The sequence below is a fragment of the Apodemus sylvaticus genome, chromosome 8, assembly GCF_947179515.1.
Source record: "Apodemus sylvaticus chromosome 8, mApoSyl1.1, whole genome shotgun sequence".
NCBI lineage: Eukaryota > Metazoa > Chordata > Mammalia > Rodentia > Muridae > Apodemus > Apodemus sylvaticus.
In genome coordinates, this window is record NC_067479.1 from 77,021,452 (window position 1) to 77,093,540 (window position 72,089).

General features: G+C 37.3%; 3 protein-coding genes across 3 annotated transcripts; all 3 read left to right on the forward strand.

The window, feature by feature from the left end:
• The first annotated feature begins 4,237 nt into the window (after positions 1 to 4,237).
• On the forward strand, positions 4,238 to 5,212 carry LOC127690975 (olfactory receptor 4K15-like). Its single transcript, XM_052190547.1, has one exon. The coding sequence runs from the start codon at positions 4,247 to 4,249 to the stop codon at positions 5,210 to 5,212; it is 966 nt and encodes a 321-aa protein (XP_052046507.1). The 5' UTR covers positions 4,238 to 4,246.
• A 35,429-nt stretch (positions 5,213 to 40,641) lies between these two features.
• LOC127690753 (olfactory receptor 4L1-like) lies at positions 40,642 to 41,571 on the forward strand. Its single transcript, XM_052190289.1, has one exon. The coding sequence runs from the start codon at positions 40,642 to 40,644 to the stop codon at positions 41,569 to 41,571; it is 930 nt and encodes a 309-aa protein (XP_052046249.1).
• A 20,462-nt stretch (positions 41,572 to 62,033) lies between these two features.
• LOC127691185 (olfactory receptor 4N5) lies at positions 62,034 to 62,960 on the forward strand. The gene has a single exon (XM_052190744.1). It carries the CDS (start codon positions 62,034 to 62,036, stop codon positions 62,958 to 62,960), a length of 927 nt encoding a protein of 308 aa, XP_052046704.1.
• Positions 62,961 to 72,089: the final 9,129 nt, after the last annotated feature.

Sequence of the window (72,089 nt, forward strand, 5' to 3'; positions counted from 1 at the left end):
GCATGCCCCCAAACTCAGCTTGATCCAAATTGATCAAAAACCTCAATGTAACACCTGAAACAGTAAAACTGTATTACTCAGCATTCTGTTCTTCCTTCTTTCCTTCCTTCCTTCCTTCTTTCCTTCCTTCCTTCTTTCCTTCCTTCCTTCCTTCCTTCCTTCTTTCTTTCTTTCTTTCTTTCTTTCTTTCTTTCTTTCTTTCTTTCTTTCTTTCTTTCTTTCTTTCTTTCTTTCTTTCTTTCTTTCTTTCTCTCTTTCTTTCTTTTGTTTCATTCCTTCTTTCCTTTGTTCTTTTATTCCTTCCTTCCTTTTCTTTCTTCTTCCTTCTTCCTTCCTTCCTTTCTTCCTTTCTTCCTTCCTTCTTCTCTCTTTCTCTCATTCTTTCTTCCATCTATCCCTTATCTGTCTGTCTGTCTGTCTGTCTGCCTGCCTGCCTGTGTACCTGATGTGCTAAGGGGAAACCCTGAAGTTTGGAAAGTCATGAGCATCCTACCTTTGTCACCTATTCATCGGCTCCTGTATAATTGTGCTGCTCTTCTCTGGTGCTTTGAAAATAAGAGGAGAAGAGTGTTGTTGTCTGGACCTATAGAGAAGTCAGAAGATATTTTCTTATAGCATGAAGTAAAAGTATACACTTGCAGATGCAATGTAGACAAAGAAATATTCCCTGAAATGTGTATCTTCATGTGCTATCATGGTTTTAAATTTCTAGAGGATTCTTAAAGTTATTTGTGGTCATATAGTTGATGATTTTGAACAGAGGAAACAAATATCTATAGTTAGATTAACTTCTTTGATAATGCTATTACCAAATATTTATTTTAAGCTTCTTTATAATTATCTTTTCACCTATTTCAGATTCTTGGCTATCCAAGTTCTCACCCACCACCTTAGAACTCCACATCCAGCTATATTTCATCTACGTGAAAGCAGCCCTTTCTATTTATAAACACTAAACCTATTTATTAATTTTTTAAAGATTATGATATCTCTATAGTAATGTATAACAACTAACTTATTTCCCACTGTTAATGACTACAGAAGATTGTAGCATAACTCCATATTCCATTTAGTGTTAGGAAAACAAAAAGGTTTTGTTTCTGCATATCTTCAAAGACATGAGTTGGAAAGTAAAGGGACAGAAATGTTTAAAAGTTGGGGAAATACATCTATGAAACAGAAGGATCATGAGTTTTGTAGATTACATATTCTTTTTATTAGATATTTTCTTTATTTCCATTTCAAATATTACCCCCTTTCCTTGTTTCCCCTCTGAAAACCCCCTATCCCATTCCCATTCCCTCTGCTCACCAACCCACCTACTTCCATTTCCCTGTCCTAGCATTCCCCTACACTGGGACATTGGGCCTTCACAGTAACAAGGACATTTCTTCTCATTTATGTTAGACAAGGCCATCCTCTGCTACAAATGTGGCTGGAGACAGGAATCCTTCCATGTGTACTCTTTGGTTGGTGGTTTAGTCCCTGAGAGCTGCTCAGGAGGTACTGGTTGGTTCATATTGTTGTTCCTCCTACGGGTTGCAAACCCCTTCAACTCCTTGGGTCCTTTCTCTAGATCTTCCATTGGGGACCCTGTTCTCAGTCCAATGGTTGTCTGAAAGCATCTATATCTGTATTCATCAGGCACTGGCAGAACCTCTCAGGAGACAGCTGTATCATGCTCCTGTCAGCTAGCACTTGTTGGCATCCTCAATAGTGTCTGGGTTTGGTAACTGTATATGGGATGGGTCCACAGGTGGGGCAGTCTCTGGATGACCTTTCCTTCAATCTCTGCTCCACCCATGGTCTCTGTATCTCCTCCCATGGGTATTTTGATCCACTTTCTAAGAAGGACCAAAGTAATGACACTTTGGTTTTCCTTCTTGAGTTTCATGTGGTCTGTGAATTTTATCTTGGGTATTCTGAGCTTTGGGCTAATATCCACTTATCAGTGAGTGCATAATGTGTGTGTTCTTTTGTGATTGGGTTACTTCGCTCAGGATAATATTTTCTAGTTCCATCCATTTGCCTAAGAATTTCATGAATTTATTGTTTTAAATAGCTGAGTAGTACTCCATTGTGTAAATGTACTACATTTTCTGTATCCATTCCTCTGTTGAAGGACATCTGGGTTCTTTCCAGCTTCTGGCTATTTTAACAGGAGTTATTAGAAGCTGGTTCCTGCTTTGATCTATTAACACGATCAGGTTGCATGTTCTATTTTGAATTCTCTCCTCACAAATATTTCTGTCAGACTGCCCTAAGAAGCTGCTTCTGATTCTTTCCATCTTACTGTTCCTTATGGGGTAGATGTAAAATCCTAGCAAATTGCTTCCAGCAAATTTCTTTCCTGCCTGTAAAGATTCTTTCTGACAGGGATCTAAGAACCGTGACTTCAAAAATTAGCATTAAGGTAAAAAGTTCAGGAAAAAATGTGATACTTTTCTTTTCAAATCAAAGTTGTTCTATTCTTCTTCCAAACTCTATTTCTTAAACATTTTTGAATATCTTAGTGAACTTGTTTCAATGGATTACATGATAAAAACCCAAATTAGTTACTTGTTCGATTCTGACAAATTAGAGACATGAAATACAAAACTATTCTTTGAATTTTTTTCTGAAAGATAATTAAGATTATCCATCATTTACTGCCCTATGTGCAAATTACCCAGTGACACTCAGAGATGAAGAAATAAGCCATTATGATCCAAGGAGATACTGATTTTTATACTTGCTAGAAATAACAAAAAGAATCCTTTTAAGACATGATTTAGTGTTTGCAAATTGTTATGGTCTAATATTCCTTTTTAGATTGCTTTCTAATTTTCATATTTCTATACATGGCAGCAAACTATAGAATAAGGAATAACTTGAGATAAAACACAACATAGTAACTGTGTAGGGAAAAAGATCATTCTCACAGTTTAAATTTATATTGTACACAATCTCTCTAAACTTGATTATTTTTGAAGTTCTTCAAATTTCTCTGTGTGTGTATGTGAGTGTGTGTGTGTATGTGTGTGTGTATGAAATTTCTGTCATTAATAACACTACTAGCTGTGTATGAAAAAGGTTAGCATCTCCCAGGCTTAGTGACAGCAATAATATATGAAATTTTTCATAAGGAGAAACTCCATAAAGAACTGAATGGAAAAAAAGTAAAACTTTTATGAAGCTTTATTTCTTCCTAATTTCCCAGGATTTTGACTTTACTGAGTTTGTCATCAGACGGGATGAGATAATGTGGGGTTACTTGTGGTGATGGTCCATCTTATAGATTATCTAAATTGCATGAATGCAGAGCTGTTTCCCATTTATGAAATTTATGACATGTTTAGCCAAGGGTAAAACAGGAAGTACATGTTTCACTAAATTTTCAAGAGTGAACAGAATCATTGAGAACATCAAGCAACAGAGTTACCAGGACTAAGTGTTCTTTCCATACTTCTCCTCTGTTCAGAGATGAATATTAGTGGGTCTCTCAAAAGAATGTACTAGCGTTCTCTGATTAAGGTTTTATATAACTAAATACAAAAGACATTTTATGGCATGTTTTATAAGTTTGAATAACTTAAGAAACTCCATGCACAGAAACATAAAATATATAAACGTTGAAAACTGAACTGTGATTGAAAATGCTTAACTGATTCATTTCTTTCTTTTTTTCCTTTCTTGGCCTAACATATTTTTCTTCAAAGAGATCTTTATCATGACCAGCTTAGTTTGCACCTCCTGCTCCCATAATGAGATAGGGATACACCAGAAAGGAACAGCTACAAGGCGAGGGGTGGCATTCACACCTGAGGTCATTTTCTATTTTTAATATCTTATTACTCCTCAGTTTTCTTTTTTCTTTTTTAAAAATTTATTTATTTATTTTTTATTCAATTTATTTTTATTTACATTTCAAATGATTTCTGCTTTCCTGGCTCCCCACTCCCCGAAAGTCCCATAAGCCCTCTTCCCTCCCCCTCCTCCCCCATCCACCCCTTCTCATTACCCTGTTCTGGTATTGCCCTATACTACTGCACTGAGCCTTTCCAGATCCAGGGGCCACTCCTCCATTCTTCTTGGACATCATTTGATATGTGGATTATGACTTGGGTATTCTAAGTTTCTAGGCTAATATCTGCTTATCAATGAGTACATACCATGATTGATCTTTTGAGACTGGGTTACCTCACTTAGTATGATGTTCTATTCTGTTTCTTTTTAGATAACTGAAGACAACTCTCTTCCAAAGTCAATGAATGAAACAAATTACTCTCGTGTGAAAGAGTTTGTGCTGTTGGGCCTGTCTAGCTCAAAGGAGCTCCAGCCTTTCCTGTTTCTCATATTCTCACTGCTGTACCTAGCAATATTGCTGGGCAACTTCCTCATCATCCTCACAGTGACTTCAGACTCGCGACTTCATACCCCCATGTACTTTCTGCTTGCAAACCTATCTTTTATAGATATATGTGTAGCCTCTTTTGCTACCCCCAAAATGCTTGCTGACTTTCTGGTCGAAAGAAAAACTATATCTTTTGAAGCCTGCTTGGCTCAGATTTTCTGTGTCCATCTATTTGCTGGTGGGGAAATGGTACTTCTTGTATCTATGGCCTACGATCGCTATGTTGCAATATGTAAGCCTCTCCACTACATGACAATCATGAGTCGCCGTGTGTGTATCACTCTGGTCATCATCCCCTGGTTTGTGGGTTTCATCCATACAGTTAGCCAGTTGGCATTCACTGTTAATTTGCCATTTTGTGGTCCTAACCAGGTGGACAGTTTTTTCTGTGATCTTCCACTGGTGACCAAGCTAGCTTGCACAGACACATATGTTATCAGCTTACTAATAGTTGCAGACAGTGGAGTTCTCACCATGAGTACATTTGTCTTCTTAGTTATCTCCTACACTGTGATTCTCATTACTGTTAGGAATCGCTCCTCTGCTAGCATGGCCAAGGCCCGATCCACCCTAACTGCTCACATCACTGTAGTTGTACTGTTCTTTGGACCATGTATCTTCATCTATGCGTGGCCCTTTAATGGTTATTCAGTTGACAAAGTCCTTGCTGTGTTCTATACCATCTTCACACCCATTTTAAACCCACTTATCTACACTCTGAGAAACAAAGAGGTGAAAGCAGCTATGGCAAAGCTGAGGGGTCGCTATCTGAAACCTGGACAGGTTTCTGCATTGATAAGAAATGTTCTGTTTCTGTAAAAACAGAGAAAAAAGGTAAAATTACAGTACTGATAGCATTTTTGTAGCTCCTCTAAGATATTTCTAAAATGGAATTCCTTTTATTCTAAATGTAGTCATTTAACACATGGAACGATTTAAAAGTTACATCAATATTAATAAGCTGAGCACATTTCATAACATTTAATATTCTTTCAATTAATTTTGTCCTTTGCTATTTATTTTTTATTTTAAAATTAAGATGGTTTTAAAATAAAAGGTTGTCTTTCATGTGAATACAAAAACTATAGCATTTATTGTATTTTAAATATATTTTGCCTTGTGGGGTTGGAAAATAAAGCTTATAGTCAATCTATCAAATAAATTTATTCTTTATAATGAAAGTAATGCATTGTATAAGACAAGAATTTTAAAACAAAAGAAGATTGTTGCTTTTCTAGTTCTAAGTTCACTATATATAATGCAGCTTTTTGAGAATTCCATGTGCTGGCTCAATTTTAATATTTACTGTATTTTTCATTTAATGGGCCACTGCATAGGATTTAGTATTCAGTACCAGGTTTTGTAATATTTGGGAGTGGTTTTTGTACAAAGGAATCTAATTAAATAGAGATTAATCACAATAGATAAGAACATGAACAGATTCCTTGGGAAATCCAAAGAGACTATGAAGAATGTCAATTTCTGGAACAGATTCTTGCATCTCATAAGCAAAGCTCTAATATTGCATGAGGAAACAGATCCTTAGATGTTACTGAAGCTTTATAAGGGCCAATGGTTCTTGCCATAGCTTATCTAATAGTCAGGTTGCTAGAACTACCCAATTATTTAGAAACTCACAATTTCCATCGACAAATATAAGAAATCATCATATGCACACAGGAACTGAGGAGCAGCCTGGGACAGGATCCTTCCAGTTTCCATCTGTGCCTGGAGCTTATCCTATGTTACAGTGCTCCATACCCAAATATCACCGTGGGGGAGAGCTGACCTCCCAGGAGTGCTGGCATACCTGTTATCACAGGTAAGACCACCACTTTTGCTCAAATTCCTGGCCCAAGAGGGACCAGCCCAAAGTCACCAGGACACAGGAACCAAGGAACAGCCTGGAACAGTATCCTTCTGGTATTGAGCTCCAACCTGGGACTGTTCCTGTGCCACAGCTCCACATACCCAAATTCATCACAGAGAGAATTGGTCTCCTGGGAGTACTGATGCACAGGCTGGCAGAAGGGACATGCCACAGTCAGAGACAGCAAGACCAGCTAATACCAGAGATATCTATATAGTGAGAGGGAAGGGCATGGAGATAAGCAACAGAAACCAAGGCTACTTAGAATCATCAGAACCCAGTTCTTCTACCACAGTGAGACCTGGATACCTTAACACACCAGAAAAGCAAGACTGATTTAAAGACACATCTCATGATGATGATAGAGGACTTTGAGAAGGACATAAATAACTTCCTTAAAGATATGCAGGAGAACACAGGTAAACAGGTAGAAGCTCTTAAAGAGGAAACACAAAAATCCCATAAAAAATTACAGGAAAACACAAATAGTTTAAGGAACTGAACAAAATCATCCAGCATCTAAAATGGAAATAGAATCAATAAAGAAATCACAAAGGGAGACAACCCTGGAGATAGAAAACCTAGAAAAGAGATCAGGAGTCATAGACACAAGCATTACTAACAGACTACAAGAGATAAATAAGAGAGAATTTCAGGTGCAGAACATACCATAGAAAATATTGACATAGTAGTCAAAGAAAATGCAAAATGAAAAAAGCTCCCAACATACAGGAAATCCAGGACACAATAAGACCAAATCTAATTGTAATAGGTATAGAAGACAGCAAAGATTCCCAAGTTAAGAAAAGATTCCAAAGTTCAACAAAATTATAGAAGGAAACTTCCCTAACCTAAAGAAAGAGATGCCCATAAATATACAAGAATCCTACAGAACTTACAATCGACTGGAGCAGAGAAGAAATTCTTCTGGTAGCATAACAGTCAAAACACCAAATGCACAAAACAAAACAAAACAAAAAAAAGAATATTAAAAGCAGTAAGGGGAAAAGATCAAGTAACTTATAAAGGCAGACTTATCAGAATTACACCAGACTTCTCACCAGAGATCATGAAAGTTAGAAGATCCTGGGCAGATCTGATACAGACCATAAGAGAACACAAATGCCAGCCAAGACTACTGTAATCAGCGAAACTCTCAACCACTATAGATGGAGAAACTAAGATATTTAATGACAAAACTGAAATTACACAAATAATTTCTGCAAATCCAGCACTACAAAGGATAATAGAGAGAAAATGCCAACACAAGATGAAAAACTATACCCTAGAAAAAGCAAGAAAGTAATAGTCTTTCAATAAACCTAAAAGAAGATAGCTTGTTTCCTGGGACTGTGTGCTTGGAAAATTGTTTTCCAGCCTTTTACTCTGAGGAGGTGTTTGTCTTTGACACTGAGGTAGGTTTCCTGTATGCAGCAAAATGCTGTGTCCTGTTCCCATATCATATCTGTTCGTCTATATCCTTTTTATTGGGGGAATTGAATCCAATGATGTTAAGAGATATTAAGGAATAGTGATTGTTGCTTCCTGTTACTTTTGATGCTATTTTTATGTTTGTATAGTTATCTTCTTTTGGGTTTGTTGAAAGAAGATTACTTTCTTGTTTTTTCTAGGGTGTAGCTTCCCTCCTTGTGTTGGCATTTTCCATCAATTATCCTTTGTAGTGCTGGATCTGTTGAAAGATACTGTGTAAATTTAGTTTTATCATGGAATATCTTGTTTTCTCCATCTATGGTAATTGAGAATTTTGTTGGGTATAGTAGTCTGGGCATAGTAGTCTGGGCTGGCATTTGTGTTCTATTAGGGATTGTATGAGACCTGCCCAGGATCTAGCTTTCATGGTCTCTGGTGAGAAGCCTGGTTTAATTCTATTAGGTCTGCCTTCATAAGTTACTTGACCTTTCTCCCTTTAATGTTTTTAGTATTCTTTGTTTACTGCATTTGGTGTTTTGATTATTATTTCCCATGAGGACTTTCTGTTCTGGTCCAGTCTGTTTGGAGTTCTATAGGCTTCTTGTATGTTCATGGGCATCTCTTTCTTTAGTTTAGGGAAGTTTTCCTCTACAATTTTTGTTGAAGATATTTACTGGCCCTTTAAGTTGGAAATCTTCACTCTCTTCACAACCTATAATCCTTAGGTTTGGTCTTCTCATTTTGTCTAGGATTTCCTGGATGTTTTAGGTTAGCTTTTTGCATTTTGCATTTTCTTTGACTGTTCAGTCAATGTGTTCATTCTATGGCATCTTCTGTACCTGAGAATCTCTCTTCTATCTCTTGTATTCTGTTGTTGATGCTTACATCTATGACTCCTGATTTCATTCCTAGGTTTTCTATCTCCAAAGTTTCCTCCCTTTGTGATTTCTTTATTGTTTCTACTTCCATTTTTAGATCCTGGGTGGTTTTGTTCAGTTTCTTCACTTGTTTGTGTTTTCCTGTAATTCTTTAGGGGATTTTTGTGTTTCCTCTTTAAGTGATTCTATTTTATGACCTATGTTCTCTTGTATTTCTTGAAGGGTTTTTGTGTTTCCTCTTCAATGGTTTCTACCTGTTGACCCATCTTCTCTTGTATTTCTTTGAGGGTATTATCTATGTCCTTCTTGAAATCTTCTATCAGCATCATGAGATGTGATTTTTAAATCCAGATCTTGCTTTTTCAGTGTGTTCTGGCATCCAGAACTTAGTGGTGTGGGAGAACTGGGTTCCGATATTGCCATGTTGCCTTGGTTTCTTTTGGTAATGTTCTTGCATTTGCCTTTCACCATCTGGTTATCTCTTGTGTTAGTTGGTTCTGCTGTCTCTGACCAGAGCTTAAACCACCTGTGGGCCTAGAAGCCTATCTCAGCACCCCTGGGAGACCAGCTCTCCCCTGGCACAGAGGGCTGAGGCTCAGCCCATCTCCTGGTTTCACATGTAGCCTGGAAGGACCCTGTCCCAGAGGCTCTGCTACTCCTGTGTTTCCTGCACTTCTGGCCGTACCTGCCTGCACAGTCACTGGAGAGAAAATGATGGTCTCACCTCCAAACTCGGGAGTCAAAGCACTCACTGGAAACCTGTTCTCCTCTGGCAAGATCTGGACACAGACAACTGTGGAGTGGCCCAACTCCTGGATGCAGATGGAGCCCTGAGGGACCCTGTCCATATGCTCTGCCACTCCGTGTTCCCTGTGCTCCTGGATATACCTGCTTGCACAGTGACTGGAGAGAAAATGCTGCTTATTGACAACTTTTTGATTTAATTTTCTTGTGCCTTCAGAATCTTCTCTGTCCAGAGAATGTGTATACCACTTCCATTTCTCTACTTTATGTCTTTATGGGTCAGTTAATACCAAGATCATGAGGGGAAACTTATGCTGCATGGCAAATTTATAGCCTGTTATCAAATGTTTAGTTATTAAGGCCTACTTTCAGACACTTTTAGATGTCTATCAATGAAAAAAGTTTTCTCATGACAATTATCACAATAAAGCTTGAGGTGTGACTACATTGAAACTCCTTTTGTGAAGTACATGTCTGTTTCAAAGTACCTGTGATCTTTTCTATAAGTGTGGGTTCTATTGATTGAGTACCTAGTTATCTCCAGGTAGTAGAAGAGCCTTGATGGTGAATTCAAAAGGTCTCCTCTGTGATTTGCATATGGTAGATCACCCAAGATCTCCAGATAGCTTCCCTGTCTACCACTGACACTTCAATTATTGTCAGGTCTACAGAATGATAAGGTTGGAATGGTGGAAGAACCTTCACAGTGCTCTAGACCTGTTGAGGAGCTTTCTCCTAGTCCAGGTTCTGCTCACAAGCAGCAGCTTTCCAAGTGACTTGGTGCATGTTAACATAACACATCAAAATGAGTAATATTCTGACTTCAGAATACAAGTAAGCCTCACTAAATGTGCTTCTTTCTTAATTGTTGAAGAGTCAGGTGTGAAACTGACTTTGTCAAACACTGTACTCCTAAAATTTTCTCTGAATTATAAGGCCCTTAAATTTTATTTAGATTTATTTCCCATCCTCTGGTGTATATACCAAGTCCCAATGCAATTCTTGGTGTTACTAAATCAAGATCAGTTTCTATCTCCACTCATTTGGCTAAATCAGCATAATTTGATCAGTATAGTGGACTAGTGCTGTTTACTGTAGAAGAGATCGATGATAAAAATCCCTTCAAACTAAGTTTTCACACAAGGATCGAGTGTTAATATATCCTTGGGGTAAAACCATAAATGTATACTGCTGACCTTGTGAACTAGAACCAAATCACTTTTAGTGGTCCTCATGGACAAGGTATTAAGAAGCCCTTCATACCATATAACATGAGAAATGTTAATCTGATCAAAGAATGACACCGCATCTTATATAGTAGATGCAATCAAAATTGACTAATCTTGTGATAGTCAAGTGTAATTCTTTGTGAACTGTGGGTTCTGCAAAGACCTGATAGAAAAGTTGAAAAGAGATGTGAAAACCAACATCCATGTGTCTTTCAAGTCCTTGAGAATGGTACAAATTCCCTTAATTCCTCAAGCTATGTAATATTTGTTTTGATTCACTATTTATCCTGGCACTTCCACTATCTTCCAATTGGCCTTTCCAATCATTATAGCTTCTACTTAAAATATCAGGGAATGATTTTGTGAATTCTGAAGATGTATAAGAATATCTAACACAAATATGCATTCTGTAACTATAAAAACAGGATGAATTGTGGATCCATTGGACCTAATGTGAATTTGACTTTAGTCAAAATTTCATTAATCACCTGACTTCCATAAGCCCATACTATTTCTAGAGGGCCAAAATGCTTTTGCGCTCCATTGTAGTCAGTGTCAATTTAGAATCAATATCCAGCAGATTTTTAAAAGTCTAAAATCTTCTTCCTCCCAGTGTATAATTACTGACTTCGACCATGAGGTTGGTCTTCAATGACAGGGTCTTCAGGAGGAGGAACAGGGAAGAGAACATAAATAAGGTAAGATAGCTAGGACCAGGACATCTATAACAAGATGATAAGTCATACCAAGAAGTTTATTAAGGTGTATAGCATCTTATATAAAGTTTTTGGGATATAAAGTCCACAGGAAGCTAATTAAGCAGTGTTGTAGGAGGGGAACACAAAATATAAAGTGTGTTAAAAATAAAGTACAGAATGACCTTAGGCCTAATAGCTACAGTACCTTATGAGCAGAAGAGTTGAGTTCTTAGGATTGAGTCACAAGTTCTTCCCAAGGCTCTGTCAAACATGTTCCTGGTTCAAGGAACTGTGTTCCTTGTATCAGAGCCTCAGGGAAAGCCTTGGATCTACCTTAAATCTCAACAGTTACATTTGTAAAGGTTTTAAGTATCTCTAAGGAAGGGTTGTAGAAAGGATAACAATAAAATCATACATTTTAATAATGTCCTTCCTCAGGTTAATCTATCTCTTACTTCATTCAAAGGAATCTGAGTCTGAAAACTGGTCCAAGTCTGGATCTTGGTTTATGGGCCCATTTCTCTTGTACCATGATCCAGTGAAGGTTTTCATTTTTTCTGAGAATTTTTCTTTTTATACAGATCAATCAAAAGTTTAGTACAGTTCTTATTTTATTTCATTCCTAGAAACATAACTAATTCGTCAATATCAAAAGTCCATAGGTGTCATGCCACCATAGAAATCACTTGGTCTGTGCTACCCATTACTAGTAGACCATTGTGGACAATCCTTTGCACATGCCACTTATGATAACTACACTCCTTGCCTTCAATGTTTCAAAGTGCCACCTCACTACTCTTTCTCTATTATAAAATTAAACTTATACTTATTTAATTCATTCAACTAAGTAGCAGTAACCCTAACCCTAATTCTGACACTAGAGTTACAAAAAAGTTCTTCTAATGTGCTAGTGCTTCTCTAAACCACTTTTGCTGAATTATACTTTTTGCGAAGGAGGTATCTTCTGACTTTACAACAATAAGTTTTATATGGCAAATCCACTCTGTCATTAAAATTTCTCTGACCTTTTAAATCCATTTTTCAACACTAAGCCAAGAGATATGGGGCATCTCCTGATCCTTTTCAGTATATCATATTTTAACATATACTTCCAACAATCTACTAAACTTTTGACATCTTGTTTAACTGTGCAAGCTTCCATATAAATATAGACTCTTCATTCAGTGAATCTATACGTATAACCTCCTATTGATTCAGTTTTATGTTCTTTCTACCATTATCCTATACCCTTAAAATTGATTCCCACAGATATTACCCATACTTCTACTTCAATTTATTAATAAATTCATTAACTACCTTATTGGTGTAATGTAAATTTTTTTAAAATTTTATTCGATATATTTTTTATTTACATTTCAAATGATTTCCCCTTTTCAGGTCCCCCACTTCCTGAAAGCCACATAAGCCCCCTTCCCTCCCTCTGTTCTCCCACCTATCCCTTCCCACTTCCCTGTTCTGGTTTTGTCTTATACTGCTACACTGAGTCTTTCCAGAACCAGGGGCCACTCCTCCGTTCTTCTTGTACCTCATTTGATGTGTGGATTATGTTTTGGGTATTCCAGTTTTCCAGGCTAATACCCATTTATTAGTGAGTACATCCCATGATTGATCTTTTGACACTGGGTTACCTCACTTCGTATGATGTTCTCTAGCTCCATCCATTTGCCTAAGAATTTCATGAATTCATTGCTTCTAATGGCTGAATAGTACTCCATTGTGTATGTATATACCACATTTTTTTGCATCCATTCTTCTGTTGAGGGATACCTGGGTTCTTTCCAGCTTCTGGCTATTATAAATAGGGCTGCTATGAACATAGTGGAGCATATATCCTTATTAAATGCTGGGGAATCCTCTGGGTATATGCCCAGGAGTGCTATAGCAGGATCATTTGGAAGTGACATGCCCATTTTTCTGAGGAACCGCCAGACTGATTTCCAGAGTGGTTGTACTAATTTGCAACCCCACCAGCAGTGGAGGAGTGTTCTTCTTTCTCTACATCCTCCCTAACACCTGCTGTCTCCTGAGTTTTTAATCTTAGCCATTCTGACTGGTGTAAGGTTTGAAAGCTCAGGGTTGTTTTTATTTGCATTTCCCTGATGACTAGTGAAGTTGAGCATTTTTTAAGATGTTTATCCACCATCTGAAGTTCTTCAGGTGAGAATTCTTTGTTTAACTCTGTATCCCAACTTTTAATAGGGTTATTTGGCTTTCTGGGGTCTAACTTCTTAAGTTCTTTGTATATATTGGATATTAGCCCTCTATCTGATGTAGGGTTGGTGAAGATCTTTTCCCAATTTGTTGGTTTCTGATTTGTCCTTTTGATGGTGTCCTTTGCTTTACAGAAACTTTGTAATTTTATGAGGTCCCATTTGTCAATTCTTGATCCTAGAGCATAAGCTATTGGTGTTCTGTTCAGGAACTTTCCCCCTGTACCGATGTCCTCAAGGGTCTTCCCCAGTTTCTTTTCTATTAGCTTCAGAGTGTCTGGTTTTATGTGGAGGTCCTTGATCCATTTGGATTTGAGCTTAGTACAAGGAGACAAGGATGGATCAATTCGCATTCTTCTGCATGCTGACCTCCAGTTGAACCAGCACCATTTGTTGAAAAGGCTATCTTTTTTCCATTGGATGCTTTCAGCCCCTTTGTCAAGGATCAGGTGACAATAGGTGTGTGGGTTCATTTCTGAACCTTCAATCATGTTCCATTGATCTGCCTGCCTGTCACTATACCAATACCATGCAGTTTTTAACACAATAGCTTGGTAATATTGCTTGAGGTCAGGGATACTGATTCCCCCAGAATTTCTTTAGTTGTTTAGAATGGTTTTAGCTATCCTTGACTGATATTTATAGATCATTTCACCCTAAAACAAAAGAATATAGCTTTTTCTCAGCACCTCATGGTACCTTCTCCAAAATTGACCATATAGTTGGTCACAAGACAGACTTCAACAAATATAAAAAGATCGAACTAATCTCATGCCTCCTATCAGATCACTATGGAGTAAGAGTGGTCTTCAATGGCAACAAAAATGACAGAAAGCCCAGATACACATGGAGGCTGAACAATAATCTACTCAATGACACCTTGGCCAAAGAAGAAATGAAGAAAGAAATCAGAGACTTTTTAGAATTTAATGAAAATGAAGGCACAACATACCCAAATCTTTGGGACACAATGAAAGCAGTGCTAAGAGGAAAACTCATAGCCCTGAGTGCCTCCAAAAAGAAAATGGAGAGTGCATACACTAGCAGCTTAACGACACACCTGAAAACCCTGGAACAAAAAGAAGCCAATTTGCCCAGGAGGAGTAGAAGACAGGAAATCATCAAACTCAGGGCTGAAATCAGTCAAGTGGAAACAAGGAGAACCATACAAAGAATCAACGAATCCAGGAGCTGTTTTTTTTTTTTTTTGAGGAAATCAACAAGATAGATAGACCCTTAGCCAGAATGACCAAAGGGCAGAGAGAAAGTATCCAAATTAACAAAATTATAAATGAAAAGGGGGATATAACAACAGAAACTGAGGAAATTTAAAAAAAAAATCAGATCTTACTACAAAAGCCTATACTCAACACAACTGGAGAATCTGGAGGAAATGGACAATTTCCTAGACAGATACCAAATACCAAAATTAAATCAGGACCAAATAGATCATCTAAACAGTCCAATAACCCCTAAAGAAATAGAAGGGGTCATAGAAAGCCTTACAACCAAATAAAACACAGGACCAGATGGCTTCAGTGCAGAATTCTATCAGACCTTCAAAGAAGACTTAACACCAATACTCTTCCAACTATTCCACAAAATAGAAACAGAAGGAACACTACCCAATTCATTCAATGAAGCTACAATTACAGAGATACCAAAACCACACAAAGATCCAACAAAGAAAGCGAACTTCAGACCAATTTCCCTTATGAACGTCGATGCAAAAATACTCAATAAAATTCTTGCCAACCAAATCCAAGAACACATAAAAACGATCATCCACCATGATCAACTAGGCTTTATTCCAGGGATGCAGGGTTGGTTCAATATATGAAAATCCATCAATGCAATCCACTACATAAACAAACTCAAAGAAAATAAAACCACATGGTCATTTCATTGGATGCTGAAAAAAACATTTGACAAATTTCAGCATCCTTTCATGCTTAAAGTCTTGGAAAGAACAGGAATTCAAGGCCCATACCTAAACATAGTAAAAGCAATATACAGCAAACTGGTAGCCAGCATCAAACTAAATGGAGAGAAACTTGAAGCAATCCCACTAAAATCAGGGACTAGACAGGGCTGCCCACTTTCTCCTTATCTTTTCAATATTGTACTTGATGTAGTAGCTCGGGAAATTAGACAACATATGGGGGTCAAAGGGATACAAATTGGAAAGGAAGAAGTCAAACTATCATTATTTGCAGATGATATGATAGTCTACCTAAGTGACCCAAAATACTCCACTAGAGAACTCTTACAGCTGATAAACAACTTCAGCAAAGTGGCTGGTTATAAAATCAACTCAAGCAAATCAGTAGCCTTCCTATACTCAAAGGATAAGCAGACTGAGAAAGAAATTAGGGAACTGACACCCTTCACAATAGCCACAAACAGTATAAAGTACCTTGGGATGGGGTGACTCTTACCAAACATGTGAAAGATCTGTATGACAAGAACTTCAAGACTCTGAAGAAGGAAATAGAGGAAGACCTCAAAAAATTGGAAAAACCTCCCATGCTCATGGATTGGCAGGATTAATATAGTTAAAATGGCCATTTTGCCAAAAGCAATATACAGATTCAACACAAAACCCATCAAAATCCCAACTCAATTCTTCGTAGAGTTAGAAAGAGCAATTCTCAAATTCATCTGGAGTAATGTAAATTCTTAAAGTCTCATGGACTACACTTTCTGTTTCCTCTCTTGCATCCTGCTTAGCCTTTAGTCTTGTTAGAACTCTAGAGGACATGAAGTACATTAATATTGTCATTACTGTCATCTTCTTTAGGAAATGTCACTGTTGATTGGGCAATAAGTGATCAATTCCTTCAGGCCAAGGCAGGGAAGGCAATACTGCAGGGCATGTATGTGGAAGGGCAATACACCATCCTCTGCTAAGGATACCCTTTCTTCTCCTCTTCTTGATCTTCTTGTTCTTCTTGATATTTTTATTGGTATTGTTGTTGCTGCTGCTGCTCCTGTTGTTGTTGTTCTTCTTCTTCTTCTTCTTTTCTTCTTCTTTTCTTCTTCTTCTTCTTCTTCTTCTTCTTCTTCTTCTTCTTCTTCTTCTTCTTCTTCTTCTTCTTCTTCTTCTTCTTCTTCTTCTTCTTCTTCTTCATGAGATAAACTATTGATAATCTGTGGGTTCAAATTCTTCAGTCTCAGTAGGGCTCTCTCAAACATTTCTATCCCAAGTTCCATGATACCATTCCTTACTAATTATTTCTCACATTTCTACTTTGACACAATTTAAGATGAGTAATTTACTGTCAACTTTGCATGTAAGAATTAACTAAAATCAAGAAATTGAGTGGCACATCTGTGTGAAATTTTTGCTTAATTTGAAATGGTAAGATCAACTTCTAATCTGGAAATTTGAAGTAGGAAGATGCAACTTTAATCCAGATCTTTTGAGGTACAAAGATCCTCCTCTCATCTATCTATGCCTTCTGCTAGAAGCCTACATAAGACATAGAAAAGGGAAGTTATTGTTCTTTGCCTGATTTTCTCACCTTATTAGTAAGTGCATTCTGTCACTGGCATCAAAGACTATGTGTTTGGAATCCTGAACACACTGAAGACAAGCCAAAACATCCAATTTCGTGTACTGAACCATTACTGTATCCTTGGACTTTCCCTCCATAGGCATCCATTGGTATATTATCTGAACCATAGTCTGAAAGTCATTCTAGTGAAAGGAAAGAGATTGAAGGCCAGGGGATGTCATTCTGACTTGAATGTAGTGAGGATTTTAGTTTCTTTAAAATCCAGTTAATTTATGTGAATATGTTTTTGTTTTAACCCTAGGTGTGGGATATGTGTTGCTTAATTTTATCCACAGTCATTAACAATGATTGCCTCCTGCTCTAGGAGGGATATGACCTTTGCCATTTGCAGATAGTTTAATTCTTGGGACTCTTGAGAGGGTATAAATAGGAGTGCCCCAAGAGGGCCTGGGGCTGCTGCTGGTCCCTGCTGCTGCTGACCCCTGCTGCTAATTTTGTTTTTGCTGGATTTCCATATATTCTGATGATGAAGATTGGATTCACCTCTAAGAAACCAACACCCCTAATCAGCAGGAAGTAGTTTAAACAGTCTATGTCCCCTCTTTCCTCTATCCTTCTTTTTTTCCTACATAATATTGGGAATATTGTGAGGGATAAGTGTGGAATAAGGGTTGGAAGAATGGTAGATATAAGAACCCAATAAAGTATCCAAAAATATATACCTACACCTTAATTTTCATTATAATTTAGCCAATCTTTCAGTAAGGGCTTCATTTTGATTTTTTAGAACTCAATATCTGAAGCTGCTGAACAGGAGTTTCTCTTCCAAGGAACACCAGCTGGGAGCAGTATAGATCATGAACTTCCACAGGATTTCCAGTCGCAGCTTAGATCACGGATGTCAACATAGTAGTTGCCTGTGGCATCACAGAATGAGCATTAATATGCCTTCTAGTGGCAGCAAGGACCATGAACATTAACAGGACTTAAAGCAGAAGCATGGATTATGAATAATAGCATGGCCTTCAGTGGCAGCATAGACCATGGTCATCAACATAGTCTCTGGTAGCAGCAAGGACTATGGAGGTGAGACGACTGAGTTTGCCACACCCAAGCTAGCTCCAACACAAGCTGCAAAAACTGGAAGTTTGGGAAACTAGGCCTAAGTTTTTATTTTTCTTTTTTTTTCTTTCTTTATTTCTTTCTTTCTTTTTTTTTTTTTTTAGGGGAATGCAAGTCACAAAATTGGGGAGAGTGAGCAGGGGGAGGGGGATGGGATGGGTTTTTTTTGAGGGGTAACGTGGAAAGAGGATGCCATTTGAAATGTAAATAAAGCAAATATCTAATAAAAATAAAAAATAAAAAGTTTCTATTTTTCAGAATTGGAAAAATATAAAACAAGTCAGTTTCAAGAGACACCACACCCCTCACAAGCAGCCAAATTCACTAAAGCCTTAACCAATCACAAGAGCACCTATAACCCCGGAGATAGACCTAACCTGTCAAAGGAAAGAAAAAATAAAAGTCACATTCCTACCCTAACAGAAATTAAATTGTCCTTGCAAAGTCATCTGTGGGCTTTCATTCTTAATGGTAGGCCACTGTGTGCTGGATCTCTGCCGAATAAATGTTCTTTGCTGCTGAATACTATTTGAGTATGGGGCATAATTGTTTGATAAATCACAGACTTTGGATATCTGATTGCTGAGTCAGGGTGATCACACAGTTGAGCAGCATGCCTGTGGACTGGATCCACTTGAGATCCAAGCTGTCCAACACTACCCTGCCGTTGGTGCCGGCCGGCAGCTCTGCCATCAGCCCTAGCACAACTGACCATCATGCTTGCTGCTCAAGAGCAGAGTCTTTCCTCTGTAGGTCAAGCAGGGTGAGCAGCAGTACTGACTCCATTAAAGCTGGATCTTCTGACCTCAGATATCCAGTTTAGAAGTGGTTCCTTGCCCTTCAAATGATTTAATTAAGAGAAATAAATCTCTCACAGTTGTGTTACTTGACGCTTGAGTTTTAGTTAATTTCAGATGGTTGCCAACAATGGAGCATGTCACTGCCAAATAAGATGGTCCTTGTGCCTCTCAGACCCCAGCCTGTCAAACATTCTAATAAATCCCCTTTATATGTAAAGAAAATGCATGTTAGTACACAGCCCTTTCAGAAAGTAGACTAAGCAAGCCATAAAGAGCAAGTCAGTAAGCATTCTTCCATGGCCTCCTCATCAGTTCCTGCCTTAAGTATCATGCCTTGAGTTCCTGCCCTGCCTTCCCTGGAAAATGGATTTCAAGCTGATATAAACTCTTCCTTCTGCAAGTCACTTTTGGTCATGGTGTTTTATAACAGTAATAGAAACCACAAGGCATCAGTTGGTACCAGATTACAGAATATAGTTGTGGCAGATCTAATCATGTAGTTTGGGGAGGATGGTGGTGACCTTTGAACTAGTAAAGTCACCGAATGCTCACAGCTCAATAAGCTGCTGTGGGAACATTGTCTCAGAAGATAATATTAAGAGAAGATGATGGAGATCTGGATTGTGAAATTTTAGAGAGACATTTGAGTGTCCATTAAAGATTCTATCAGGTGTATCTGATATTTTTAATTAAGAACAAGTAAAATGAAAACTTTGCTTGGCTGGGACAATTGATACTGGTTAGCTAGGGATATAATTAAGATGAGACCAACATCAGTGAGGCACAATATTCTGGGAGGTGTTTCCTCAAGCTAGACTACTGAGGCTATGCTGCAGATAGGGCCAAGACTTTATATCGTGCTGTCAGCAGAACCTAAAAATGTGTAAGAGTTTCCCATGTGGTCTGATGTTTAAGGTGAGAAGGGGTCATTGCGGGTAGCTTAGGTTTGGCATCATGAGATGAGGTCAGCCCATTGGTGAATGTGAAGCTACAGCTGATGTCGAAGTCAACGATAGAAGGTGCCCTGGAGAAAAGATAAGGCTTTACACATGTGGCAGTGTCAGAGTCCTCAAAGAGATTGCAGGAAAGGCTAGGTGAAGGTGCAGCCAAGTTGCTGTGGAGACTCCAACATTTTGGAGATGTCAGTCTCATGGGAAGACTACCACAGATAGCAGCAGGTGTGAACTGGAAATAGCCTAGACCTAGGTATGGCTCAACAGGGACAGCATGGTCAGCCCAGGGTTGGCCTTCTTCAGAGGGGTGGTAGTAGTGTTCCTGAGACCACATCCAGCCTTGATAGTGTGGTTTGCAGCTTGTTCCATCTTTAGAGGCTAGAGCCACAAAAGCTACAGGGCCGACTGCCAGAAGCACAACTACAACCATTAGAGCTCAGAGATAGGGACTTCATGTATAGGGGCTGCACTCTAAGTGTGACGGGCAGGGGCTGTTTCTGTCAGTGCCTGTGTGCTGCAGCAGAATGGTGTTTTCTTCAGTCTGTATGGGCGCCTAGCAGTAGCAACCATGGGGAAATCTCATGGTAGTGGAAACCATGGGCAAACCCGCTCTGTTGGGGTCACCTCCAGCAATGATCTGAAGTGAAAACTTAAGGTTTCTTTGGAAAGTCAGTTGTGCTCAATGATGTTGTGCTGGGGCAAAAACACATGAAAGAGTGTTTTCCCGAAGTAGACATAGGTGAAAGACTAAGGCAGACTCATGAAGGAACATTTGGCTGAAGCAGATACAAGTGAAAGCAAGCACAGGAAAGGACATGTGGTGAAGGATTTTGCACTGAAGACACTCATGTATTGGTATACTTTACACTGCATAGCTGAGTGTCACTTGTCAGGACTCCACAAAAAGAAATGTACCAAAAACTTCTGGTGGCATGTTGCAGTTTCTCACTGCTTCCAAGAACTTGGACTGGTTGGCAGAGTGCTGTCAGCTGAGACAGACTCATGCTGAAGCGAGACATGTGGTGAAGCAAGGCCCAAAGAGGACACTTGGTGTTTGGAGAGGTATAATAGGACTTGACTGACAGTGGTGGAGGCTGAGCTTGACTTGCTTATAGAGCTAGTTGTGCAAAGCTTATTGGTCTTGAGTCTTCAGTGACCTTCACTTTGCTGAGAGAGGCCCAGCCTACCTGACTGTCACTGCTAGGTAGTGCCACCACTGTTGATTCGTGTTTGCTATCCTAACTCTATCAAACTGGACTGCATGAAGTCCACATCCATGAAGTGTTTGCATGTAGATCAAGCTGCCTCTGCTGACCTTTAAACTAAACTACCGATTTCCAGACAACACAGATGGGAGTTGCTCCAAAGAACCATTTCTAAACCGGTCCACTTCCTTTCTTTTCCACTACCTCTGATGGGTGGTGAGCTAAAAAGGGGGGGGGGAATGTATTTAAGAAGCCTCATTAAAAAAATAGGTTTTGAAAAAGTTAAAGTTACAGAGATGCTTGGTTTCATGTGAAGCCTGGTTACTGGGCACAGTGCAGAGTATGGGTGGATCTGGGCCTGGCACAGTGAGGAAGCATGTGGACTGTGGTTGGGGCTCCCATCTAGTCCCTGACGGGCCCTCAGGCTTCACACACATGCCTACCTGCAGCTCCTGGGCCACCCAGGACCCAGGAGCAGGTTCTCCTGGTATCACCCAGGGCTGCTGCTGGGTCTTGCAGTCCCTGGGCTGCAGGGTCTAAGAGGGCTCAGCAGTGTCAGCTCACCATTGCAGGAGATAATGCAGCAGAAGGTACAGAAGCCAAAACTGAGTAGCAGCACGCGTGGGGCTCCAGGTAGGACTGCAGCTGTGGCTTCCCTGAGAGCTTCTCCAGTCCACTCCATCCCTCGAGCCTGGACCCCAAGACTCGCCCAGCTTTTTGCACTGGGCTTGGCGCCCAGAAGCGTCGCATCACTGAGGTCGTCAGGATTTATCTTCAGGAATTATTTCTCTATTGAATTCTATTTTAACTGTTTGAACTGACTTCCTCATTTCATTCAGCCTTTCGTGTTTGTTCTCTTGGAGTACATTCACGTCTTTTGATTTTTCAGGGGGAGTGAATATAATTATTTGAACATGATTATAATGAATATTTGAACTTCTCTGTATGAAAGTTATTTGAAATCATGTATTTTCTGTCCATAATACAAGCTTGGAAGACACACCTCCAATATTGTACTTATGGATACCTTTTTATTTTTGTTGCTTTTGTTCCTTCACTGTGGTTTCCCTATTTTCAGTCATTTGTTGGTTGGGGTTTTTCTTTTAGTTATTGTTTTAAATTTCATATTTTAATTTTTTGAGATTAAAATATAATTAAAACATTTATTTCCCTGTCCTTTCTTCTCTCTAACCCTTCCCACAGAACCCCATTTCTGTCCCTCAAATTCATGGCTTCTAATTTTTAATTATTACACACACACATACACACACACACACACACAAAATTATTTCTCTTGATATTTGTATGTGTATATGTATATATCTTTTTATTCAGTCTTTATGCATCTTAATAGGTTGATTTTTCTTTCATCTTTTTCTATCTTTCTCTCTCCCTTCCTTTCTTTCTTTCCTCCTTTCTTAATTTTAATTCAAGGCTTTCATCTTTCTGTGTTTACAATATTCAGGAGAGAACTAGGTAAGAATTGAGAAGTTGATTTAGGCATGTGATTCATATTTGTTCTAAGGCTTAATTCTGTTTCTTCCTCTTAAGATGAATTACTGTTCTAGGTCAGGTCACAATGTCCAAGTGGGTCTTCAAGTGCTAGGAATAGTGAAATTCCCTGTCTGTGGGTTTTCCACAGGAACAGCTGATGCTTCTACTGTAAAATCACAGCATCAGCCAGCAGTGAATTATGGGAGTCACTGTTCTGTGGACCTTACATCCTATGGGCTTAACCTGGAATCAAAGATAATACTCACCCTCTCCTGAAGCTTCTATTGACAAGCATTAAGTGTTGTGTCATGCCCAGCACACCTAGAGGAATCCTCGCTTCCTTAGGTCTCTTTCCACTCTGTGTCACTGGGTTCTGTTGCCAACTACTGTGAAGTACAGAGCTCCCTTCATGTCGGTAGGACTAATGTCAGACACATCCAGTTCCTCACATTTTATTTTCTGTATTACTTTTTCTAAATATTGTTGAAATTAACATATGTTTGTCATTCATTAGTGCTCTTCAGGAGTGATCTTCTAACCTCACGTTGCCTCGAATCAATTGGGTCAACCATATTGTAAGATCACTGGCTGAAAGAAATATTGATTGAGATATTTATGGCCTATGAATAATTGTCCAGGTGTTACTGAGTTTGAGACACTTGACAACATCTATAACATACATTCACTTTTAACATCTTCTATCAGAATTTTCTTGTCTTCAGAACTCCTGAATTGTACTGACTGACAAACTGTAATTCTGAAGTGACTGCCAAGATTCATTGACTAGATGAGGTAAGAATCAAGTGGCTTAGAACTTGTGATGGTTTAAATAAGAATGGGCCTAAAATGTCATATGTGTGAATACTTAGTGGGGCTTTTGGAGAATGATTATGAGATGTGGTCTTGGTGGAGATGCTGTAGCACAGGGTGATATTTTAAGTTTCAAAATCTTCTCTGCAACACCAATGTGCACCCTGATGTCTATCTGTGGTTTGATATGTGATTTCTCAGTTGCTCTTTTTGCTGTGTCTACTCCACCATCATGGAGTAACTATAAGCCCTTGAGAGGACAAGAGGCCCTTAGAGGTATCCTGTACAAAACAGCAAAAGTGATGGATAGATTATGTGGAGACTCTAACATATTAGATACTCCAGAGCTAGGTGATATCTGTCAAGGGGAGCACACAAAGGGAAGAAAACCAGACTGGGGGATAGATGCATATTTCAGGCAGCAAAGCTTAAGCTGAGCCATCCAAGCCCTTCCATAATGGACACGGAGACACACAATTAGGAGTTTGCTTCTTTTGGGATTAGTTTTACATTGGTTCAATATTTCCTCATTATACACTCTGCTTTTTCCTATTAGCATGATAATGTAGATTCTGTGTTATATATTGAAATAAATAATTTTGTTTTTGATTATAGTTAAGAGGCTGCTTGGATTCTCAGTGAGAACTAAAAGAATATAGGAAGTTTGTAGTTGGGATGGATGTATTATTGCATCATGGTAGGATCCAGTGATTGAATGTAGTGTTTTGAATGATAATGGCCTTCAATAGGTTCATATGGTTATTTGCTCCCCAGATTGTAGAACGTTTTGGGAAAGATTAGGAGGTGGCCTTGTTGAATGAGGTGTGTTATGAAGCAGGCTTTGAGATTTCAATCTCTTCTGCCAACTCCTTCGGCCAGCCCCAGTGTGCTTGCTGACTCCTACTTAGAGTTTAGGGTGTAGCCACCTGCTCTTGTCACCATGCATTTGCACTGCCATCATGGGCCCTAACTCTTGAACTGGAAGCCTAAATAAACTATCTATCTATCTATCTATCTATCTATCTATCTATCTATCTATCTATCTATCTATCTCTATTACTTTAACAATCACTTATGCAATATATTTTCATGAGGTTCTAACATCCCTAGCTACTCCTTAATGCTCCCTACCCTCTTACCAATTCATCTTTATATTCTCTTTCCCCTCTCTTTCAAAAAAACCCAATAAAACAAAATAGAAACATCAGCATCAAAATTAGAATAAACAAACAAAAGCCAAAAATAAAATAAAAATAAAATAATTCATCTAATTTAATATTGAGCAACTACTCCTGCACATGAATACTTCCTCAGAGTATGGATTATATACTCAGTGAGATTACATTTGGAAACAAAACCTAATTTTTACTTTGCCACTGAGTATGAATTGCAAATTGATTAAAAAATGAAAACTTAATCTTCCAATGGTTAACACTGGAACTCTGTGTCTACTCCTCTCAGTGCCAGAATCTCATTTGGCTTAACTTAGGTATGTCTAGTTTGTACTGCTAGTCTCTATTAGTCAATATGTGCATTACCCCTACTGTATCTGGAAAATACTAATTTAATGGAGTCACATTTGGCTGGTACAGTCTTCTCCTCTCTTCAGCACCTCTTCAGAGATCTATATGCCATTAGAGTATGGGTTTGATTAAAAATATAATATTTAGGACAGGTTGCTCTAAAGTCTTTCATTCTCTGTACATTGTTCATTTGTGGGTTTCCGTGTTAATTCACATCTACTAAAAGAAGAGATTTTCCTGATGTGTGTTGAATGAGGCACTAGTCTATGAGTATAGAGGAATAACATTAGTATTCATTTAAATCCCATTAAGCAGAATAATAATAGTACACTTTGCCCTAAGCCCATGACCTATCCATTCGTAGATTCCTGGCCACTTTAGCAGTACTGCGTATGGGTTCACCCTCAAGGAATTTGCCTTAAATCCATTCACAAAGTAGTTGGTTTCTCACATAAACATTGTGCTACTATTGAGCTAGTATGTCATACAGACAGGTCACTGTTGCTGGTCTCAGCACAGGTCTTAGCTGGGTGATTATCTTTCTCCCCTAGTAGCATGGAGAGTATCTTCCAGAATAATGAGTTCTAGTAAGGAGGAATGAATTTTTTCTGGTTAGGCACCAGCTCAGCTTTCTTGGTTGAAGACATAGGTATTGTTCTCAGCAGTAAGTCCTTACCATCAAATTGTAAAGAGCAGCCAAACCTTGACATTAGCCTGTGAGGGTTTACTTGGTGGTACAAAGCATCTTGGCACAGCCATTACCTAGGGAAATGGTGAAAGTCATGAAGCTAGCTTAGCTGTTTGACCAAGTACCAGCAAAGCTGAGCCAGATGCTGCAGTCCCTGACCGGATGCCCTTTACTTTTCTATTTGAGTCTCTGTCTATTGTACTGTGATGGTTACAGGGTGGAACTATTAGCATAATGATTAACCAATGTCTTCTCTAACAAAATATTTTCTGTATTTCCCTAAGAAAGTCCTGAATGAAGTAGGCCCTCCTTTCAAGGAAGTAGCCTTAGTCGGGAGTGTTTATCTGTTCCTTGGAACTTAAAAGTTTATACCCATATATGAAGGAAATTGACCTTTCCTTCATTGAATCATGATTACCTTAATGAGAATGATATTTTTCTATTTTCATCCAATTATCTAAAAATTTCTCAGTTTAATTTTTAATAGATGAGTAATATTTCATCATATAAAGTTACTATTCATTCATCAGCTGATATGCATCAAAGCTGTTTCTGATTTCAGTCTATAAGGAATAGAACAACAATGAACATGGATGAACAAGTATCTATCGCTATAGTAGGATGTAGGGTATATTCCCAAGAGGAATACTGCTGGATCTGAGGAAGACCTATTCCGGATTCCTGAGGAACTGACAGACTGATTTCCATTAGAGGCTGGAGTAGTTGGAAGTCTCATCAGCAATGAATAAGTGTCCCACTGGGCCTGAATTGTCATCAGCTCTCGTCTTATTGATCTATTCTTATTGGCTATTCTGACTTTTGCAAGATAAAAATCTCAAAGTCTCTTAAATTTCACTTTCCTACAGGTTAATGTTGAACCTCTCTTATTAAGTGATTCTCCATCATTTGTGCTTCATCTCTTGAGGACTGATTAGTTCTGAACCTCATTTTTAATTGAATGATCCTTTTTCAATCTTCATATTTTTAGTTTTTTATTTTTAGATACTAAAAACCTATCAGAGTTATAATTAGTAAAAGTTTTCTGATTCTAAAAGGTGCTATTTTGCTTTGATGATGATGTTCTTTGCCATATCGAGGGTTTTAGACCACATTAGATCTCAGTTATTAGTTGATTAGCTTGCTTGTGCTATTAGGGTCCTGTACAAAAAATAATTTTTTCTTTGCAAATGAGGTCAATATTATTCCCAACTTTCTCATTATCAGATTCAGAATATTTGATCTGGTGTTGATGTTCTTGATCTCTTTGTGACTGAATTTTGTGTAGGGTGACAAATGTGAATTTACTTGGATTATTCTTCATATAGCCAGCCATCTAGTTAAACCAGTTCCATTTATTGAAGATGTTTTCTTTTCTGCAGTATATATTTATTCTTTTTTTAAATATTTTTATTTTCTATATTATTTGTTTACATTCCAAATGATTTCCCCTTTCCCAGATCCCCCCTCCCCATATGCCCCATAAACCTTCGTCTCTCCATCCATTCTTCAATGACCTCCCTCCTTTTTCTTTGTCCTTATATTCCCCTCCAATGCTAGATCAATCCTTTCCAGGATCAGGACCCTCTCCATACTTCTTCATGGGAGTCATTTGTTATGTGATTTGTGCCTTGGGTATTCAGGGCTTCTGGACTAATTAATATCCACTTATCAGAGATTGCATTCCATGTGTATTCTTTTGTGATTGGGTTACCTCACTTAGGATGATATTTTCCAGATCAAACCATTTACATAAAAATTTTGTGAATTTATTGTTTCTAAATGCTGAGTAGTATTCCATTGTGTAAATATACCACATTTTCTGTATCCATTCCTCCTTTGAGGGACATCTGGGTTCTTTTCAGCTTCTGGCTATTATAAATAAGGATGCTATAAACATAATGGAGCATGTGTCTTTATTGCATGCTGGGGAATCCTTTGGGTATATGCCCAGGAGAGGTATAGCAGGGTCCTCTGGAAGTGTCATGTCCAGTTTGGGCCCATGTTCTATAGATAACTTATCTGTATGGTCTGGTCTAAAGAGTCCCAGAACAGAACAATGTGAGGATGAAATTGGGGTCTTTCTGTGAGTGACTCATCCCAAGCAAAGTGTGCCACTCCTGCATAGACCATGGGGGGTGTCCTTCAGGGCACAACCATAGCCCCAGCTCAACACTCCTACCAAGTTCCATGAGCCTGCTGCACTGCAGACCAGGGGGCCACCTGAGTCACCATAGAAGGAAATCCTGGAGATTGGCCCTGAATTGGGATTAGGAACAGGAAAAAGGAAGTCAACAGAACTCACATGGCAGGTCCCACAGTCCTCACTGCGAGCACATACACGTCACCTAGGATGGGTTTGTGGCCCTGTGGGTGATGCCTCGTGACATTATGGTATGACTGCTCACGGATGACATCATCCACTCTCTGTCCCTGAACCTGCTGCAGGTGGTAGGGAGGGGAGAGTGACACTGGGGAGAAAGGAAGAGGGGTTGGTGCTGTGTAGATCCTAACTGTCTACTCCCTACCATCTCACCATGGGGGCTGAAATACTTCCATCCCTGCTCATCTCCATCCCTGGAACAGTGTGTGCAGGTCCATGCCCAACTGCAAGGTCCGTGCCCAACTGTGACACTTAGGGAGCTAAAGATGGTTTCTATGTGCTCACAGGGGTGGGTGAGATGGGTCTACTAGTAAGAATGCTTGCAGTCAAGTCTGAAGACCTGTTCATGCCCAGGGACTCATAGGATAGGAGAAAACAAATTCTAGTTAGTATCTTTTCTTGTATCAGTTGAGACTTGCTTTGTGTCCACATATGTGATTAGTTTTGAAGAAAGCTCTGTGAACTTCTGGGAAGACAAAGTGTTTGGGTGTCTGATAGGTCATTTAATTTATGGTGTTCTTCAATTCCACTTTGTCTCTATTTAGTTTTGTCTTGTTTTGTTTTTTGACCTATCTATTTGTGAGAGTGGAGAACTGAACTCACCCATTATCATAGTGTAAGAATCAATATATGAATTTTTCTGTGGTGATGCTTCTTTTACTGACTGTGGTACACTGGTATATGGCATGTTAATGCTTGTAATTATAATATTCTCTTGGTAGGGCTTTTTACCTTAATGAGTATGTAAGGTCCTTCTCAATTTTTTCATTAGTTTTGGAGGCTATTTTGTCAAATACTTTAACACATGCTTTCTCCTTGCATCCATTCTCTTTTCAAATACCTTATTTTTCATTTCATTTCATTTTTTTATCCTTTTACCATAGGATATGTCTATTTATATGCCCTGGGACAATGGATCATCTTTTCTAATCCCATCTGTTTGTCTCTGTCTTCTTATTGAGGAATTAAAACCATCACTATTTGGAATTCTAAATGAGCAAATATTTATTGATTTATTTTGTGATGGTATTTACTCCTCTCTTATTTTACTGTTCTTGGATTATTTGTTTCATGTTTCCTCTAAGTTGCAGTTAACCTCTTCAGACTTAATATTCCTAGGCCTTTCTGAGGAGCTGGATTGGTAAATATAAATTACTTAAATTTGTTTTTGTCATGGAATATTTTTTGGACAATTGTGATGGATAGTTTTGGTGGATATAATTACCCAATCATATGTGTTCCTTAAGAGTTTATAGAACATATGTCCTGGCCTTTCTGGTTTTCATAGTTTCCATTAAAAAGCCAGTTCTTACCCTGTTATAAGTTACTTGATCACTTCCCTTCACAACTTTTAGTTCCCTGTCCTGAACACTTAGTGTTTGGATTATTAGAAATCATGGGGAATTTATTTCTGGTCTTGTCTACTTGGTGTTCTTTACTTTTCTTGTGCCTTGACAGATATCTCTTTCTTTAGAATGGGACATTTTTCCTTTATGATTTTGTTAAAAATACATTCTGTGCTTTTAAGTTTTCCTCGTTCTTCTCCTCCTTCTCCTCTTTTTCCTCCTCCTCTTGTTCTTCACATATTATTATTATATTATTATTATTATTTGGTCTTTTCATGGTGCTCTAATTTTCTGGCTGCAATGGACTAAGATTAATCCAGGAGAGATCAGAATAGAGGACAGGAAAGATCTTGAAAATTCTGTGTATGCATCCCAACTTAGAGCAGCCACCAGAGATTACTGGTAGAAAGTGCCTCTGAAGAACATCAGATGACACAGAAGACTGAAAATGAGTGGGAAACAAAAGCTGAAAGGGATGGTGGGAAAGAGCTAGGTTGACTGTGGGGTCTTCAACAAGAGGTTTAGACCAAAGGGAATGAAGCTGGAATAGGAAGAGAACTCTTTCAAGAAAGCCACAGCAGCACTAAGGATAAATATGGAGAGACTAGAAATAAATGCTTTCTTTTATAAGCTGCCTTCATTGTGGTACTTCATTAAAGCATAAACTATTTACTAATATAGATTTGTTATCAACAACTCAGAAGCTATTACTTCTGCTTGGTTACTTGCATTCTAAAAGTGTAACAAACATGAGTAATATGACTAAGGTACTGAGTTCTAAATTTTGTTTATTTACATTACACTTGCATATTACAGATACTTGATTCTGTTAACTTCAAGGCAGAAAAACCCACCAAAAATAATATGGATACTCTCAAAATATAAAAATCACATAGTAATGGCCAGTATTGAAACTGATTAAAAAGAACAAACAGACCATGAATTCAGAAAAATCAATATCAAACAAGTCAAAAGATAAAGACAAAAAGAGAATAAAATAAAATAAATCCAAGACATGTTATAGAATTTGAAAATTTCAAGAAAATCAAAACTGAACTGAACCTGGGACTGAACAACTGAATAAGGCAATTGAAACCTTACTTATATGGGTAAAAGTCTCACAGTCGCAGAAATTATCTTCAGTAAAAGAATATAAGAAATTTCGGCAGGCAGATCAATGGAACAGGATTGAAGATCCAGAAATGAACCCACACACCTATGGCCACTTGATCCTCGACAAATGGGCTGAAAACATCCAATGGAAAAAAGATAGCCTTTTCAACAAATGGTGCTGGTTCAACTGGAGGTCAGCATGCAGAAGAATGCGAATTGATCCATCCTTGTCTCCTTGTAATAAGCTCAACTCCAAATGGATCAAGGACCTCCACATAAAGCCAGACACTCTGAAGCTAATAGAAAAGAAACTGGGGAAGACCCTTGAGGACATCGGTACAGGGAGAAAGTTTCTGAAATGAACACCAATAGCATATGCTCTAAGAGCAAGAATTGACAAATGGGACCTCATAAAATTACAAAGTTTCTGTAATGCAAAGGACACCATCAAGAGGACAAATTGGCCACCAACAAATTGGGAAAAGATCTTCACCAATCCTACATCAGATAGAGGGCTAATATCCAATATATATAAAGAACTCAAGAAGTTAGACTCCAGAAAACCAAACAACCCCATTGAAAAATGGGGTACAGAGTTAAACAAAGAATTCTCACCTGAAGAACTTCGGATGGCAGAGAAACACCTTAAAAAATGCTCAACTTCATTAGTCATTAGGGAAATGCAAATCAAAACAACCCTGAGATTTCACCTTACACCAGTCAGAATGGCTAAGATTAAGAATTTAGGAGAGAGCAGGTGTTGGCGAGGATGTGGAGAAAGAGGAACACTCCTCCACTGCTGGTGGGGTTGCAAATTGGTACAACCACTCTGGAAAGCAGTCTGGCGGTTCCTCCGAAAACTGGGCACCTCACTTCCAGAATATCCTGCTATACCACTCCTGGGCATATACCCAGAGGATTCCCTACCATGTAATAAGGATACATGCTCTACTATGTTCATAGCAGCCCTATTTATAATTGCCAGATGCTGGAAAGAACCCAGGTATCCCTCAACAGAAGAGTGGATGCAAAAAATGTGGTCTATCTACACAATGGAGTACTATTCAGCCATTAGAAACAATGAATTCATGAAATCCTTAGGCAAATGGATGGAGCTAGAGAACATCATACTAAGTGAGGTAACCCAGACTCAAAAGGTGAATCATGGTATGCACTCACTAATAAGTGGATATTAACCTAGAAAACTGGAATACCCAAAACATAATCCACACATCAAATGAGGTACAAGAAGAACGGAGGAGTGGCCCCTTGTTCTGAAAAGACTCAGTGAAGCAGTATAGAGCAAAATCAGAACAGGGAAGTGGGAAGGGTTGGGTGGGAAAATAGGGAGAGGGAAGGGGACTGATGGGACTTTTGGGGAGTGGGGGTCCAGAAAAGGGAAAATCATTTGAAATGTAAGTAAATATATCAATAAATTAAAAAAAAAAGAAATTTCCTAAATCTGGAATAAGACAAGCCCATTCACATATAAAAGATCCACCAAATACAAAACAGACTAAATCAACAAAGAAATTCTCCATGACATAATCTAGTTAAAAAATTATAAATAACAGAATACAGGGCATTGAAAGCATCCAGAGAAAAAAGGCCAAATCAGTTCATAAAGCAGACCCTCTGGTAAAAACTGATTGTGAAATGACAGATTGTTATCCCAGAAACCACAAATACACACCACACTAAATGTACTAAGCAACATGTATCCACATATCTGTTCAATTATATACATGTGTAATAATCAGTTTTTTAAAAAATAAGCCATGATTTTGCAGTGGAGTGAGAGGTGTTAGGGTACAGATAAAATGGAAATGGAGAAATGATGCAATTACATTAAAACTATGAATATAATTATGCTAAGCTATAAATACAAAACATAAACATATAAGGATGTGTTCCATAGCAACCTGAGATGTGTATATGGGATGTATTGGAGGTGGGGATATGGAATGTAATAGGGGATGGGAGGATTGACACCCAGAGAGGAGCTTCCCTTCTGAGGGAAGACTTACATGAGGGGGTATTGGGAGGAAAGGAAGGGCTGATATTGGGTTATAAAGTGAATAAATAAATGAGTTTAATAAAAATACACTTATTTAAAAAATAGTAACAAAGAGTGATTTCACAGAAGCATGTAAAATGAGAAGAGTTTTCAAAGACATACTCCAAGTCATGACTGACATTGTCAAACCAGATACTACCTAGTGAAATATTTTTTATTGCTGATTAAGGCTTATTGTAGATATAAAGGTTGTATGTATTTTTTAAACTAGATATTTTCTTTATTTACATTGCAAATGTTATCCCCTTCCTGATTTCCCCTCCAAAAATGCCATATCTCATGCCCCTCCCCCTCTCCCTAACCCACTCACTCCCCCTTCCCTGTCCTGGCATTCCTCTATACTGGGGACAGGAGCCTTCACAGGACCAAGGACCTCTCTTCTCATTGATGTTCCACAAGGACATCCTCTGCTACATATGCATCTGGAGCCATGGGTCCCTCCATGTGTACTCTTTGTTTGGTGGTTTGGCCCCTGGAAGCTCTAGGGTTACTGATAGGTTCATGTTGTTCCTCCTCCTATGGGGCTGTAAACACCTTCAGCTCCTTAGATCCTTTCTCTAGCTCCTCCATTGGGAACCTTATGCTCAGTCCAATGGTTGGCTGAAAACATCTCCCTCTGTATTTGTCATGGACTGGCAGAGCCTCTCAGGAGACAGCTATATCAGGCTCCTGTCAGCAAGCACTTGCTTGTATCTACAACAGTGTCTGGGTTTAGTAACTGTATATGGGATGGATCCCCAGGTGGGCAGTCTCTGGATGGCTTTTCCTTAAGTCTCTGCTCCACACTTTATCTCTGTATCTCCTCCCATGGGTATGTTATTTCCCTTTCTAAGAAGGACCAAAGTATTCATACTTTGGTATTCCTTCTTCTTGAGCTTCATGTGATCTGTGAATTGTATCTTGGGTATTCCTAGGTTCTAGACTAATATCCACTTATTATTGAGTGCATACCATGTGTGTTCTTTTGTGACTAGGATATATCACTCAGGATGATATTTTCTAGTTCCATTCATTTGCCTTAGAATTTTATAAAGTCTTCCATTGTGTAAACATACCACATTTTCTGTATCCATTCTTCCATTGAGGGACATCTGGGTTCTTTCCAGCTTCTGGCTATTATAAATAAGGCTGCTATGAACATAGTGGAGCATGTGCCCTTATTGCATGTCGGGGAATCCTCTGGGTATATGCCCAGGAGTGGTATAACAGGGTCCCCCTGAAGTGTCATGCCAAGTTTTCTGAGGAACCGCCAGACTGATTTCTAGAGTGGTTGTGCAATTGAATATTACTCAGCAATGAAAAACAATGAATTCATGAAATTCTTAGGCAAATGGTTGAAACTGGAAAATATCACCCTAAGTGAGGTAACCCAATAACAAAGAACACATGTAATTCAGTCACTGATAAGTGGATATTAACCCAGAATCTCTGAACACCCAAGACACAATTCACATATTAAATGATTCCCAAGAAGATGGAAGGAGAGGACCCTGGTCCTTGAAAGGCTTGATGCAGCAATGTAGGGGATTATTAAAACAGAGAAGTGGGAGGGGATTGATTGGGGAACAGGAGGAGGGGAGAGGGCTTATGGGACTTATGGGGAGGGGGAACTGGGAAAGGGGAAATCATTTGGAATGTAAACAAAGAATATAGAAAATAAAAAAGAAAATAAAAAGAATTTCATAAAGTCATTGCTTATAATAGCTGAGTAGTATTCCATTGTGTAAATGTACCACGTTTTCTGTATCCATTCCTCTGTTGAGGGACATCTGGATTCTTTACAGCTTCTTGCTATTATAAATAAGGCTGCTATGTACATAGTGGAGCATGTGTCCTTATTACATGTTTGAGTGTCTACTGGGTATATGCCCAGGAGTAGTATAGATGGGTCCTCAGGTACTATATCCAATTTTCTGAGCAACTGCCATACTGATTTCTAGAGAACTTTGTACCAGCTTGCAATTCCACCAGCAATGGAGGAGTGTTCCTCTGTCTCCACATACTCACCAGCATCTGGTGTCCCCTGAGTTTTTGATCTTAGCCATTCTTACTGGTGTGAAGTTGAATCTCAGGGTTGTTTTGATTTGCGTTTCCCTCATGACTAAGGATGTTGAACATTTCTTTAGGTGTTTCTCAGCCATTCAATATTCCTCAGTTGAGAATTCTTGTATAGCTCTGTACCCCATTTTGTGATAGGGTTATTTGGTTCTTTGGAGACTAACTTTTTGAGCTCTTTATATATATTGGATATTAGTCCTCTATCAGATGTAGGACTGATAAAGATGTTTTCCCAATCTCTTGGTTGCTGTTTTGTCCTATTGACAGTGTCCTTTGCCTTATAGAAGCTTTGCAATTTTATGAGGTCTCATTTGTCAATTCTTGATTTTAGAGCATAAGCTACTGGTATTCTGTTCAGGAAAATTTCCCCTGTGCCCTTGTTGGTCTTTTTGGTCATCAAAGAGAGGAGAGGCCCTTGGTCATGAGAAGGCTTGATGTCCCTGGGGGTAGTGGGGATGGGTTACAGGGTTTTCGGAGGGGAATCCAGGAAAGGGAATAACATTTGAAATGTTTATAAAGAATATATCTAATTTTTAAAAAAAGGAAAAAATGCTGTATCTTTCCCACTGAATGGCTTTAGCTCCTTTGTCAAAGATCAAGTGGCCATAGGTGTTTGGATTCATTTCTGGGTCTTCAATTCTATTCCATTGATATACCTGACTGTAACTGTACCAATACCATGCAGTGTTTAATCACAATTATAAAATTATACTGTAGTATAGTTTGAGGTCAGGGATGGTGATTCCACCAGAAGTTCTTTTATTGTTGAGAATATTTTTCACTATCCTGGGTTTTTTTGTTATTCCAGATGAATTTGCAAATTGCTCTTTCTAACTCTATAAAGAATTGAGTTGGAATTTTGATGGGGATTGCATTGAATCTGTTGATTGCTTTTGATAAGATGGTCATTTTTACTATATTAATCCAGCCAATCTATGTGCATGAGAGATTTTTCTTTTTTTATTTATAATTTTTATTTTCAATATCCTTTACTTACATTCAAAATGATTTTCCCTTTCCCGGTTCCCCCCTCCCCATAAGTTCCCTAAGCTCTCTTCCCTCCTCCCATTCTCCTATCAATTCCCTGCTACTTCACTGTCCTGGTACTCCCCTACAATGCTGGAACAAGCATTTTCAGGACCAGGGACCTCTCTTTCCTTCTTCTTGGGAGTCATTTGATATGTGAACTGTGTCTTGGGTATTCAGAGTTTCTGAGCTAATAGCCACTTATCAGTGACTGTATTCCATGTGTGTTCTTTTGTGATTGGGTTACCTCACTTAGGATGATATTTTTCAGATCCAACCATTTGCCTAAGAATTTCATGAATTCATTGTTTTTAATTGCTGAGTAGTATTCCATTGTGTAAATATACCACATTTTCTGTATCCATTCCTCCACTGAGGGACATCTGGGTTCTTTCCAGCTTCTGGCTATTATAAATAAGGTTGCCATGAACATAGTGGAACATGTGTCCTTATTGAATGCCGGGGAATCCTCTGGGTATATGCCCAGAAGTGGTATTGCAGGGTCCTCTGGAAGTGTTATGCCAAGTTTTCTGAGGAACAGTCAGACTGATTTCCAGAGTGGTTGTACCAACTTGTATTCCCACCAGCAGTGGAGGAGTGTTCCTCTTTCTCCACATCCTCGCCAACACCTACTGTCTCCTGAGTTTTTAATCTTAGCCATTCTGAGGGGTGTAAGGTAAAATCTCAGGGTTGTTTTAATTTGCTTTTCCCTAATGACTAATGATGTTGAACATTTTTAAGGTGCTTCTCAGCCATTTGAAGTTCTTCAGGTGAAAATCCTTTGTTTAGCTCTGTACCCCATTTTTAAATAGGGTTATTTGGCTCTTTGGAGTCTAACTTCTTGAGTTCTTTGTATATATTGGATATTAGCCCTCTGTCAGATGTAGGCTTGTTGAAGATCCTTTCCCAGTTTGTTGGTTGCCATTTTGTCTGCTTGACAGTGTCCTTTGCCTTGCAAAAACTTTGTAATTTTATGAGGTCCCATTTGTCAATTCATACTAAGCTCAACCACAAGTAGATCAAGGACCTCCACATAAAACCAGACACACTGAAACTAATAGAAAAGAAACTGGGGAAGACCCTTGAGGACATGGGCACAGGGGAAAAGTTCCTGAATAGAACACCAATAGCTTATTGTCTAAGATGAGAGATCTTGCTGTCTTCTGAGATCTTCAATTTCTTTCTTTAGAGACTTGAAGTTCTTGTCATACAGATCTTTCACTTGCTTGGTTAAAGTCATACCAAGATATTTTATATTGTGACTATTATGAAGGGCATTGTTTCCCTAATTTCTTTCTCAGCCAGTTTATCATTTGAGTAGAGCAAGGCCACTGATATTTTGAGTTAATTTTATATCCAGTTACTTTGCTGAAATTGTTTATCAGATTTAGGACTTCTCTGGTGGATTTTTTGGGGGTCACTCAAGTATACTATTATATCATCCAACAAAACTATTTAATAATACTAAGAATAAATGAATATTTCTAAGGTATAAACACATGAATAGAATTCACAGCTACAAAAAAGATCTCCAAAGACAGAATACATCAATATGAAGAGAATGATAAAAAGTCATGATATCACAGAGAATAAATAAATCATGCCAGAATGGCAAACAAAAGACCCGAAAAGGTACCACACAATCAATGAAAATGAGAGGAATAGAAATTTGATAAGTCTGAATAAATGGTCAAATTTGATTATAAATCAGAACCCATATTTTTTCTGCCTGTGGAACCACATTGTTTTAAGTCATTTTCTCTTGCTGTGACAAAAATAACCTGACCAAGGCAACTTATAGTAAAGTTGATTTGGGATAAGGATTTTTAGAAGGATAAAAATCCATCATCAAGGGAAGGCATGATACAAAGAAGAAGACATTGTGTTAAAAGTAAGAATCCAAGAGATTACACTTTCAATGGTAAGTATAAAGCAGAGTGAATTGGATGTAGCACAGGGCTTGATTCCTTCAAAGCTCAGTAATGTACTTTCTTCAGCAAAGCTGTACCTCCAAAACCTCCTTCCCAAAGTGTTCCATCAGAGTAAAGAATGTCCTTACCTCTACCAATATAGTAGCATGTAGTAATTAGGTTTTCTTCTATCCATTTTAAAGTGTATTTTATTGAGGTTATTCATCTACTTTGGGTTAACATGTACAGAGTAACGAGTAAGAGTAGTTTTACTTTTATACATGCACACATCTATTTTTCCTAACACTATTTGTTAAACATAATGTTTTTTCTCCAATGCTTATTTTTAGGGATGCTTCATAAAAAATAAATGGCTGTAAATCCATGAATGCTTGGATGCATCTTCTATTATTTTCCACTGATCTACGTGTCTGTTTTGTGGCATTACCATACTATTTCAATTAGCATAGATTTGGATTATAATTTGAAAATTAGTATTATACATTTTTATTTTTCAAGTATTCTACTTCCTATATGCTCTAAAAGTTAATTTGTATATAAATCATATGTTGAGGATATATTCTAAATTGTCCATGAATTAGTCTATAAAAATAGCCATAAAAATTAAAACTAACAAGCATGATTTGAATGAATGTGAGGAAAGATAATTCCCTTCTAATAAAATCTTTCTAAATTTATGATATTACCACCAGAACAACAAGAATTTCATGGCTGTTATAATCAAGGTACCACCCAGGCAGCAACAGACCTCATTATATGGCCAAGAATTAAATGCAAGCATCTCTCTTGGTTATGACAAAATGGGCAATAGTTTCATGTTCTAACAACTCCCACTGAGGTTTGGATTCCCAGTACTCTAAAAAAATTCTCTCTCCAGTAATTGGTCCACATCTTTAAAGGAAGTGAAAGATACTCTTTAGAATGGCATATGGGTCAATAAAGAAAATAAAAAGCATGTTTTCAATTTTATATACTACTTTGAATATTATGATCCCCATACTGTATGTTAGGAAAGGTAAGTTAAAGTATTGTAGAAACAAATTCAATAAACCTATTATGGTAAAAGTAGTATTTTAATAAATGGTGTTAGCCAAAAAAAGGTTTTAGCCTCTGAAGCATCAAGTCCTCCAACTGAGAGGTAATTTCACTTCACAGTAATCTAGAATCAACAATTCCTGTAAAACTTGAAAGAAAATATAATACTCTCAAGATTATGCTGCAGAAAAATTGTCAATGAATAATTACAATGAATATAAGAAATATAAGAAAGGTTATATGATCATTCAGAAAGCTCATACTACAATTGACAATAACAGAAATTCTAGTGTCCTATAAGACTTTACAGAATAGGGGCTATTTTTCTTTTCAGTATTAAGGCAGTTGAAAGGGTATATAAATATATGTGTATATTCAACTTTGAAAAGGAACTGGAGGGTAACATTGTGATCTAAGTTAGATATTTAGAAAGCCTCTGTAAAAATAATTATTAGATCATAAGTGAAAAAATTGATCATTAGGTAAAAAGGGGAGATATAAGATATTTTACATTCAAATAAAAAAAGAAAATATAAATAATTTAAGAATTTTATCATGAGTATACTCCATAGCAGGAAAAAGCAAAATTAGCAAGATGAAAAAAAAGTGTATATACCCAAAAAAGTCTTAATAAACTTAAAACTGTATTATATTTGATCTATAACACACTATTACAGTCTCATAGGAAAATATATTGGAATTCAAGCAATTGTATAATACTATAAAAATGTATCTAACACGTTTCATTTTATACATTTTCACATATCCATATCACATCAATTTTGCATATTGGCCTTAAAGTTTATTTTACTTTTAAAGTTCTCATATAGTATTGATCTCAAGTTTGTTTTACCTAAGTCCTACACAAAGTTAATGGTTTTATTACACATCTTGTTTTCTTTATAATAACGTATTTCTAGATTATAAGGTCTGTAAAACAGACATTTGTTACATAGGAAAACCAGTTGTACTTAATTACATCTTTAAGTTATCTCTTTGTTGTTGCATCATATTTTCTAAGGAATTCATGTGAGACATATGAGTTCAAAGAATTATTTGGTTATGAAATATATATCCTTTCTATTTTGGAGGAATGTGGTATATTGGTATAAACCCAGATCTGCTATCAGATTGGCTTGTTTTAAACAGTTGCATTCATTCTTATTAGATAGATAATATTTTAAAAGTCAATAGTTTTTACATTGTAGCTTTTTATATGTACATGCCAATAATAATACTCTTGCATCATGTGTTTATTATGAGCACTAAACACCTGAACCATATATTAAAGAATCAAGAATTAAGCCTAGCACTTAACAATAATTTTACTGTAATTATATCTTAAATGCCAAGTTAGGATAGCTTAGCATTGAAGACTTTAACACAAGCAAAATCTTTACATGAAAATTGAGACACCATGCTATTTGCTCTTAAAACAGCAAATACAAAAAACAATAGCCCTTCTTTTGAATTGGAAATTGAGCACTTGAAGCCACAGGTTCAAAAAGTCTGAGTCTGAGTCCATGTTTCTGGAAGGTTTTAGAATACATCACAAAAGATTGTCTTCTATGTATAAATTAAATTCTAACTTGTGTCTGTCTCACAACACCCTAGATAATCTTTGTTGATATCTTCAGAAACACAGCAATTTATTTACTTTTATAATTATATATTAGTTATGCATTTGAATAAAATAACTACAAAGAATCTAACAAGAGACTACAATAAATTAGAGGCAAAATAGTTATTACCATTTAATCTTTATCTTTATTTCTATGTGAACAGATTAATGAGAAAAAGGATCTTATCTTTATTTAATAAGATAAAATTATACAAATAGAGTTTTCACCCTTTCAAATGTTTTCTATTTCATATAACTTTAAAAATATTGTTTAAAGTGATGTGATGCTTACAATCATTTCAAGCTACGCTCTGATGTGTTGATATGTTAACTATTGCATGCTTTCAAATCATTAATTGATATGACCAACATAATAAAAATACAAACATGCTGACACTGACTGTAGCTTGCTTTTGTTTTTCACTTCTGTGCTTAAAGAACTTCCAGAACCGTTCTGAGTTGAATAAATGGATTATAAAAATGGATCAGCTGTGACAGAATTTATTTTAGTGGGATTTTCTGGAGATCGGCAACTTCAAACTTTCTTCTTTGTGACATTTACATTGATCTATAGTGCTACTGTGGTGGGTAACATCCTTATTATAGTCACAGTGGCAGCTAATTCTACCCTTCATTCTCCCATGTACTTTCTTCTTGGAAACCTCTCCTTCCTGGACATGTGTCTTTCCACTGTCACGACACCCAAGATGATCACAGATTTGCTTGCAGCACACAAGAGCATCTCTTTTCAGGGCTGCATGGCCCAGATGTTCTTCATGCATTTCTTTGGAGGTGCTGAAATGACCCTTTTAATAGTCATGGCCTTTGACAGGTATGTGGCTATATGCAAACCCTTGCACTACCGGATAATCATGAGCCACAGGTTGCTGAACAGATTTATTATACTTTCCTGGACAATTGGTTTCATACACACTATGAGCCAGATGGCACTGACAGTGAATTTGCCATTCTGTGGGCACAATATTGTAAATAATATATTTTGTGATCTTCCCTTGGTAATCAAGCTTGCTTGTATTGAAACATACACCCTAGAGTTATTTGTGATTGCTGACAGTGGGCTGCTCTCCTTTATCTGTTTCATCCTCTTGCTTGTCTCATACACTGTCATTCTGGTCATTGTAAAGCACAAATCACCTGGCAGTCTTTCCAAAGCTCTGTCCACATTGTCTGCCCACATAATTGTGGTGACTTTGTTCTTTGGACCCTGTATCTTCATCTATGCCTGGCCATTTGGGAGTTTTGCAAGCAATACAACTCTGGCTGTATTTTACACTGTTATCACTCCTTTACTGAATCCTATTATTTACACACTGAGGAATCAGGAAATGAAGAAAGCCATGAGAAAATTATGGATCCAACAAGTCAGCTGCGTGTAGAACTTACCTATTGAGCTGTTCATAATACCACACCCTTTGAATATCATAGCTAGATAAATTAAAGACTATGGTAATGTATTATTTTACTTTTATGGTTGAGTCATGCACTAATAAAGAGAAACTGGTACTAATTTATTATGATTTTATTGGTAGTGATGATTTAATATTTTCTGCATTTTTATTTAGAATGTTTTCCAATAATAACCATTTCCTCATATTTTAATTATCATATCTAAGGAAAACTTTCATTGAATCAAGGAACCTAATATAAAATATAGAGACCATAAAAAAATCTGGCGTGATCTATGCAGTAGTTTCTTCAATGGTAGGGCCTTCTAGCGTATCAAATGCACAAACCTAGCTTGAGACATAGCCAGGAATTTTAGTAAAAGAGGTCTTCCCTCCTTTCCTAAGTTCCTGGACTCTGATCAAAACTCAAGGACCCAGGTATTTCATACAGAAACCACTCTGACTGCAGATGAAGTATGCACAATTTTCAAGTTATGTGTTTTCTAGGGATGTGACTCACTGCTTGTTCAAGGAACTAAATTGGGACTATGAATACATTCTTCATTCAGGCAAAGACTCTGTTACCTACCAGAACAGTAAAACTAAAAGTACAATATGGACTTTGCAATTAGATATGTACAATATCTTACTGTGTTTCTGTCTCAGACCAATGGAAGTGAATAACTCTATATATACATTACACATAAAAGGCTGCAGCTGGAAGGAACTCTTCCTCATCTGGTCCCTTGGATGTTGTGACTGAAGAATTTCACTGTCAGAAAAAGTCGATAGAAACATTAAGAGAGATGGGTCTGTGTTTCCAATCTTTCTCTGGCACCAAAGTTCCTTCATTACCAGGGCCTGTCACTCTAGTTGATTGAGAGCAGGACTGTTGTTCATTTGAGTGTACATTCAACAGGTCCTTCCTTGTCTATCCTGTGGCTTTATGAAAACCAGCAAGTGTCCCGGACTCATGTATTATTGTTACCCACAATTTGGCTCCCATTAGACCTCAGAAGCAGATGAAAGGGCAGAGATTTAGGGTAGCTAAGAGGAGCACAAGTAGGTTTTTGGAAGGAAACAAGCTCTGTGGGCTTTAAGTGGCCATTCCTCTACCATTTCAGGTTCTGGTAGTAATGGAAGGCTAGAGTTCTTCCTAGTGTCCTAGCAGATGCTACATAGAAAAGCAGCCACCTGACTATATTTCATATGAAAGCGAAATATTTTTCTGGCTATCTAGGATGAGGTTTTCTATTCCTGGCCCCAGAACTGACTGCCTTGTTTCAGTCTCACCTGACACATAACCATGGCAATGAGTGAAAGGAGAAATGAAAGAAAGAAAAGTATCTGAACCCCATTCTAGGTAAACGTCTGGGAGCCACAGTGAATGTTTATTAAGAAAAGATTTTCTCCAACAAGCATCATATTCAAGAAACCCATGTTGATCAGGGGACAGGCTGTCATGTTTTAAGGGTACCTGAAAATCAGTTATTAGCATTTATTCTGTGCCAAGATTATGGGGCATCATCATATGATTCCTTTGGAATACAATATAGTTCCTTCACAAATCATTATTCTATTCAGTCTAGAACAAAAGGAAGATGGATCCACTTAATTCTAAATTGCCCAGTCAGTACCCTCAAGTATAAATGTAAAACAACACAAGAACAGTGTGTCCAATTTATCTTTAGAAAATATAGCAGTTTTAAGGTTTTCAGTAGTGTGGGAAAACAAATCACAGATTATTTTTAAAAGATAATCTTAATGCAGAAGGGATGAATTTTAATGCCCATGTAGAGCTAACTCATCTACCTTAGCCACTCACACTGCTTTCTTAGTTTTTGGCTCCTACACTAATGGCACAGCATGTACCCATGATGATGAAAACTAGATTGGAGGGAAAGAAAGCAGCTTATTGTAGAACATACAGAAGGTGGGCCCAATACAAATGACCAGTATGAAGATGCCAGCTTCTTAATTGAACTCCACAACCCTGATGTTGTTTGACTCAAGAATAATGGCCTCCATGATGGGGGTCAGGGTGTAGTGAAGACTAGAAGGAAGATGGTCACTTGAATAATGTAAGTAAGCATGACAAATAACAAGACAAAAATTGTAAGGCTGATGAAATCTCCTAGAGCCATATACTTGAATCCAATTCTACCTGAGTAGAAAATAAAAAAGAGCCAGAGAGTGCTCTAAAGCAGGCGAGAGGAAAGAGTTTTTGTTTCTGAGTGGAAAGGTAGTACCAGCAAGTATCACAGCCCAGTGTGCATCAGAAGACTCTAAATGCAACAATAACCTGCAACTCTAAGATCCAGTCTTCCAGAGTTCTATCATCAACCTTACATGGTCAATGACCTCGGAAAAGTCATGGCAAGTGTTGAACAAATAGTCAGTGTAATGCTAGGACAGCCACAATACAAACCAATAATAGCCTGGGATCCAGGATACCCTAGGAACTGGCCAGACAACCCCCCCCCTTCCAGGGTAAGTGAAGCACTGAGAGTCCAGGGTTTCAGGGCTAGACACAGGAAATACATTCCTGTCTCCAAGGTCTTTGCAGAGTCCTGTCCTATATCATGACCAGAGGGTCCTTGTCCATTGTTTTAGCTCTCTCTCTTTATCTTAAATGGTAATTCCCTCCTCAAAGGCCAGCAATGCAGATATGACATGGAAGTTACAAATGGCTAAAATCAATTCTAAAAGTGACTGCCCCAGGGCTAAGATATCCCCGGCTGTGGGACCTAGTCTTTCTTTGCTCCACTTCTGGACAGGGCCAGTAGGAAAACAGTCCATACACACGCTCAAGGGCTTGGCAGATCACCTGAGAGGCTCAACTATGGACCTCAATCCCATGCCACAGATCATCCACTCTCATTAACCTTTGACAGCCTGCAGTCAACTGGTCATGTCTTCTTGGTAAAGATCTTTTCCTAATCTGTTGGTTACTGCTTTTTCCTATTGACAGGCTGGAGAGATGGCTGAGAGGTTAAAGAGCACTGTTTCAATTCTCAGTATCTGTATGACAGCGCATAACTGTCTATAACTCCAGTACCAGTTCCAGGGGATCCCATACCCTTCTACATGTACATGTAGGCCAAACACCAAATACACATTTAAAAAATAAATTATTAAAAAATAAACCAATTCAACATTGTAAGTAGTATTTAATTAGCTTTCCTAGTAGAAGTTTGGAAGTTAACAGTGTAAAGAGCTATGTGAACTGTAAAGGTCCACCCAGCCCAAGAGTTTTCAGAAAGAAAGATTATTAGTAGCTGAATAGAGATTGTTCTTATGATATTTTGTCAAAAAAGATGAAAGATAAAAGTGATGCTTTCTGTCTTTATCCAATGAATGCAGTTTTGGCTAAATTTAAAAAGTAATGAACTGTATGTCTTTTGTTATGATTTGTCCCAGTAAGGACACCTAATCCTCCCTCCAAAAACCTCCCCTAGTCTAATAGGAGGAACCTAGGTCACACATCCAATCCCCTGCATAGTCTGGCCTCCACTGCATGTGCTGCCCAAAACTCTAGGCTTCTTCAGAGATCCTCTATACCTGAACAAAACTTTTTTTTTCCGAACAAAACTTATAGTCCCCCTCCTATGCCATATTTAACTCTATACTGCTATGCACTGCACATCAAGGATCTGTATGGGTATGTCTCCCTCATTCTGCCTCAATGCACCTGCCTCAGTCCTGAGATCTACCCCCAAATTCCAGGATTAGATTAGGTTACACAGCTTGCATGTAAGCACAGCTCCCCATGTACAGGTGACTTTATTCCATGTAAGCCATATCATACATTAAATTTGGCCCACATATTCTGTTTTCTTTCCCAAACTGACCTATCCATATCAGATGCATGACTAACAATGATGTTGACATGCCCAGATCTCACTGAAAATGTATGAACAATGTGAAAACTGAAGGGGAGTTATCTTTCTACCCTCCAAACCCACAATGTCATAAAATCTGTGTCCAGTTGAGTCATCAAGGTAAACTCAGGCCACAAAATTCAAAAGAACAGTCATTAACTTCATCAAAAAAATCAAGCAGATTAAAGAAGACACAAGAAAACAGATCAATAAAATTAAGGACAAAAAATTAAGAAAAATGAATGCCAGAGTGGTACCAAGAGCATACAAACATGGCCCTGATGGAGATGACAACGACAATACAGAATTTGAAAATTGGATTCAGTGAAGAGACCAAAACACTGAAGAAGATCCAAGCTGAAATGAAAATGGATCTTAATATCCCAATAAATCAGCCATAAAACTCAAGGGATTCGTTTTGCAAGGGTAATGAATCTAACAAAGGAGACAATATATAAAAAACAACGATAAGATAAGATCTAGATAAAATAGGTAAATAAAAAAGTTAAACATGGGGAAGAAATATGCAGGAAATGATATATACCATGAAAAGAACAAACCTTCACATTGTAGGCATAGATGAGAGAGAATAATACCAGTTCAAAGGCATAAACTAGGTCTTTAATAAGCATGTAGAAGAAAACTGCTAAATTAAGAAAAAAAAGTGCTGGAGCGCACAGCTTGCTCTGGCTGCATGGAGCTTAGGTTCCAGTCCTGAGGCCTCTGGCAGGAGCCCTCAGATCACTGCTTCGGGATACAGAGCAACCTGGGCTACAAAGCCACATCTCCAGGTTCTGCAGGAGGCAAGAGGGGCATCCGGGAGGCCAGCTGGGAGGAGTTAGTGTGCTCTGGTGAGTCCAGCAGGCCCAGGCAGGAGCCTTCAGGTGTCTGCTTCCAGATCTGAACATGCTGGGCCACAGCACCCTGTCTCCAGGCAGTGCAGGAGGTCAGCTGTGCACCAGAGGCCACCTGGGAAGAGGCAGCTTGCACTGGTGAGTCCAGAATTGACAAGACCAACTAACACCAGTGAGAACTAGATGGCAAAAGGCAAACACAGGAATGTCACTAACAGAAATCAAGGCAATATGGCAGCATCTGAACCCAATTCTCCTTTAACAGCATGTCCTGAATACCCCCATCGTACCAGTAAAACAAGATTTGGATTTAAAATCACTGGTCATGATGCTGGTATAGGAACACATGAAGGACATACATAAAGAAATTCAGGAGAAAATGGATCAAAAGTTAGAAGCCCTTACAAGGGAAACAGAAAAATCATTGAAAGAAATTGAGGAGAATACAAAAGCCAATAAAAAGGAAATGCAAAAATCACTTAAAGAAATACAGGAGAACTTTGGTCAACAGGCTGAGGTCATGAAAGAGGAAACACAAAAAGCTCTTAAAGAATTACAGGAAAGCACAAACAAGCAAGTGAAGGAGCTAAGCAAAACCATCCAGGATCTAAAATCAGAGGTAGAAACTATTAAGAAAACTCAAAGGGAGACAACTTTGGAGATAGAAAACCTTGGGAAGAAATCAGGAGAAATAGATGCAAATATCAACAACAGAATACAAGAGATAGAAGAAAGAATCTCAGATGCTGAAGATACCATAGAAACCATGGACTCAACAGTTAAAGAAAATGCAAAATGCAAAAAGCGTGTAACCCAAAATATCCAGAAAATCCAGGACACAATGAGAAGACCAAACCTAAGGATTATAGGCATAGATGAGAGTGAAGATTTACAACTTAAAGGGCCAGCAAATATCTTCAATAAAATTATGGAAGAAAACGTCCTTAACCTAAAGAGAGAGATGCCCATGAATATACAAGAAGCCTACAGAACTCCAAACAACTGGACCAGAACAGAAATACCTCCCATCACATAACAATCAAAACACCAAATGTACTAAACAAAGAAAGAATATTAAAGGCAGTAAGAGAAAAAGGCCAAGTAACATATAAAGGAAGACCTATCAGAATCACAGCAGACATTTCACCTGAGACTCTGAAAGCTAGAAGATCCTGGGCAGATCTCATGCAGACTCTAAGAGAACACAAATGCCAGCCAAAACTACTATATCCAGCAAAACTCTCAATCACCATAGATAGAGAAACTAAGATATTCCACGACAAAACCAAGTTTACCCAATATCTATCCACAAACCCAGCCCTACAAAGGATAATAGGAGGAAAACACCAATACAAGGATGGAAACTTCACCCAGGAAAAAGCAAGATAGTAACCTTCTCTCATCCAATCCAAAAGAAGTTAACCAATCAAATTTAAAAAATAACGTCAAAAATGACAGGAAGTAACAATCACTATTCCTTAATATCTCTTAACATCAATGGACTCAATGCCCCAATAAAAAGACATAGACTAACCGACCGGATACGTAAACAGGACCCTACATTTTGCTGCATACAGGAAACACACCTCAGGGTCAAAGACAAACACTACCTTAGAGTAAAAGGCTGGAAGACAATTTTACAAGCAAATGGTCTCAGGAAACAAGCTGGAGTAGCCATTCTAATATCAGATAAAATTGACTTTCAACCCAAAGTCATCAAAAGAGACTCTGAGGGACACTTCTTGCTGGTTAAAGGAAAAATACAACAAGAAGAACTCACAATCCTGAACATCTATGCTCCAAATGCAAGGGCACCCTCTTTCGTAAAAGAAACTTTATTAAAGCTCAAAGCACACATTGCACCTTACACAATAATTGTGGGTGACTTCAACACTGCACTTTCCTCAATGGACCGATCAGGAAAACAGAAACTGAACAGGGACCCAATGAAACTCATTGAAGCTTTGGATGAATTAGATTTAACATATATATATATATATATATATATATATAACATTCTATCCTAAAGCAAAATATACCTTTTTCTCAGCACCTCATGGTACCTTCTCCAAAATCGACCATATAATTGGTCACAAGACAGACCTCAACAAATATAAGAAGATCTAACTAATCCCACGCCTCCTATCAGATCACTATAGAGTAAAAGTGGTCTTCAATAGCAACAAAAACAACAGAAAACCCACATACACATGGAAACTGAACAATATTCTACTCAATGATACCTTGGTCAAGGAGGAAATAAAGAAAGAAATTAAAGACTTTTTAGAAATTAATGAAAATGAAGTCACAAAATGCACAAATCTATGGGACACAATGAAAGCAGTGCTAAGAGGAAAACTCATAGCTTTGAGTGCCTTCAAAAAGAAATTTGAGAGAGCTTACACTAGAACATTAACTGAACAACTGAAAACCCTGGAACAAGAAGAAGGTAATTCACCCAGGAGGAGGAGAAGACAGGAAATCATCAAACTCAGGGCTGAAATCAATCAAGTAGAAACCAATAGAACCATACAAAGAATCAACAAGACCAAAAGCTGGTTCTTTGAAAAAATCAACAAGGTAGATAAACCCTTAGCCAGACTAACCAAAGGGCACAGAGAAAGTATCCAAATTAACAAAATTAGAAAAGAAAATGGAGATATCACAACAGAAACCGAGGAAATTCAAAAAATCATCAGATCCTACTACAAAAACCTGTACTCAACACAACTGGAGAATCTTGAGGAAATGGACATTTTCTTAGACAGATACCAATTACCAAAATTAAACCAGGATCAAATAGACCATCTAGACAGACCCATAACCTCTAAAGAAATAGAAGGGGTCATAGATAGGCTTCCAACCAAAAAAAAAGCACAGGACCAGATGGCTTCAGTGCAGAATTCTATCAGACCTTCATAGAAGACCTAACACCAATACTCTTCAAACTATTCCACAAAATAGAAACAGAAGGAACTCTACCCAACTCGTTCTATGAAGCCACAATTACGCTGATACCAAAACCACACAAAGATCCAACAAAGAAAGAGAACTTCAGGCCAATTTCTCTTATGAATATTGATGCAAAAATACTTAATAAAATTCTTGCCAACCCAACCAACAAATTGGGAAAAGATCTTCACCAATCCTACATCAGATAGAGGGCTAATATCCAGTATATATAAAGAACTCAAGAAGTTAGATTCCAGAAAACCAAACAACCCTATTAAAAAATGGGGTACAGAATTAAACAAAGAATTCTCACCTGAAGAACTTCGGATGGCGGAGAAGCATCTTAAAAAATGCTCAACTTCATTAGTCATTAGGGAAATGGAAATCAAAACAACCCTGAGATTTCACCTTACACCAGTCAGAATGACTAAGATTAAAAATTCAGGAGACAGCAGGTGTTGGAGAGGGTGTGGAGAAAGAGGAACAGTCCTCCACTGCTGGTGGGGTTGCAAATTGGTACAACCACTCTGGAAATCAGTCCAGCGGTTCCTCCAAAAACTGGGCACCTCACTTCCAGAAGATCCTGCTATACCACTCCTGGGCATATGCCCAGAGGATTCCCCACCATGTAATAAAGATACATGCTCTACTATGTTCATAGCAGCCCTATTTATAATTGCCAGGTGCTGGAAAGAACCCAGGTATTCCTCACCAGAAGAGTGGATGCAAAAAATGTGGTATATCTACACAATAGAGTACTATAAATTACAAAGTTTCTGTACGGCAAAGGACACCATCAAAAGGACAAATCGGCAACCAACAAATTGGGAAAAGATCTTCACCAATCCTACATCAGATAGAGGGCTAATATCCAATATATATAAAGAACTCAAGAAGTTAGACTCCAGAAAACCAAACAACCCTATTAAAAAATGGGGTACAGAGTTAAACAGGGAATTCTCACCTGAAGAACTTCGGATGGTGGAGAAGCATCTTAAAAAATGCTCAACTTCATTAGTCATTAGGGAAATGCAAATCAAAACAACCCTGAGATTTCACCTTACACCAGTCAGAATGGCTAAGATTAAAAATTCAGGAGACAGCAGGTGTTGGAGAGGGTGTGGAGAAAGAGGAACACTCCTCCACTGCTGGTGGGGTTCCAAATTGGTACAACCACTCTGGAAATCAGTCTGGCAGTTCCTCCGAAAACTGGGCACCTCACTTCCAGAAGATCCTGCTATACCACTCCTGGGCATATACCCAGAGGATTCCCCACCATGTAATAAGGATACATGCTCTACTATGTTCATAGCAGCCCTATTTATAATTGCCAGATGCTGGAAAGAACCCAGGTATCCCTCAAACGAAGAGTGGATGCAAAAAATGTGGTATATCTACACAATGGAGTACTATTCAGCCATTAGAAACAATGAATTCATGAAATTCTTAGGCAAATGGATGGAGCTAGAAAACATCATACTAAGTGAGGTAACCCAGACTCAAAAGGTGACTCATGGTATGCACTCACTAATAAGTGGATATTAACCTAGAAAACTGGAATACCCCAAACATAATCCATACATCAAATGAGGTACAAGAAGAAAGGAAGAGTGGCCCCTTGTTCTAGAAAGACTCAGTGAAGAAGTATAGGGCAAAACCAGAACGGGGAAGTGGGAAGGGGTGGGTGGGAGGACAGGGGGAGAAAAGGGGGCTTATGGGACTTTCGGGGAGTGGGAGGCTAGAAAAGGGGAAATCATTTGAAATGTAAATAAAAAATATATCGAATAAAAAAAAAGAAACAATGAATTCATGAAATTCTTAGGCAAATGGATGGAGCTAGAGAACATCATACTAAGTGAGGTAACCCAGACTCAAAAGATGAATCATGGTATGCACTCACTAATAAGTGGATATTAACCTAGAAACCTGGATTACCCAAAACATAATCTACACATCAAATGAGGTACAAGAAGAAAGGAAGAGTGGCCCCTTGTTCTGGAAAGACTCAATGAAGCAGTATTCAGCAAAACCAGAACGGGGAAGTGGGAAGGGGTGGGTGGGAGGACAGGGGGAGAGAAGGGGGCTTACGGGACTTTTTGGGAGTGGGGGGGCTAGGAAGGGGAAATCATTTGAAATGTAAATAAAAAATATATCGGAAAAAAAAAAGAATGATCACAATGGCCATGGCAGCGTGGATGGGGAAAAGCCCACAATGCCTCCCTCACCTATACACAAAGAACCTTAGGCAACAAAGAAAGCTAAGAACAGATAAGATGGTCGTCTCCATGGAAGAGTGTGCCTATAGTGATATTTGTTTAATTAATAAATAAATGCAGCAGAAGTGAAAAACAATTCTTGCCAACCGAATCCAAGAACACATCAAAATGATCATCCACCATGATCAAGTAGGCTTCATCCCAGGGATGCAGGGATGGTTCAATATAAGAAAATCCATCAATGCTATCCACTACATAAACAAACTCAAAGAAAAAAAACCATATGATCATCTCATTAGATGCAGAAAAAGCATTTGCCAAAATTCAGCATTCTTTCATGCTAAAAGTCTTGGAAAGAACAGGAATTCAAGGCCCATACCTAAACATCGTTAAAATAATATACAGCAAACCGGTAGCCAGCATCAAACTAAACGGAGAGAAATTTGAAGCAATCCCACTAAAACCAGGGACTATACAAGGCTGTCCTCTCTCTCCATATCTTTTCAATATAGTACTTGAAGTTCTAGCTAGAGCAATTAGACAACCTAAGGAGGTCAAGGGGATACAAATTGGAAAGGAAGAAGTGAAATTATCTCTATTTTCAGATGACATGATAGTCTACTTAAGTGACCCGACAACTTCCACCAGAGAACTCCTACAGCTGATAAACAACTTCAGCAAAGTGGCTGGTTATAAAATCAACTCAAGCAAATCAGTTGCCGTCTTATACTCAAAGGATAAGCAGGCTGAGAAAGAAGTTAGGGAAATGACACCCTTCAAAATAGCCACAGACAATATAAAGTATCTTGGTGTGACTCTAACCAAACAAGTGAAAGATCTATATGACAAGAACTTCAGGTCTCTGAAGAAGGAAATCGAAGAAGACCTCAGAAAATGGAAAAATCTGCCATGCTCATGGATCGGCAGGATTAATATAGTTAAAATGACCATCTTGCCAAAAGTGATCTACAGATTCAATGCAATCCCCGTCAAAATCCCAACTCAGTTCTTCACAGAGTTAGAAAAAGCAATTCTCAAATTCATCTGGAATAACAAAAACCCAGGATAGCTAAAACTATTCTCAACAACAAAAGAAATTCTGGGGGAATCAGTACCCCTGAGTTCAAGCAATATTACAGAGCAATAGTGTTAAAAACTGCATGGTATTGGTACAGTGACAGACAAGTGGACCAATGGAATAGAATTGAAGATCCAGAAATGAACCCACACACCTATGGTCACTTGATTTTCGACAAAGGAGCCAAAAACATCCAGTGGAAAAAAGATAGCCTTTTCAACAAACGGTGCTGGTTCAATTGGAGGTCAGCATGAAGAACAATGCCAATTGATCCATTCTTATCTCCATGTACTAAACTTCACTCCAAGTGGATCAAGGACCTCCATGTAAAACCAGACACACTGAAACTAATCGAAAAGAAACTCGGGAAGACCCTAGAGGACATGGGCACGGGGGAAAAGTTCCTGAACAGATCACCAATAGCTTATGCTCTAAGATCAAGAATTGACAAATCGGACCTCATAAAATTACAAAGTTTCTGTAAGGCAAAGGACACTGTTAAAAGGACAAAACGGCAACCATCAAATTGGGAAAGGTATTCACCAACCCTACATCTGATAGAGGGCTAATATCCAATATATACAAAGAACTCAAGAAGTTAGACCCCAGGGAACCAAATAACCCTATTAAAAAATAGGGTACAGATCTAAACAAAGAAATTTTACCTGAAGAAATTCAGATGGCTGAGAGGCACCTTAAGAAGTGCTCAACATCATTATTCATTAGGGAAATGCAGCTCAAAACAACCCTGAGATTTCACCTTACACCAGTCAGAATGGCTAAGGTCAAAAACTCAGGAGACAGCAGGTGTTGGCGAGGATGTGGAGAAAGAGGAACACTCCTCCACTGCTGGTGGGGCTGTAAGATGGCACAACCACTTTGGAAATCAGTCTGGAGGTTCCTCAGAAAACTGGACATGGCACTTCCAGAGGATCCTGCTATACCTTTCCTGGGCATATACCCAAAGGATTCCCGGGCATGCAATAAAGGCACATGCTCCATTATGTTCATAGCAGCCTTATTTATAATAGCCAGAAGCTGGAAAGAACCCAGGTGCCCCTCAAAGGAGGAATGGATACAGAAAATGTGGTATATTTACACAATGGAATACTACTCAGCAATTAGAAACAATGAATTCACAAAATTTTTAGGCAAATGGTTTGATCTGAAAAATATCATCCTAAGTGAGGTAACCCAGTCACAAAAGAATACACATGGAATGCAGTCTCTGATAAGTGGATATTAATCAGCCCAGAAGCCCTGAATACCCAAGGCACAAATCATATAACAAATGACCCCCATGAAGAAGTATGGAGAAGGTCCTGATCCTGGAAAGAATTGATCTAGCATTGGAGGGGAATATAAAGACAGAGAAAAAAAGGAGGGAGGTCATTGGAGAATGGATGGAGAGAAGAAGGTTTATGGGACATATGGGGAGGGGGTTCTGGGAAAGGGGAAATCATTTGGAATGTAAACAAAGAATATAGAAAATAAATATATATATATATATATATAAAAAAGAAAAATGTGCTCATACAGATATAAGAAAAACACAGAAAACTGAAGACAGTGGAGCTGGTTAGAATGAGTGAAATATACTTGAGATCTAGGTTCCCAGGATAGGGTTAGGGTAGGAGTAGCCCAGGGCCCTCAGTGTGGTGAGTGAGTACAGTTAGCAACGTGAACTGGCTGGTACACACACACACACACACACACACACACACACCATGAAGTTCATGAAATGGAGTAGGAGTTTAAGTTCCCCAGATGGAGATGAGGAACAAGAGCTTTTGAAATGAGAAGAAGGGGTTCTCAGCTCAAGCTGTGGTTCTCCACACTAAGACAGTGTTCTAGAGGGAGTGTAGGAAGGCAACAGGGACACATGCTCGCAGGACAGGTCACCAGGGTGGCTCTAAGTGTTTGTTTTTTAACTTGTCTGTTCTTATGTTTCTTTTGCTCTCTCACTCCAGCTTTCCTGTGTTTCTAAGTTAATGTATTTCTGAATATTCATTTCATGTATTTTCACATAACAATAGTGATGTACATATAACATTATTTATTTTCAGCAAAGAAATGTTATGTTTTTCAACACAATCTCTGTAAGGAAAAGAAAATATGATAAAAATAGTCCTGCTGTACTTAAGTTATTAAATTCACTTTTAAATTTTGTGGCTAAACTGGACAAAAATTTAAAATAAAGGTATATGTAAATGCATTGCATTAATTTTGTAAAGTTAGATTTAGATTCATTTACATTTAAAACACAAAATTCAAATTCATTTAAATTAATAAAAAACAGAAATAATTATTATTAATAAATATTTTACTTTAATGTGCTATCCTTTAAATCTTTTTAATTCAATATCTTTCATACAATATGTTTTGATCCTATTTTCTCTCCACAACTCATCTTAGATCCTCCCTATACCACTAACCTCCTAATTCTCTCTCTCTCTCTCTCTCTCTCTCTCTCTCTCTCTCTCTCTCTCTCTCTCAGACTAAGAGACAAGAATCAAAAACTTAAAATCCAAGAAAAAATGAAAACACAAAAAACTAAACAAACAAAGAACCAGTGGGACAAAAAATACCGAAATTAAGCAAGACAAAACAAAACACCCATTAATCTTTAACTGAGAAAGAGAACCATAAGAATCATATATCACAAAGATAATATAGCATAGGTTGTACAAATATTAAAAGAAATAATTTATTCTTTTGTTTAACATGACATTCACAGAGGAACTGGAGTGTAATAACCATAATGAAGAACATTATTCCTTCAAAAAGTGATGCATAGCACAAAACACATTTTTTTGTATTGTCTCCTAATATATTCGTATTCTGGTATATTTATTATTGACCGAAGCTTACTAATTAATTTCTTCATAAACATGAATGGACTTTTATTATACATATGGATATTTTGTTTCTTTTTCCCTTGTAAACTTCAGTTTCATGCCATTATAGCTGTCTTTGATAACTGGACAATTAAAATCATATCATGAACAGTGATGTCTAAGATGCCATCTTCCTTGACTGTACGGTACTTAAAAAGTATGGGTGATTGTTGTACCTGTTTGAGTTGCTATCCAATTAATTCCCTTTTGTATTAAACAAGTGCTAATAAAATCCCCAAGTACATTTTTTTTTGCATCTCAAATTTGAAGAGGAGATTTCATAATCTAAAGATTCACTAATACGAGAAAACATATTTAAAGAAAGCTTTTACATGCTCAGTTAATTTTTTCCCACGGATGGAAAAGGTTAGCTACTTGCTTGAAAATATTGGACTGCTATTAAGGTGAACTTTTTGTCATAATTTATATTTATAAAATATATACAAATAAGAAATAGGAAAGCAATTATATTTTTCTGGGACTACATTTGCCATGAAATCATGAGAACAGAATAATGTTGTTGAAACAGAGTAAGACTGAGCACTAAATTCAACTGTGTTCTCTTTCCTACCCTTGTTAAATAATGCTCCTGCAACATCTGATGCCCAAAATTAAAGAGGCTAATATTTTATTAAAGACAAGTGGAAATAACAGTATCTTTGGTATTCTCAAACTTAATTTCAATTTGAATCTAATATAAATTATGGATCTTCCCCAATACTGAACTAAATTAAAATGAATAAAGAAATTAGCTTCACTTTATATATATATATATAAAAATCTACGTAAGCCTAGTCTTACAACAAACTTCACTGATATTGAGTTTGCCATCCACCTTGTACCCCTGCTTATGTGAACTGATTCTTGTTTTGTACAATGATTCTAGCATAGAGTAATATAAGAATTAAACTTGGAGAACTGAAATTCAGAAAGAGTAATTTAGTTAAATGATTACATTTCACATAAATCTGTCTGAGACCCTGAGGTCAACACCAGGACAATAAAACTCCACCAATATAGACACTCATCACACTGTAGCATAAGTTATTCAATCACTGAATTCTTTCTTAGGTCAGTTTGGATACTGACTGCTAATCAAGTTATTTTACTTTAATACTTTCTACTTTTGAGAAAGCTACTTTCATTCTCCTCCTTAGATGCAATTGCATACTTTAAAAAATCCATTTGTATTCTAAAATTATATAGTGACATTACAGACATAATGTGTTATTTAGAAAGTATAATTACTAAACATGTATTTTGAGAAAAACAAAGAACATCATCTGTTCCAAGATGAGTTAGAAAGAGGAAAAACATGTAAGAGAATGGTGAGTGATTCATGAGTAATTTAGATGAAAACATTTCGAAGAGGACAAAATTCAGAATAAAAGGCTCAGTATTAACAAGTGAGAGAAACATTGCCAATTATTAATAAACCTGTCGAAGTAGACACGTGGAAATCTTTACTGTGCTCACTGTTCTTTGAGATAGGCAAAGAGAGCCAGACCTTATACCCAAAGGAAGATTGTGTTTGTGTTTATGTGCATGTACATTTTAATTAATTATTTTTGACAGTATAATATAGTTACATTTCCCCTTTCATTTTCCTTTCCCCAAACTTTCTTTCCTCTTTTTCACATTGACAGCTTTTTTTATAACTCATTCTTGTTTGACCATAGCTAACTGCTAACTGTAGAGAACAAAGCAGTAACTACTAACTCAAAGAATATGGGGAAATTAGAGGTACAGAGAAATTAATAAAGGGACAGAAAGATTGAAGGAATACACTGCACGGAAAATAAATGATGAAACAAAAAACACATGTACAAGAGTATAAGAATTAAAATCAGAGATGCCAGGAATCAAATAAAAAGAAAGCAGGACCATGAGAAAAACTATAAAGATGATAGAGAAGTATAGAAAGGAGAGGAAGTGGACAGCTAGCATAGAATGCTTGTTCCTGAATCTTTAGCTTTGGGAATGATTGCATGCTGTCTTGCCTGATGGTGCTTATGCAAATGAATTCTAAGAAAAAGGGGAGACTGTTGTATCTTCTGCATATGTATTTTTAATTCCAGTTGCATTTGTCATTGCTTAATCAGCTGAAATGAGAAAATTTTGAAATGACAAAGAATTGAGGTTTCCATCTTAGCCTACACGAACAATCAATTCTTTATCATCTCAATTGACTATGGAATAAAATACTCATTTGTCCACAGTACATTTAGACTTCTTTCCTTAGAACTTATTTTGTATAGATAAATACCCTTTTGTTCCATCCCTATTCCCAATTACTGGGAACAGCACAATTTGAAAATCACTGAAGCAAACACTGAAACAAATGGGAACAGATAAAGAGAAGAGGGTGGCTAACGATATTAAACAACACAGATTTCCATATGATAGGCAACGGGGTAAATGCAGAAAATAGCAAAGAAGAAGAATGGCTTCTCTCAGTAATGCTTAAGTCTTTGAATTATTAATGTGGGGAAGAGTCAGAAGATTAACTGTGTATCAGTGTTGTAATGTCACAATGTATAAATAGGAAAGAGGGCTCTGAGCTTATTTTCCTGGAAGATTTTCTTGCAGTGCAGCATACACTACAAAGATTACAAAGAAGCTTGTCAATGAGTTCAAAGAGAATCAAAGAAAATATTTTTTCTCTTTCAATTTGTTTAACTTGTAATTTATGTGAGTATATACTTTTCCATATGTATTGGTATGTCTAAGTATGTGCGCATGCATATTACAAACTTATGCCATGACATTTGAATCCCATAAATAAACACATTACTAATCATTTATAAGTTCAGATATATGTGTAGTAATATTCAATGGTGCCAAAATTTCTCACAAATTCCCTTATGGGATTTTTCAAGTTCACTTTTCATTTTTCTTTCTCCTTTTCTCTATTAACATTGAAAGATTACTAATAATTTCTGCCAAATTTCAAACAAAAATATACCCTCTTTGAAATTGTCCCTCAAAATTAACTAACAACATTAAACATACTGACATAAACTGCATTTGATAAGTATTGACAATTTATATGTATTATTTGTTGATCATAAATATATTTAAGAATTGTGCACATTTGCTAAATTACTTTCATCATATTAAAACTCTCACATACATTGTAAACCTCCATTTCAGTTCAGAACCTAATCAATACCTCATCAACTTTCTGCTTCTGTAGGTGTCTACATGAATTGTATTTCTGACTATCTCCTCTCAATTACATACTATTTAAGATGACTTATGTTTTAACAACCTTCAGTAATTCATTGTTTTTTTATTTTTAATTTGCCTGCCTTTGAAACTGTAGCATAATATTGTTTTTAGTCCATGTTCAAGGACATGATTTTGTATGCCACATTATGGTGATTTGTTCTAATAAATATTAGTTTATATTTTAAGGCATATATTTAAAAATGAAGCATGCACAGGCTCACAAAATATGACTACTTCTCAAAATGGTATTTTATAATTATGGCATCATAAAATTATAGTACAATATAAGACTTTTTAAGTATATATAGAAAGGTTTCTTTATTTTATGTGCCCAAATGAATGCATGTTTCTGGACTGACTACACTTTACTCTGAAAAATAATATTCAGATAAAAAATGAATCATAGATTTTTTTGTAGCATAAATATAAACTCTTACGAATTCAAAATTTATAGACACAGAAGAATGTTTTGATAAACATTGCCAAAATTTGTTGTGATTAAATGAAATCTCAAGAATTAATAAAACTAATCATTTTCTAATTCGTAAACTGTAAATACACACTTCCCCTATCACTTGACAATAACAATTAACTCATTGCATATTTAAAATTAATGATACTTTTTCATTTTCTAAATTATTAAAGGACCGCATTAGAATATATCTTCTTCATGTCCATTTCCCGCTCTGTTTTATGAGTTGAGATCATGAAAATTTTTATAGATACTAATGAGAAGTACAATATGTCAAATAATTGTGGGAAAGATATCATTTTGGTACCATTCTTAGAATTATATATATACATATATATATATATATATATATATATATATATATATATATATAAAATCAATAAATTGAAAGCAAATCCTCCTAGAAGGTAAGGACAAGAATTTCGGCACAGAATGTACATGTAGGTTTGGTTAGTCAGAAATATAGTTAGGATGATACTTGTAAGTGAAGTGAAGGCATTGATTTTATTTAAGAACCTGACAACATGCTTGGAAGTCAGAATGCTTATGGGCAACTGATGAAGGCCATGCAGGAGGAGCAAAAAAAAAAAAAGGCTTTGGAACTCATGGAATGTGGTCCACCATTAGTATAGCGAAGATGGACGTTCCTCAAAGAGGCCACAACTCTAAGTGTCCTGAGAGCTTGATGTAGTGGAGTTCTGCTCTACTTGTTGTCTCACTTCCCTACTAATCTAAAAGTTGTATAAAAACTCTAAAGGGGCTTTCAGTCCTTCACAAGAAAGTATCACTGGCACTCACAGTTATGGTGCCTGATCTTTTTTAGGCATTGCTGCTTGACTAGATTAATGATTCAATCACCACCCTAGAAAAGAACTTAGAAATGTGAAGATTGTCAGTAATTACCACCATCCTTAGAAGAGATTTGGAAAAATACATTGTTAGGAGGCTGGAGGGACAGCTCAGCAGATAAAAGCACTGACTGCTCTTCCAAAGGTCCTGAGTTCAGAGCCCAACAACCACATGGTGGCTTACAACCATCTGTAAGGAGATCTGTCTCCCTCTTTTGGAGTGTCTGAAGACAGCTACAGCATACTCACATATAATAAATAAATAAATTTTTTTAAAAAAATAAATTGCTAGGCAAAATGGGATAAGATGGTTTTGCTAGTGGTCCTGATGTAGAAAATCTTTGTAGCAATTTGAGTTCAGAAAGGCACAGTCTTAATAGTTGAGCTAGGGGTTCTTTTTAAAGGTCAGGGAATAAGAAGAATGATAGGACTGGATGACATGATGCTTTTGCTGAAGCTGGTGATCAAGGCAATGAATTTCTTATACACATTTTTTGCTCCCAGCTTTCTAATGTGATTTAATAAAATCTGGTGATGAGTAGGTGTTCAGTCTGAGGATTTAAAATAGAAATGACTGGTTGCTTCTTATATAAAAGTTTAGATGTGTGATCATTTAAGATTTTTGTAAGATTCCTTTAATGATAAATAATAACATAATTGATGTGCAAGTTGCTGCCTGCCAGTAAAAAATTCTAGTTGAGAAAACTACTTTGCTTGCTCATACTTTGTTAGTCTACAACTAGCAGCTTAGTTATGAACCTACATGGTTTCTTGAGAATTATTTGTTTTCTTTACTTGTACTATGTATTTTTTCATGTAAAGGTATCTAGAAACATACTGTTTCTTTTCTCATAGTAATTCAAAGAAAAATAGAGTGTAATCACATAATTCTATATGGCTTGAAAGATTTTTGGGATATAAAAGCTATAGAAGGAAAAAAATAAAGTTGTTAGAGCCTACTCATTAGAGTTTGCTCCATGTACCCAATATATTTGTGTGTGTATGTGTGTGTGTGTGTGTGTAAAATGGTTGGAGTCTGCTTGTTGAAGCTTTGTTCCAACCATAAAAATTTGTGTAAGTATATGTATGTAAACTGGTTGGAGGTTTGCTCCATCCATACGATGTATGAATGTTTCTCTCTCTCTCTCTCTCTCTCTCTCTCTCTCTCTCTCTCTCTCTCTCTCTCTCTCTCTGTGTGTGTGTGTGTGTGTGTGTGTGTATGTGTGTGTGTGTGTGTGTGTATGTGTGTGTGTGTGTGTGAAGTTGAAGGAACTTGCTCATTGGAGCTTGTTTTACATCATGCACACTGTATGTGTGTGTGTGTGTGTGTGTGTGTGTGTGTGTGTGATTTTTCCCCTTTCTTTCTCCTGTCACTAGTTACCATGGGCAACAGTCCCCATCAGTTGCTATGTGAACTGAGTCTGCCCCACACCCTGACCCTTCCATCAGCTCTACTAATGCTGTCCCGCATTTGCTGCTATTAGCACCAACCCCAGTCACCAAAGCCACACTCACACCTCCTCAGTTAACCCTGTTGTGTTGAAGCTTGCCTTCAATAAGCAACAAAACAACAATGTGATGGAAAACAGCAATTTAAAATTTCAGAAAGGAAATAAGAACCAGAAAAGGTGCATGTCATAGGAAGTGAAGGAACAATTCAAAGTGTAGTTTTCTCTGTGATTATACAAAGAAGTCACCAAAAAAAAAAAAAACCCAAGAAAATATTCTAGCAAAAAGTTGAGCCACCACTAACAGAAGAAATAACAAAAAGAATGATTGGTGCGGCTGAGAAATATAGCACATAGACATAAAATTACAGGTATGTAGTAGCACGATGTTAAGGAGAAATGGATGCGTCTATAAAAGAACAGTATCTTAGTGAGGATCAGTACAAATGGGTTAATAAAGGTGGTTTTAACTATGGTGCACTGGTTATGGCAAAGACTGCTTTCATGTGGGTTTGAGGTGAAACAGAAGAAAAGACGTGTATAACACATATGTTTTATTCTATAGTTTAGGAAGTGATGGAGACCAAGAACAGCTCAGTAGTAACAGAATTCATCCTCCTTGGACTGACCCAGTCTCAAGATACTCAACTCGTGGTCTTCACACTGCTTTCAGTTTTCTACCTAATAATTCTTCCTGGAAATGTTCTTATCATTGTCACCATTAGAGCAGACCCTGGACTCACAGCCCCACTTTACTTCTTTCTGGGAAACTTGGCATTCCTGGATGCCTCCTACTCTTTCATTGTAGCTCCTAGGATGCTTGTGGATTTCTTCCGTGAGAAAAAAGTCATTTCTTATAAAGCCTGCATCACTCAGCTATTCTTTCTGCACTTTCTTGGAGCAGGAGAAATGTTTCTTCTTGTTGTGATGGCCTTTGATCGTTATATCGCTATATGCCGTCCTTTATACTACTCCACTCTGATGAACCCTAGAGTCTGTTATGCATTACTGTTGGCACTGTGGCTTGGGGGCTTTGCTCATTCTATTGTACAGGTGGCTCTTATCCTGAACCTGCCTTTTTGTGGGCCAAACCAGCTGGATAACTTTTTCTGTGATGTTCCACAGGTTGTAAAGCTAGCCTGCACCGATACCTTTGCTGTGGAGCTCCTGATGGTTTCTAACAGTGGTCTACTTACCCTCTTATGCTTCTTGGGACTTCTGGCCTCCTATGCTGTCATTCTCTACCATGTAAAAGGACATTCTTCTGAAGGGAAGAGCAAAGCTGTCTCTACATGCACCACCCACATTATAATTGTGTTTCTCATGTTTGGGCCTGCCATTTTTATCTACACTCGCCCCTTTCAGGTTCTCCAAGTTGACAAAGTTGTTTCTCTTTTCCATACAGTCATCTTTCCTTTGATGAATCCTGTAATCTATACACTTCGCAACCAGGAAGTGAAAACTTCTATGAAGAAGTTGTTAAGTCAGTATGTGGTTTGCTGAGTCAATCAAAGAAAGAGAAAATAAAGAGAGAAAGAGGACATGCAGTTTAAATTAATTAAACTATGCAATTTTTTACATATTGAATCAGTTTTTTAGCAAATACTGTGTTATATACTTCCAGTTTTCTGTTTTATTCTAAGCACATGGATGAGACAGTTGCAATTCCATCTTTCAGGGTTATATTCAAATGAAGGAAGCCAAGCCAAACTTTTGAACTAGAAAAAAAATCACTAGAATCGGTGCTCTGCTATTTTTAGACTGTAGCTTTTATTATAAGTTTCTTGAGTGGAATTTAATTGAAATCAATAGTGTTTAGGGGACACGAATAACTATTATGTAACAAGCATCATAGAAAACACAGTAACTCAAAGATTTGAAGATTTAGGCTCAATTGAAGAACATAAATGGAGTAGAGGAGATAGAATATAGTTATGGAATATAGAAGCAGCAGAATGTAAGTTAGATAAAGATTTTAGAGTATATTCAGATAGCATTAATTATTGAAATCTTAAAATGATACAATTGAAATATATAAAGTTATCCAGTTTTTATTTGATTTAAGACAAATACTAAAAGTTCTTTATAAAAGAATATATATGATTAATAAAATAAAATTAAATGGACAGTAATTTGCTTTGTATTTTTCCCTGAACACAATGAAGACCTAGCTTTTGTAGAAGAAAATGGAGTTGTTGTAATATTTACCAGAATATCTCATAAAACAGTTTATTTACCTTACAGCTTCACTCTTATTTCTACTATATTTTTGTAGTATGTATATCATAGTAAGATGAGATTTTTCTGTTATTTGAATAATTGCATTGATATTGTGCTAGCAATTATTTTGGATCTCAAAACAATTTTCAACAATACAAACATCTTAGCAATAATGATCCTTCCAATTCATGAACCAAGGACATTGTTCCTTTTGTCTAGTGTGTGAAATCTAGGAATTAATCTCAGATTGACTTGGTAGTATGTACCTTTACTTGCTAAGAAATATTACCAGCTCATGGATAATAATTTTTTTCATTCATATTTTATGAATGTAATTGCAGAGTTCTCTTACTCACAGTTATTTTATTTTAATAAAAGTAACTAATACTAATTCCCAAGGGGAAATAGACATTTATGCCATCATCATATAGAACAGTGTCAAATTTCTTTTAAAACTATATAAAAGAACTTACTATGTCATCCAGAAAACTTACTATCAAGCATATTCATTGGAAATGAAATTTCAATACCCCAGTTAACTGTTGTCTCATCCTTTTTGTAGTACTTCTTAAAAGAGCAAGAAAATGAAAACCACATAGACATTCAGAAACAGATAAGTGGTAGAAGAAAACATCATATATATGTATATGTGTATATGTATGTGTGTGTATGTGTGGTATATGTATATGTGTAGGTGTATATATGTGTGTGTATGTGTATTTATTTATAGCTATTCATAAATTTACTCTTACAAATAATTTGATCTGTCATTTGTTCTAGCATCTCTAGGATTGAAGTCATTGTAAAGAAAGATAAGACAGTCATACAATGCATGATCTAAGTAGTGTGAAATCTGAAAAGTTTATGACATGGAAGCTGAGACTAGAGCATCAGTAGCCATGTCTAGAAAACCAGGGATATAGACAGACGAAGAAGTCTGCACAAGAGGTATTAATTTTCAGTTACACATGAAAAAAAGTTTCCTTGTCTTAGTATGCAAGTAGAAAACAATTAATTAAAATGTGCTATATATTTCTAACAGCTAGAAGGAAGATTTTCCATGTGTTTCCAAAGTTAGATAATAAATAAGGATTTAGATGTGCTTATTCTGATTTACAACTCTAGAATGTACACACACACACACACACACACATATATATAAACATTTTGTGCCCCCAAAATTATATTATATGGTATTGTATTATATTATATTATGTCAGTTAAAACAGTTTTTTTTAATTCGATATATTTTTTATTTACATTTCAAATGATTTCCCCTTTTCTGGCCCCCCCCACTCCCTGAAAGTCCCATAAGCCCTCTTCCCTCCCCTCTTTTCTCCCATCCACCCCTTCCCACTTTCCTGTTCCGGTTTTGCTCTATACTGCTACACTGAGTCTTTCCAGAACCATGGGCCACTCCTCTGTTCTTCTTGGACATCATTTGATGTGTGGATTATGTTTTGGGTATTCCAATTTTCTAGGCTAATATCCACTTATTAGTGAATGCATACCATGATTGATCTTTTGAGACTGGGTTGCCTCACTTAGTATGATGTTCTCCAGCTCCATCCATTTTTCTAAGAATTTCATGAATTCGTTGTTTCTAATGGCTGTATAGTACTCCACTGTGTATATATACCACATTTTTTTGCATCCATTCTTCTGTTGAGGGATGCCTGGGTTCTTTCCAGCTTCTGGCAATTATAAATAGGGCTGCTATGAACATACTGGAGCATGTGTCCTTATTACATGCTGGGGAATCCTCTGGGTATATGCCCAGGAGTGGTATAGTGGGGTCCTCTGGTAGTATCCTGCCCAGTTTTCTGAGGAACCACCAGATTGATTTCCAGAGTGTAGCGAGGGGAAGTTGGGAATACGAAGGCACTTGTGCCCACAAATCTCCAGGGACACCAGGAACGCTAAGTATTCAGGGTTGTGTTCTCAAAGGAAAGGATGTGTAATGTATTTTTCCACCAGAAATCAAGGAATTGGAGGTGTTTAATTAGCCTGGTGACCTGTGTTATCTATTGGGCCAGGTCATATCAATCTCTCATAGCCAGGATAAGAGCTGGTTAGTAATCTAAATGAGTATTACATTTCCTGTATAGCCAGTGGCTCCCAAAACTAGGATTAGAGATACCTAAGAGTCCAAATGATCCTTACATTATCTGGATATTCAGAAGCTTTCCTAACCAGGACAAGAGGTAGATAATACCCCAAAGACCTCTACACGGTTTGTATAACTGAAAGCAATCCAGATTCTTTCTTGGTCATTTGAATGAACACAAGTAGCTTAACTTCAGAACCCATCTCTAGAAATAAAGGCATGTACATTTATTTATTTATTTATTTATTTATTTATTTGCTTTTTTCCCATTTTTAAAAATTATTTTCTTTATTTACATTTCAAATGTTATCCCCTTTCCTGGTTTCCCCTCCAAAAACACCCTATCCCATTCCCCCTCCCCCTGCTCACCGACCCACTTACTACCACTTCCCTGTCCTGGCACTCCCCTACACTGGGGCATCAAGTTTCACAGGACCAAAGGTCTCTCCTCTCATTGATGTCTGACAAGGCCATCCTCTGTTACATATGTTGCTGGAGCCATGGGTCCCTCCATGTATACTCTTTGGTTGGGGGTTTAGTCCCTGGGAGATTTGGGGGTACTGGTTTGTTCATATTGTTGTTTCTCCTATGAGGCTGCAAACCCCTTCAGCTCCTTGGGTCTTTTCTCTAGCTCCTCCATTGGGGACCATGTGCTAAGTCCAATGGTTGGCTGAGAGCATTCACCTCTATATTTGTCAGGCACTGGCAGAGCCTCTCAGGAGACAGCCTCAACACAACTTATTGAAACGAGATTGTCTTTTCTCCTATTGAAACGAGATTGTCTTTTCTCCAATGTATAATTTTGGGTGATTTTTTTTATTCGATATATTTTTTATTTACATTTCAAATGATTTCCCCTTTCCTAGCCCCCCCCCACTCCCAGTAAGTCCCCTTCTCTCCCCCTGTCCTCCCACCCACCCCTTCCCACTTCCCCGTTCTGGTTTTGCTAGTAAAGTAGTTGTGTGGATTTCTATCTACTTTCTTCTTCCCATTGACCAAGTATCTGTTTTTGTTGTCACTGCTGTTGTTTTTTTGTTGTTGTTTGTTTTCAGATATCATCATGCTAATTTTATTACTGTGTATATAGTACAGTTTAGAATCAGGGATGGTATAGTATTCATTTTGTTCAGAGTTTGGTTAGCATTGGTCTTATGTGTTTCCACATTCATTTTGGGATTTTTTTTTCCCGTATCTGTGAAAATGACCCTATAATTTTAAGTAGATTTGTATTAAATCTGCTTTTAGTAGAATGGCTATCTGCACAAGATTACTTTTTTTTTCTGATCCTTGAGCATAGAAGTTCTTTCTGTAAGTTTTCCTTTATTTCCTTAATAGATAACTCCATGTTCTGACCTTTAAAGATTCTCCAGAGACGTTCTTACTCTGATGGATTATGGCTTGCAATATTCTTTTAGTTTAAGTGCTACTTTGTTTTAATTTATGTATTTTTGACATTTTAGCCATAATGCTACATGAAGAGATTCCCTTCTGGTCATTTTGTTTGGAAATCCACATATTTCCTAGTTTGGGGAAATTTTCTGCTGTTTTTCACTTCCTTGTTTTTTTTTTTTTTTTTGTGGTTTTGGCTTCCATTTTAACTCCTCTCCTTTTATGATAATTTCATAAATTTTGTCATCATTTTGCCAGGTTTTTTATTAGTTACTTTTTTTATTCTTGTGATGAAATAGCATGACCATAACAATGTAAGAAAGAAAATGCTTATTTTGGCAGATACTTCCACAAGGCCAAGTCCATTATGACAGGAACAGGATAGATCATATAAACATGATGGCATGTATAGGATGATTATTTATTATATTTTTATTTACATACAGGAAAGAAAGAAAGATAGCAATAAGCAGGACAAGGCTAGAAAATTTCAAAGCCTGCTCTCCTCTGTAAAATACCTTCCTTCGGCAAGGTTTTATAACCTGAAGGTTCCAGAAACTCCCAAAAAAGCACAAACTAGAGACCAAGTGTTCAAACCCACTATCCTATTGTGTGTGCAGGGTGGTTAGAGGGAACACATTACATTCAAAGACAACATGGAACAATTATAACTTGTAATTACTTCTGGTGAGAAGACGAGTATCTGATAGTTTAGAAATGGAAAAAAAAAAAAAAACACTGGGTAGAAATATAAATGTTTTCCAGGAGGTAAGTTGAAAGAAAGGAGAACTGGAGGAATAAATTAATAAAGTACATACAATGCTCAAATAAGTAAACCTACTAGTTTAATTACTGATATTATGAATTGCTATTCACAAAGTCAAATACTTTTAGCAATTACAAATTTTCAGTGACAAACTGGATCCCAGAAAGTGTGATGACAGCAAGGCATGTGTCCTTTGAGGGATAAACAAACCATGGGAAATTGTTTAGCAGCTCAACTTTTCTAAAATTCTAAAACTATTAGAATTCTTGGTTTTTTAATTAGGAGGTTATATATGGATGATCAAATATGTAATTCTTATACAGGTCAAAAATATAGTAATTTTATCAGGTATATTTCAATTTTTTTAAATTTTTATGAGATATTTGTTTTATTTATACTTAAATGTTTCCACTTTCCTTATTAAGCCTCTGAAACCCCCCCTATCCCATCCCCCTCCCCCTGCTTACAAACCCCCACTCCCATTTTCCTGACCTGGCATTCTCCTACACTGGGGCATCAATTCTTCACAGGACCACCGACCTCTCTTCTCAATGATGTCTGAAAAGGTCATGTACATATGTACCTGGAGCCATGGGTCCCTCCATATGTACTCTTTCGTAGGTGGTTTGGTCCATGGGAGCTCTGGGGGTACTGGTTGGTGCCTATTATTATTCCTCCTATGGGGCTGCAAACCTCATCATCTCCTTGTTTCCTTTCACTAGTTCCTCTATTGGGGACCCAATGCTCAGTCCATTGGTTGGCTGTGAGCCATGGGTATTTTGATCCCCCTTCTAAAAAGGGCCAAAGTATCCATATTTTGGTTTTTCTTCTTCTTGAGCTTCAAGTAGTTTGTGAATTGCATGTTAGGTATTTCCAGCTTTTGGCCTAATATCCATTAAACAGTGAGTGCATACCCTCTGTGTTCTTTTGTGATTAGGTTATCTCACTCAAGATGATATTTTCTAGTTCCATCCATTTGCCTAAGAATTTTATGAATTGATTGTTTTTAATAGCTGAGTAGTACTCCATTGTGTAAATGTATTACATTTTCTGTATCCATTCCTCTGTTTAGGGACATCTGGGTACTTTCCAGCTTCTGGCTATTATAAATAAGGCCACTATGAACATGGTGGAGTTTGTCCTTATTACATGTTGGAGCATCTTCTGGGAATATGCCCAGGACTTGTTTATCTGGGTCGGAAGGGAGTGCTATGTCCAGTTTTCTGAGGAACAGACAAACTGTTTTCCAGAATGGTATGGTCTTACCAGCTGGCAATCCCACCAGCAATGGAGAGTATTCCCCGTTCTTCACATCCTCTCCAGCATTTGCTGTCCACTGAGTTTTTGATCTTAGCCATTCTGGCTGGTGTGAGGTGGAAGCTCAGGGTTGTTTTGATTTGCATTTCCATGATGATTAAGGATGTTGAACATTTCTTTGGGTGTTTCTCTGCCATGCAGTATTCCTCAGTTCAGAATCCTTTCTGTAGCTCTGTACCCCATTTTTAATAGGGTTATTTGTTTCTTTGGAGTCTAACTTCTTGAGTTATTTATATATATTGGATATTAGACCTCTATTGGATGTAAGATTGGTAAAAAATCTTTTCCCAATCTGTTGGTTGTCATTTTGCCCTATTGACAGTGTCCTTTGCCATACAGAAGCTTTACAGTTTCATGAGGCCCCATTTGTCAATTCTTGATCTTAGAGCATAAACTATTGATATTCTGTTCATGAAATTTTCCCTTGTGCCCATGTGTTCGAGGCTTTCCCACACTTTCTCTTCTATTAGATTAAGTTTACCTGGTTTTATATGGCAGTCCTTGATCCACATGGACTTGAGCTTTGTACAGGGAGATAAGAATGGATCAGTTTGCATTCTTCTACATGTTGACTGCCAGTTGAAACAGCACCATTTGTTGAAAATGCATTCTTTTTCCACTGGATGCTTTTAGCTCTTTGTCAAAATCAAATGACCAAAAGTATGTGGGTTCATTTCTGGGTCTTCAATTCTATTCCAGTGATCTACCTGCCTGTCATTGTACCAATGCCATGCAGTTTTTTTGTTTTTTGTTTTTTGTTTTTTTTTATCATGATTGCTCTGTAGTATAGCTTGAGGTCAGGGATGATGATTCTGCCAGAGGTTCTTTTATTGTTGAAATAGTTTTCGCTATCCTAGGGTTTTTTTTTTTTTAATTCCAGATAAATTTGGAAATTGCTCTTTCTAACTCTTTGAAGAACTGAGTAGGAATTTTGATGGGGATTGTATTGAATCTGTAGATTGCTTTAGGCAAGATGGCCATTTTTACTATATTAACCCTGCCAATCCATGAGCATGTGAGATCTTTCCATCTTCTGAGATCTTTAATTTCTTTCTTCAGAGACTTGAAGTTCTTGTCATACAGAATTTTCACTTGTTAGAATCACACAAAAATATTTTATATTATTTTAGACTATTGTGAAGGTAGTTATTTCTCTAATTTCTTTCTCAGCCTTTTTATCCCTTGAGTACAGGAAGGCCACTGATTTCTTTGAGTTAATCTTGTATCCAGCCACTTTGTTGAAGTTGTTTATCAGGTTTAGGAGTTCTCTGGTGGAATTTTTGGGGTTGCTTATGTATATTATTATATCACCTGCAAATAGTTATATTTTGACTTCTTCCTTTTCAATTTGTATTCCTTTGACCTCTTTTTGTTGTTTAATTGCTCTGGCTAGGGTTTTGAATACTATATTGGACAAGTAAGGAGTCCTTGTTAGTCTTTTCCCTTGTTAGAATCACACAAAAATATTTTATATTATTTTAGACTATTGTGAAGGTAGTTAAGTCTTGTCTAGTCCCTGATTTCAGTCGGATTGCTTCCACTTTCTCTCCATTTAGTTTGATGTTGGCTACTCTTTTGCTGTATATTGCTTTATATCATGTTTAGGTATGGGCCTTGAATTCCTGATCTTTCCAATACTTTTATAATGAAGGGGTGTTGGATTTTGTCAAATGCTTTCTCAGTATCTAATGAAATGATCATGTGGTTTCTTTGTTTGAGCTTCTTGATATAGTGGATTACATTGATGGATTTCCATATATTGAACCATCCATGCATCCTTTGGATGAAGCCTACTTTATCATGGTGGATGATCATTTTGATGTGTTCTTGGGTTCAGTTTGCAAGAATTTTATTGAGTATTTTTGAGTTGATATTCATAAGGGAAATTGGACTGAAGTTCTCCTTTTTTGTACAGTCTTTGTGTGGTTTAGGTATCAGAGTAATTATGGCTTCATAGAATGAATTGGGTAGGATTCCTTCTGTTTCTATTTTGTGGAATAGTTTGGAGGGTATTGGTATCAGGGCTTCTTTGAAGGTATGATAGAACTCTGCACTAAACCTATTTGGTCCTGGGCTTTACTTGGTTGGGAGAAAATTGATGACTTGCTTCTATTTCATTAGGAGTTATGGGGCTGTTTAGATCTTTTATCTGATTTTGATTTAACTTTGGTACTTGGTATCTGTCTAGGAAATTGTCCATTTCATCCAGATTTTCCAGTTTTGTTGAATAAAGGCTTTTGTAGTAGGATCTGATGATTTTTTTTTATTTCCTCAGTTTCTGTTGTTATATCTCCCTTTTCATTTCTGATTTTGTTAATTTGGATACTGTCTCTGTGCTCACTGGTTAGTCTGGCTAAGGGTTTATCTATCTTGTTGATTTTCTCAAAGAACCAGCTCCTGGTTTGGTTGATTCTATATATGGTTCTTTTTGTTTCTACTTGGTTGATTTCAGTCCCGAGTTTGATTATTTCCTGCCATCTACTCCTTTTGGTTGTATTTGCTTCTTTTTATTCTAAAGCTTTCAGATGTGCTGTCAAGTTGCTAGTGTATGCTCTTTCCAGGTTTTTGCAGGGACTCAGAGCTATGAGTTTGACTCTTAGGACTGCTTTCATTGTGTCCCATAAGTTTTGGTATGTTGTGTTTTCATTTTCATTAAATTCTAAAAAGTCTTTTATTTATTTATTCATTGACCTAGTTATCATTGAGTAGAATGTTGTTCAATTTTCATGTGTATGTGGGCTTTCTGTTGTTTTTGTTGTTATTGAAGATCAGGCTTAGTTTGTGGTGATCTGATAGGGTGCATGGGATTATTTCAATCTTCTTCTATCTGTTG

Coding starts and splice junctions, on each gene's coding strand:
- LOC127690975 (XM_052190547.1), top strand. CDS start 4,247: ATGAATGAAACAAATTACTCTCGTGTGAAAGAGTTTGTGCTGTTGGGC.
- LOC127690753 (XM_052190289.1), top strand. CDS start 40,642: ATGGATTATAAAAATGGATCAGCTGTGACAGAATTTATTTTAGTGGGA.
- LOC127691185 (XM_052190744.1), top strand. CDS start 62,034: ATGGAGACCAAGAACAGCTCAGTAGTAACAGAATTCATCCTCCTTGGA.